Source organism: Carassius auratus, unplaced genomic scaffold (assembly GCF_003368295.1).
Source record: "Carassius auratus strain Wakin unplaced genomic scaffold, ASM336829v1 scaf_tig00025422, whole genome shotgun sequence".
In the NCBI taxonomy this organism is placed as follows: domain Eukaryota; kingdom Metazoa; phylum Chordata; class Actinopteri; order Cypriniformes; family Cyprinidae; genus Carassius; species Carassius auratus.
The window spans coordinates 1-65,486 of record NW_020525420.1 but is presented as its reverse complement, the minus strand read 5'-3'; the positions used below and the strand labels follow the sequence as shown (position 1 = coordinate 65,486).

The following is a 65,486-nucleotide window of genomic DNA, read 5'->3' as shown; positions in this document are numbered from 1 at the left end:
ACAAAGTCTCTTTCAACATTGCTGCAGTTCATTCTGTTAATCTACTTCAACTGGACATCAAACTAGCAGTTATCCAGGCCAGTGCCTGCCATCAACACACAGATTCTGTTTTGGCCTTAAATTCTGGCAAGCACTTTCCATCACACATTTTCCAGCATGAAGAAGAAACGGGCAAGATCTCCTACGCTGAGCCTCCTTCTTTCCTATGCCTTTCATCAGCCGCCAATGTTCTCCACACTTGAAACAAACACAAAGGACGAGTGAGAGAGAGAGAGAGAAAGAGAGAGAGGGAGGGAGAGAGTAGGGTGGGCAGGGGGTGTGGAGCGGGAGATACAGCTGATGCTGTAATCACCCTGGATATATGCAATACATTTTTCTGCTGGAGGGAAGCTGCCATCTTTCCTGAGACCAGATGGCGACATTACAACACTAAGGTTGAGTGATTACACCTTACAGACCGAGAGGTTCAGGAATGGGGGTGAAAGCAAGATACTACTACAGTGAATTATTTTCTACACTCAGTTTTAGGTATGTTTAGGTAATGTTTTGTATTTTAGTTTGATTCTGAACTAAATTCTTTTCTTGGCCATTCAATAATACCATGATTTATTGGGCATGATATTCTGGAGTACCTTATAGTAAAATTATTTAAATTTCACGCGCACATACACACAGCTCTGAAAATATATGTTATAAAATATTCTATTTCAGTAATTAAATATTTATGAGTATAATTAATTACTTTAAAAAGTTAACAAATAAAAAATTATTATAACATTATATATTAACCGTTCATATAACATAATATCATAATATCAACTTCTAGATTTTATGATTAAAAAATTATATTTACATTCTCCTGCTTTAAGATATTCTTCAAAAACTCTAACATTTGTGAAGGCGGATTATTCTTAGTGGTTAATTGTAATGGCATTTCTACAAGCAGTGTCCAAAAGTCTCTTTTTTTTTTTTTAATTCCTAATTATCGGCCTAACAATTTTAAGTTAAATTTTGATTTTGAGTCCCCCATTTTTTTCCAGTGTGATCTCAGATCCCCATTGTTTATGAATATGGTAATCGAAAATACTAATCAAACAGTGCATTGTATTACCATCTGATACCGTCACTGAACCATGGTACTCTTTGTAAGGCACAGTAAGAAGCCATCTGTCCCGTCGCAATCTAAAAACAACTCATCTGGAATTGTGATCATGTTTGTGCTCTCAGACCCATCCCCATATAAGAGATACACATGGGATGTGCATCGATAGACAAGTGTAAGCTAACCTGGGTGGCGTGGTCACACCAGAGAAATATATCCTTTCAGAGCCAGGCAATCTTGTTGCTCTGTGGTGGGAACCGAAGATCCGTGAGCCAGACTAATCTTGGAGACAGAGGTCAACAAGTTTGGAGAGTGATGTGGAGTAGCCTGACACACCTGTCACATGCAGCTCCACTGTGAAATCCAGGCATTACCCATTCAGTGGAATGAAATGGAAGTGGAATGAAAGGAAGCGTTACCAAGACTACGGCTGGAGATGGAGAGTGGAGAGGTGAAAATCGGATGTGAAAAAAGAAGAAAAAAGAGAGGGAGATTGCAAGGACATGTCGCAGTTAGAAGAACAAAGGGCTGGGAAGAGGAAAGAGCATGTACATGAGCAACAGCCACTTCTTATGGGAACATGACCAATATTGAATTTAATATTTGCTTTCCTTCATATTATTCTCAATGTGCTTTGAATACATTTATGGACAGCTAAAAAGAAACATTCAAACATTTAAAGACAGACAATCACATCATTAAAGAATATACGATCTGGAAAAATGCATTTAATAGCGATGATTCTAGTGAAGAACTTTGTAAGTTGAATTACATAATAGTTTCTGCTGACTCTCAAACTACTTTATTTTCAATGTATTTAGTACTTAACAATAATTTTTTAAAAGTAATTTAGTATTTCACAATCACAATAATTTACGAAAACTGTATTTAAAAAATGTATTCATTTTTTTCTGTTAAAATTGATTTTAAAAGTATCAAAATATATATATTTTAAATATATACTATGAAATTCTAAGGGTACAAGAATAAAGCCCTGTGGGACTCCATAATTAAAAGTGTCAAAAATTAATGAAAAATGTAAATAAAATTAAATTTAAAATATAAAAAATTTAATTAATAAATTGTTTTAATAAATATTTTAAAATGTAAAAATGTATAATTTACAAAAATATATTTAAGTTTATAATCAACAATGTGGTAGTTATGCATTGCACAATAGTTTATAATTAAAATCACATAATTCACAATTTTTTGACATTCCATACAGATAAAATGGAGAGAAAAAATTAATCCTGAAAGACAGCAAAACAAGCTGGCATTCACTCACTGTTGTGCTATATTAAAATTAGAGTACCACTAACTGAAGATAACCCAACCTCACGGCAACATCACTTCAGTGAGGCAAGCATGCAATGAACCAAAAATTCACAACAATTATCTAAAAAAAAAACAATCTTTCAAAGAATCGGGTCATCCTGACAAGTAATAAGAGCTGCAACTTTAAATTCACAACCAGGAACTCTCATTGGGCAAGCTTTAGATGATTAAGAACCGCAGGGAAGGGGCAAGTACATATTTGCCTAACAGTGCGCCACAGCAAATACAACGACACACATGCAAGACACATCTCTGGAGTCTCTCACTGGAATCATTATTTTCGCTTTCTTTATCCTTACATCCCTCTCTCCCTTTCTGAATTTCTTAAAGTAATTCACTCACTTCCTCCCCTCTCTAACATTCACCATCTTTCTCTCCGCTCTCAGCCACCCCTGGCAGGCTGACAGCCACAACCCCTCCCTGTCTCCCCAAACCCCTCAGGCACTCTCTCTCGCACACACACTCTCCCTTTCTTTCTATCTCTCCCTTCCCCCTTCAACCTAGTGACAGGGAGCCTTACTCATCTCCAGCCATAGCCTACAGCGCTCCGCTAACATCTGCTTATATAACTTGGTTTAATTTGAAGTATCTATGCCTGAACTGTCAGGCATCTCTCTCTACTCTCCTTTTGTCCATCAACATCTCTCCTGTCCTTTAGTTCTGTTCAGATGGGATCCAATAATAATACGTTCCGGATACGTCCCTAACATTGTGCTAGAAATGGCAAGGTTATGTGTTAGGATACTACCAGAGAGCATAAAAATTAATATGGCTTTAAAATTGGCTTTAGATGTCAACAGAGCAATATCACGGGAACATGTGTGTTACGTCAAGTTCATCTGAGTAATTTACTTTTTAATATTACCAGTTACTTTGACTGTTTTTGTTGATGAAAGCAGAACCAAAGATAAAACAGAACCATAGCATGTCTTTGAGCAACACATGTTGTGTTGCATTCCTGAATTAACAGTTTTTTTGTTTTGTTTTGTTTTGTTTTTTTGTTATTTTGTTTTTGAAAGAACTGATTGATTGAGTTATTCAGTGACTCATTTAAATATGTTTTGTTTCTGATTAAAATTGTTTTTGAATGAATTGAGTGAATATTGGAATCAATTGCTCATAAAGAGTCACATGAGTTCCTGAATGGATCACTTAACAAATCGATTAACTGAATGATTCAGTGACTCACTCAGGGAAGTTTCGCTTCTGAGCATATCACTTCTGAACAAAACAATGGAGTGAATGACTCAGTGAATCAATCATAGAGTCACTTGTTTGGTTCCTGAATGAATCAGTGTTTTTTAATAAATCGTTTAAGCAAATAATTCAGGAACTCACTCATTCAAAACAGACAATCACTTGTCGCCACCTACAGGCATACCAATGTAATCTGCAGAAAGAGTCACGGAAAAAACTATACAAATTTGGGCCTTACTGATTTTAATTCGTTTTGTAACCAAGGCACTAAATTATAAAAATTAAAAATTTAAATAAAAAAATACCTAAATAAACTTCATATAAAATTGTTTAAACAGTTAAAATGGACTGAATTGAAACTATGATTGACACAGATACTACGATAATTACGACAATCAGAATAGAACTTGGTAAAGAAAAGTCCAATAAATCCAATAAATTCACACACTGGTTTTTAAGGGGGGGGGGGGGGGGGTACTAACTCATTGCAATCCAGCCTCCACAGAGTGCTCTACTTGAGTTAATGTGGAATCTTGGTCCTCCAGTGTCATGGCAGGATACCAAGGGTCCTCTGGCTGGATTTGGGCAGGCAGTGTCGACTTCCCCCGGAGAGTATGTGAACACATGCAGCGGGAAGATAAGACCTGCCTGGCTCCCTACTGATGCTGCTCCAGTGATTTTCCTCGCACAGGGTGCCAAGAAGCCTCCCTGACAATCTATCGCCAAGTGATGCCTCTATTACAATGGCTGCCCCACAGCTACAAGAGGCCCTGCACCAGCTGCAGCAGATTATAATTAGAGGAACCATGAAGTGCCCCGGACACTGGCAATTGATCTGCCTCTGACAGTCCAATATTTCCACCAGGGAAATAAAACCTTGCATCGCATCCCAGACTGAAGCTGGGAGAAAAAAAATGTATGTGTGTGTGTATGTGTGTGTGAGAAAAAATGTTAAGATTCGGCATGTTTCTCGCGACTTGTCTGTGCAAAACCCACCGTTTTGTTTAGTGTGCAGTTCAGCCGTCACTCTTTATCACACTGATGTTCAGATGGGCGGCTCTCGAGCAATAAGCACAAGCCCTTTTGTGTCTGACATGGAAGCTGAATGGAATCGCGGCTTAACTTCGTCAATTCAAGTCCTGTTTTTATTTCTCAAATGAGCTGTGTGGGATCTTTTGTTCGCCGCTTGAGTGTGTCGCTGTTTAAGAGTAAAAGTAATTTTGTGTCAATTCAACAAATAAATTAGATTTTTTTTTCTTCATCCCGGCATGTTAAAGCCGTTGAAATGTTTCCCGGTCTTTTGTCTCCATTCTGTTTTTCCATCAGGCTAAGCCGCAGATAAGTCGAAAACTCAAAGCCTATCAATGCTGAGCCACTAAAGAGGCTATAAGAGACTATAAGCAAACCAGTCAGCAAAGACCAAAAAGTCTCTGTATGGTGAAACAACATGTGATACGCAGTTCGCCAGTCAAAAATAAGCAACATTTTAATTCAGCCGAATCAATCCTCTCAATTCAAGACAATACTGATGTTGGAGCCAAGGCTTAGTGTGCTTGTTGAGCCATGGTGCTTGTATGGGTAATCAGGGTTTGAAACTCGCTTGCAACATCTCCTTATCCAATGTTATACGGACAAAAAGGTCAGAAATAAAACAAAAAAATATATTATTAAACAATAATCATATCCTTTTGGTTTGTGTGAATATTACTTTGATTATCTATCAATAGCAACTTCCTTAGAAATATCCTTATAGTGCCACGTCTAAATTGACCAATGCTTTCTCTCTCCATTAAAGCAATAAAATGTGACTAATGTTGGATTCATCTCACTTCATTGTTCTCCAGCATTGTTCCATCAATTATTTGCCAATTACACACTAAATACCCCCAATTAAATATGAACTCATCTAACCTACACATTCAGACAGTCCATTATTAAATAATATGAATTTTGCATTATGACATCACAAATGAATAAACCATGAGCGGGTTTGAGGGGTAACAGATTGAACTGCACAACTGTCCTCTTAATAGTGATGAAGCCGTCAGTCGGACCAGCCCAGTTGAGCCGAACAATCAGAAAAGAAGCTTCGTCATAAATACTTGAAGACTCTGTAAAATGGACAGATACGAATGAGCGAGAAAAGAGAAATGAGAGGACTTTTAATGGTGGCTATAAGGTTTTACCGGATCCCTTTTTCGTCTAAATTCCTCATGAGACCTTTGAGGACAATGAACTCTGCTGCTGTTATCCTTCATTATAAAAGAAAGTCAACAGAAAGCATTTCATCTGTAGAAGGATGATCGGCAGTAGTGGACAATTAGATTAGATGTGTTTTGCACTTTAGGGGGCTGACACATCTTACCCTCAAATGCGGTCACATTTGAGCATGCAGAAGTCAGGATATTAGAGATGTGTCAGTCTGTGAAACAGTGTATCTTGCAGCCAAACATGGAATATATCAAGGCTCTATGCTTACACTCATGTCTCATCTCTCTGACAGAAAGTAATGTGCACTCTTTTCATCTGGGGGCCATGCCTGTATTATCGGTCTATTAGATGTATGGCGAGGCAAGACAATATTAATGGTCTTTCTCTTCTGCAAAATGAAATAGGACTCTTGGAAAAAGAAACTACTCTTGGCTTCACTCTCAAGGCCGATGATGGTGTGGCAGATGAAAGAAGATTCGAAATGACCACTCTTTTGCATGAGTAGCTGCTTTGACATATTGTAGTGAGTCCCTGCTTAGTAAAGGTCTGGGTAATTATGGGGAAAAAATAGCATTTGTGCTGTGCACCGTCGCAGATTGTATCGGCTGCAACTTAGCAGTGGTTCCGTGGAAAAGCTTTGGCTGTCAAGATGGTGGTTTATGACTGCAGCGGGTCGCTCATTTTGATATGTTGGAGTCAGAGAATTCATATTGGAATGCTGAGGACAGGAAAAGATATATAAATAATGCTCTCTCAGCGAGTTTTTTTGCTTTCTTTTAACCTTGTACTGGACTTTCTACTGCCACTTTTTACAGAATACTCCGCTCCGTCTTGAGTCTTGTCTTGTTTGTTTGCTTAGAATCAATCAATCTTTGGCAAAAAAATTAATTAATTAATCAATTAAAATAAAACATTATATTATTGTTGTTGTTATAGTATATAATATATAATATATATTATTGGCTGTTTCTTTTCATTAGTTTCTTTTTATTGATTATTATTATTATAATTATTATTATCACTAGTAGTGCTAGTAAGAATAATACTAAATCCCCAACCTTTGAAAAAAAAAATGTTGTTATTGTTACAGTATTAGAAGTAGTATATGCAATTTGTCTCGTGTTTTGCATATTTTTTAATATTTGTTTGTTTAAAAAATTATAATACGGTATTGTATATACTACTACTACTACTACAAAAAAAATAGGAACCTTAATCAATCTTTGGCAGTGAAAATCTAAAAAATAACATTTTATGATTATTATAATTAGTAGTAGTAGTACATATTGTCAGCTTGGTCTTGTGTTTTGTTCCTTTTTATATATATACTTAATCTTTGACTGTAAAAAAAAATATTATGATGATTATGATGACAAAAATTATAATAATGATTATTGTTTTATAATAATATTGCAATACTTTCACATTCAATCTTCAAATTAATTTAGAAACAACATAAAGACAGTATATTTTTAATATCTGTATAATGGCATCTCTTTTTTATGACTGAAGGCAAATATCACTGATACCAATACTACTAATGTCTCTATGATATTGTTTTTCTACTTTTAATATTTATCCATTAACTATAGCCATTTAGAATGTCAGTATAACAGAGAGTTATTCATTTAAAAATTTAGTAGTATTTAGCCACCTGTACCCTTCAGCAAGAATGAAATATAAAGAAATTGCATAATTAATTGCATAAATCAAAAACTAAATTCTAAATTAGATAAAGATGAATCTTTAAAGTAATAAAAGTTACTGATTTCCTCCTTTTTCTTTTGTTCTTTGATTAACAGACATCACAGCAGCTGGGTTATTAGGTTATTTGCTTGCTTTAAGAGCTGCCGCTGATAGACATGTTGTGGATCTGACATGCATCTTATTTTCTTACACTTTCCCTTTTCTGACCCACATCAGGTCTTAAAGTCTCTACTAATGAGATGAGTTGGATTGGGTCTGTTAGATGAGGGAGAGAGTCCTCCAGGACAGAGAGAAGACTGAGACATCTTCTTAAAAGTGACTCATATATAACAAATATTTACATGCATGCAGTTTTAAAGCAGCTTTGATCACCCTTTTGGTAACTTCATTACTAAAACTGTTGTTATAACTATAACATGCTCTTAGTTTCACTCGTGCTTTAATATGAAGTTATATACAGCACACACCACTGCATTTATGAGCACAGTATAATGGCTGGCAGGATAGGAAAATCAGTTTTTACTACATTTGGTCGTAATGAATGCAATTCTTGTAAAAAAAAAAAAAAAGAGAGAGACCGAAGCAGCAGTTGTGAGCGGGGTGGCCCTAGCTTCGCCCCTGCATTAATTGGGTAAAATATTTTTAACTAGTACATAAATAAGTGAATTAATAACAACAACAACTATTCTAACTCCTAACAACAGATGCTCAGAAGAGTGCAGTTATTAGAAATAGGCATGGATGATTGAACTTCGAACATCTACTGCATGTAAAGTCAAATGCCGGGCTGACACTGACTTCACTGTCTGACTGCATTAAAGCAGAAATCGTGAGCTTTCTGCATGAATGCATGGGCTAGTGATCTAATTTCTCCTGCTGTGCAGCACATTGGGAAAAATTGGGCTGGACATGGTGTGTGTGCATGTGTGTGTGTTGCGGGCAGTGAGGGGGGTGGAGTTGGGGGGGATTATAAAGCGGAGGCTGAAGCAAAAGGGGTCGAAGGAGCCTCTCGGCTAATTATAATATGAACGCTTAATTGGAAACCAAAGCAGTTATTTCCTATCATAAGCCCAAGAACGCGTTTTTATCTTTTTTATCTGCTCCATTTATGCAGATAGTTTATAATGAGACCCCATTACAATTGTGCACAAACCGAAAACAGAGGCTAAAGCTTGCTAGCGACTTCTAAATTAAAATATCGTGGTTGGAGCTACACAATCAATATGCAGGTTACATGTACAAGATATACAAAAAGATATATAGTTAGAGGTTCACAAATACAGGAAACAGGAGTTCACACCTCCCACTAGCAGTAAAAGCTCTTTTGAAAGGCATTAATGCAGGCGAGGCCTGTTGGGTCACGCAGGGAGGCTGTTTGGAGGCTGCAAACTGGCTGTAGGGAAGATTTAGGCCTCCAATCCCTGGAGAAAAAGCATTGCCGCTGAGCGAAAAAGAGAAAAAATGGCTTTGATGGGGACGGGATTGCCAGACACAAGTAAATATGTAGAGCGAGGGGGGCACAGCATTAAAGAGAGAGAGCAGCCACTCAGGCGAGTATATCTTGTGAGTATTTTTGTCATATGGATGAACAGATTAGTATGGGCAAAGCAGTCATTAAATAGCCTAAAGGATGTGTGTTCAGGTAAGCGGTCGCTTCGGCATTGAACAGAATGATTTGCTCCTGATTTGCATCCGTTGTTAATTGTATTGTGATGCACTGATGTGGGAACAATCGAGGAAGGGAAAGCTTTCAACAAGATGAGTTTGTTTTCACATGCAGCACGCACAGGCTTTGGCAAGCCATCAAACGTTGGAATAACATTCAGACCGAACCTTTTTTCCCCACTTAGCCAGCTGACAATACACAAGGATGTGAAAGCAATTATTTGTTTTCCTCTGAAACTCAAATTTGTCAAAAAGAAACGCATTTACACTCATCCAAACTGCCAAAGCAGTTGACTGGGAGCCATTATGGCAGGTATGCTGTCTTTCTGAAGCCCACGGACAGATTTCTTGACTGGAACAAACTCAATTGAATCCAGCGCATGAAATGCAAAAGCTAGGCCAATTTAAGACATCACTATTTAACACAATCACTATTCTCATCTGCTCCTGACAGTCCCTTTGGCAAGCACAATTATGTTAGTGTAAAAGACTAGGTCCAAATGGCTGAACCCATTTCAGAACCTTGGACAGCAACACTGACAGCCTGAAGACATAGGAAATAACAATGTGGCAATTAGACAATATGTGCAAGCGTAATAGCCCGTATTAATATTTGACATAAAATTCTAATGATTCAACCCAACTTTAATTGTATTTTTATTGCAAAAAATATATATATATTTAAATATTATAAATAAATATTTATATATAATATATATATATATTTGTAACTTTTTATATAATTTTTGATATGTATATACTTATAATAGCAAATAATTGTATCAATTATAAAATAAAACTAAAGTATAAACAACAACTAATATTACTGTTATTATTTTTATTGTTTATTTAAAAACTAATATTAGTATTATTAATAAAAAATATAATAATAGAAGAAAAAATAAATATAATCGGAAACAACAATAAAAATAAATAGTATTCTTACTTTAATAATTTATTATAAAAATAACAAAAATAACTACTAACATTATTATTATTTTTGTTGTTGTTACTATATTTATAATAAATTATATCATAAAAATATCATTATGTTTATTAGTACTATTATAACTTTTATAATAATAATAAATAAATAAACAATTAAATTAAAAGATCAAATGAAAGCAGATGTGTTACCACAGAAATAATATATTAAAAGTGGTATAACACAAATGACAACTTGTTAAAGCCTATTACCAGTACCCATAATTCTTTTTGTCAAAACTTCCTATTGAGCACAAACTCCATGAGGAGAACAAAGGCAGACATCTCTAAGCCCTCCTGCACTTCTCATGGAGAGATGAAAAAGAGGAAAGCTTCCCTTGTTAAATATGCGGCCTCGTCATACGGGAGTGCGTAGGTAGGTGTGGCTAAAAGCAACACTTTACAACAGGATTTGTAATCTTCAGGATATTGCTCCCAGAGAGCTACTGAATGCTGACTACTCACTACTGACTTACCAATCCTGTGGGCGATGGTCTTACTAAAACCCTGTAATTCCTCATTTCAAAATAATGCATAGCTTGTGTCTGAGTAAAAATACGTATGTACTCTTGCACATCTATTAGGTCACAACAGCCTTATTAAATCAAATATACAAGGAGCTGTGGCTGAACTTCACTCAATTTGTTTGCTGCATGTCCAGTTTAGCTAATTAAAATGAGCTAATGCAACACAGCTCCTTGACATTTTGTCCAATTAATTTTGTTACATGCAGTGAAATTAAATTTGTAAATTGTCAATTTGATTAACACATTTGCAATGCATTAGTTATTTTCCGGATCCAGTCCAACCAAGATATATTATTAATACTTAGTTATCTTAATTGATTTATTCTTGAACTTTTTGTATAGTAAAAGGCTGTCTCATTCACAGCTCTCTCACCAGAAAATGTGTTTCCAACTCCGCCCTTACTTAAAGTACTGCAGAGAGATTCATGGAGCACTTGTCTATTTTTAGCCCAGGCTAAGCCATTTAAATCTGTGCCATGATCTTAATTCGATACCTGAACTTAATTAAACTCATCCCCAGGACCAAAGGGGCTTGAATGTAGCCAATTAGTCTCATAGTGCAAATGACGACAGACTGCTTCATTTATTCTAGTGTAACTTCTCGGTAATGAATAATGCATAGTCAGTTTTCAGATGCTGCCCTCAAAGATAAGAATAAGGAGACCTGACAGAGATGGCTTTTTGTTTGGTTTGGATAACGTAATGATTTAAATGTATGATTAAAAATAAATCAATAGAAATAATAATAAATCATTTAGTCCCCCTCATGTCTTTCCAAAATCAACTATTTGTCATTGTAGACCATAAAAGGAAAAAGGAGGAGGAGACTTTGTGGCATTATTTTTTTTTTTTAAAGGAACAGTTCACCCAAAAATTTCTAAAAAAAAATATTCACTCACCCTCAGGTACATAAGGTACATCTTAAGTAGTTTGTTTCTTCAGCGGAACAGGTTTGGAGATATTTATCATTACATCACTTGCTCTCCAATGAATCCTCTGCAGTGAATGGGTGCCGTCAGAATGAGAGTCCGAACAGCTGATAAAAACATCACAATAATCCACAAGTTATCCACACAACTTCAGTCCATCAGTTAACTTCTTGTTAAGTGAAAAGCTATATGTTTGTATGAAACAAATCCATTAATAAGTTTAACTTTAAATCGTCACTACTTGTTAAATACAAGTCCATAATCCGCTTCCTCTAGTGAAAATGTTGTGTATTCTCACAACATAATCCACTGATATATATGCAAAACAAGAACTGTTTCCGACTGTGTTTCACATAGAAATGGTACTTGATTTCTCTCCTGATTCAGATTAGATTTGTTTCCACTGGAAGAACTGGTTTGAAGTCAAAAACTTCTTGATGCATTTGTTTCAAATATACATGTTTTTCACTTCATTTCCCTACAGGCATTAACTGATGGACTGAAGTGTGGATAACTTGTGGATTATTGTGATGTTTTTATGAGCTGTTTGGACTCTCATTCTGACGGCACCCATTCACTGCAGAGGATCCACTGGTGAGCAAGTGATGTAATGCTACATCTCTCCAAATCTCTTCTTTTGTAGCCTGAGGACAGCCTGAGGGTGATTCATTTTTCTTGAAATTTTCCTTTAATTTAATTTAATTTCCTTTAGTCCAGCACATCATGGGGATTAACAAATTGATTGATAATTATTACAAGCATTTGATTGTTTCCAGAGTCCAGTAAAACATTTAACAATACATTTGATTACTAATATTTGTGTGTATTGTCTATTTGCTTGTTCATTAGTTGATTAATGATGGATCATAAATCTAAAATGTTATCCTAAGCACGATTAGCTTCATCAATAAATGAGCTCTACTCAGCTTTGTTCAGATTCCACAGAAATACATACAATCCCATTTTATTCCTACACTTATATTGCCAAAGTGATAAAGCATTTCATATGCTGCACACTTTGTGTTGTTTTGCCTAATGGGATACAATCTGGTCGCCATCACATTAATGAGGGACATCTTTAGCGTGATGCACTAACAGACCCTGTCCTCCCTGACAGCATATAGTCTTTCAGAAAAGAAAACAAGGAACATGGCAAATTTCTGTAGAGATAATTTCCTTCAAAAACACACTGCGGGATAAACAGCAATGTTGTGTAAAATAAAACTGAGAGAGCTCGAGTGTGATGTGAGAGGAAAATAAAATACCGCCTGATTCATGTAAGTTGTGGTCACATTTATGGTTGTTTGACGAATTTAAAATAATTCTTACTAAATTGTGTTTTCGTTGTTTTAATGCATCGATATTTGCTCAACTACAGAACATCTTGTCATCACCATTCCTTTCGCCTACATGGAAAAACGGCGCTCTGGCATGCGAATGAGTTTCCACTCCCTCTCTGCCATTTTTCCATAGCAGAATCCTGGGAAAGTGCCAAACGACTTGGACGAACCTTGAACTAGGCTGTTGCTCTTCCTAATGCCATGATGGAGCTGCGCTGAAGCATGGATGGTCCCAGGATGGATGACCACAGGAGCTGGCAAGCTGGTGAATTTAGAGTCTATAATGCCTCTTTATGGAGAACCCAAAAATAAAACCTCGGAGGAAGCTGACGCTTAGGAGCCACTACTGCGTACATCCACCCACGTACAATGAATGTGGTGTTATTAGACACCAGGTGGCCCTTAAACACAGACGAGAGCTGCAGGATGCATGAACTGTGGGGTTCATGCTGTTAGTGGCCTTTTAAAAGTGAAATATATTAAGCTGACAGCATATATCCAGTGTGCATTGTGTGGGTCTGTAGATATTTATCTTTACCTGTTTATGTCTGAAATGCATGTGTTTAACAACCAATTGGATGTCTAACAGGAAGTCATTCTACCCAAAATAAGCACTGTGGCAGTACCAAGGTACAGAGATGGTATCTTATGGTAAAACTATGATAATGAAATGCTTATTCCAAGAATACCATTGTAGTGGTGTGTAAGTATCATGGAGGTGTACTATAAAATAATACCTTGTTAATAAAGGGGTACATACCAAAAAATAACATAGTAATACTATGGTACTTTGTGTGTTGTATGTTATATAACTATTTAACTTTCTTTCTTTTCTTCTTTTTAATATTCATACACCATGGAATTTACATGTCACTTTAAGGAAGTTAAAATAAGACTATGGTATATGTTCAAAATAAGTATGTAAGTTTTGGTACCTCTTTTGTGTTATTTGCTTGCCATAAGTATATACCATAATGTTTAAATGATACATATATGTAAGTATGTATCTTTTTGGCTACAATATTTATATACCATGGTAATTTTATAATAACCTAAGATACTTCAATGGAATACCATAGTGTGTGTGTGTTTGTGTGTGTGTGTGTGTGTGTGTGTGTGTGTGTGTGTGTGTCTATATATATATATATATATATATATATATATATATATATATATATATATATATATATATATATATATATATATATATATATATATATATATATATATATATATATATATATATCAGCACTCATAATTATGTGACACATACCATGGTATTTAAATGGTACTTAAGGTTTTGGTACTTAAGAATACTGTACCATGTACAAAAAGCATGGTATTTTTATTTAGTGCATATAATGCTTTAATGATTACCACATTCATAAATCTCTGTAATTATATGATATAGCAAAGCACCACTTTATTGTCATCAGTTGTTATGGCTAACTAAAACTAGCCTTAAGCTAAAAATCGTTTTATTATATATTGTTATATTAATAAATACAATAAATTATACAAATTTACAATTATGCAAATATAAAATGCCAAATACTAATAAAAACAAAATACTAAAACAAACATTCAAATCTGAAATGAAATAATAAATGAAAAATGAAAATAATAAATATAAATAATATCAGAAAACACAGACTGACACTGATCCCTTCATGGTAGTATCCAAAAAAACATGCCACATCCATAGTACAGAGTGTCCAATAAATCTGCCTGTAATGCCACAAAAAAGCAGGGTACAAAGAGGACACAGGCCTTCAAAGATGCCCCTCTGTTTGGTGATGTCTTGCTGACATATGCCTAAACGTCTTACTGAATCTCCCTTTTTTTATCGAAGGAAACAAAGGCTAGTATATCCTTGTGGAAGCCTGCCTTCTGCCCGACAGTAACACAGATCGATACACCATAAATTATAAATAAGGAAAAAATAGGGTAAATAAACCCAGTAAATAAATGTGTGTTGTCTTGTCTCCCTCCTCCCATTCTCTCTCCTAATGGATCTGTGGATTGTGCATCGGTCTGGTATGTAGTGTTCCACTGTTGCCATGACGACTGGCCAGCCAGCCCTGGAGGCAGGAGGTGACGGCAAGCTACAACTCAATTCAGCTCACAAACACATGCACACACAGCTCAGAAATGGGCCTAGAGCGAACACACACACACTAAATGTATACATACACACTCATGCATACAACAAACAGCTTGTTTAACCCCAAAGGGGCTAAATATAATAGAAGTATTACTTCAAAAGGGTGTGTTTCAGCTCCTGGCGATTTTATTGGCCCCTTTACAATTCAAAATGAATGTATTGACCCTATTCGCCGGACAATGTGCTTCTATTATATGAGAAACATGTATCACCGTAACTTTGTGTGCTATCTGGAGGCGCTGGGGCAGCATGATTGCTTTCTTTTTCTTTTCCCCTCAAAGAACACAGCAATATGCAGTGTGCGCCATATAGTGCCATGCTGACATCTTAATGATTATCCCCGGGAGGCTTTTGGTGTTCATCACGGTGCTCCATAATGGATCGGTCGCTGTTGTGTGCCGCAGTTCATGACCAGAAGCCGTGAAGTTTTTTTTTCTTCCTTCAGACAAAGACGATGTGACCAGTGTGTTATTAGCGGTGTTTCATTTTTATCTGACTTTGGGAGGCAGACTTTCCTTGATGAGAGTGGACAACATGGCGAGCGGCTTTCAAAGATGCTGATCGGCTCGTCACACAGAGCGCTTCGGCTCTAAATTGCCTCCCCGACGCACCGCGGGTGGATTCGCCCCAGCTGTGAGGCATCGGCACAAACGCTCCAAAGAGGAGATCTCTAGATGGCGAGGCCGCTTCCCTGCCAGCAGCGAGGCAAACAAATGACATTTGTGTCACTTGAAGTCTCCTCGCAATGTATCTTATGCAGTTAGATCAGAATTTAAATCTATTTGAAAACAGTTTGGGCAATGATGCTCTCAACTTTAGTCAAAGTTTACTTTGTGAATGACATAGACAGTTGTGATTCAGTGCTGCATTTCAGCACTGGACAGCGACCCTGGCGATCTATAGATGTGCATTGTTGGGTCTTTAAATTGAGAGTTTACACACACATTTTTTTATTTGTTATTACTTTCATGTTATTACAAACCTGTATGATTTCTTTTTTCTGTGAACCACAAGATGGATATTTTGAGAAATGACTCAACTGTTCTGGCATACAATGAAAGCCAAAACACCACTGGACCCCACTGACTTTCATTATATGGAAGGGGGGATATTTGCCGAAAATATCTTCGGTAACACTTTACAATAAGATTCATTAGTCAACTTAAGTTAACTACTTTAGTTAACATGACTTAAGAATGAACAGTACTTCTACAGCATTTATGAATTTAAGTTAATGTTCATTTCAACATTTAATAATTCGTTATTAAAATCAAAAGTTGAATTTGTTAACATGATTAATTAACATGAACAAAAACGTAACGACTGTATTTTCATTAATTAACATGAACAACGATAAATAAATACTTTAATAAATGTATCATTCATTGTTTGTTCATGGCATTTAATACATTAACATTAACTAATGAAACCTTATTGTAAAGTGTTAACATATGTCTTGTATGTTTTAAGTTACATTCTCAATATAAGCAACTTTAGTTTATCTTCATTTGAGAATTTAGATGGTAGGTGTTTATTCAGTTCCAGAACTGAAAAGCATGTAATTAAAAAGGTACTAAATGTTTTATTTTATTTTATTTTTTTTAGGCTTGACCAAACCTTGTTTGAAAAGTATTTTATTGTTGTTGTTGTTGTTTTCTTTTTTCTTTTTTTAAAAGCTTTGAAGCTTTGCAGTTTGAAGGTTTATACTTGCAAGCTCTTATAGACAATGAAAATGATACAATTAATAGATTGATTGAATGTTAGAATGCTATAAATAACAATAGAAATAATGATATAAAGAACATTAGAATGATAGAAAGAATAACAGAAAGAATGTATATAATTGTATAAATGAATATAATTGTATCAGAACACATGAACGTAGCCAAGTTAAACACTGCTCTGGGTCAATAATGTGTTTCAGCACTGGACAGCGACCTCCAGCATAGGCTTTAACTACATACAGATACTGGATTTGAACTTCCTTTCCAGAGACATAGACACATTTTCCTTACCTCCATATGGCATACACTCCAAACCTGCTCAACATGATCAACAAGAATCCGTTCTCCAGGGAACTGGGATTTGATCATATCCATCCAAACAGCCATCACACACACACTGTGATTCTCACTTTATATTAATCAACAGGCATCCACTAATGTTGAAGATGTTTTATTATGCGTCATTTGCATTTCCAAAATGGCCTTCTTCCCCACAGTGGGAATATTCTGGGCATTTTAGCTCAATCTGGGTTTGAGAGACACTTGCAATGGAAGTGAACAGGGCCAATTTGTAAACATTAAAATACTCAATGTTTCAATTGTAAAGCCACAATGATTTTAGTGTGGAAAAATAGCAAACTTGTATACAATTTTACAACCATTTTTGTTTGTTTGTTTGTTGTCTTAAAACAACTAAAGAATGATTTAAACAGCTGTACAGCTCAAATATTACATAGTTTAACAAAATATTTTAAGTGCTTGTAAATAGAAATTGCAATATTGCTTGGTGCGATTATCAGATCATTGTGTGCTTCAGAGTGATGCACAGGCCCGTTCTTTTACATCCGAGATGATAATAATGACAAAAAAATTATAAACATTATTATATTATATTTATATTACTTTTTTTTTCTACTTTTACATTTTACAATAGCAATTTGCTTTAATAGCAACTTTAAAATGTGTTATTATTAGTTATAATAATGATATAAAAAAATATTATTATTGAACTGTTCATTATTATTATATTTTGTTAAATAAAGTAATAATACTGCAATAGTAATTTTATATTTTATAAAAAAAATATATAATAATGTTTCTGAAATAACATTTTTGTTGTTCTGTGAAATTTGTTTTATTGTGTGATTTTAATATTTTTTCACCAGTAAGAATAATAATAATAATAATGATAAAATAAATATAAAGTACTAAGACATTATTATTATTATAATCATTGAAACATTACAATAGCAATACTTGTTTTAACATTTTAACAATAACACATATATTATTTATCTTTTTTTATTGTACTGTGAAATTACAATAGATTTATGTCATATTTCCTCTAATAATAAAATATGAAATACTAATCATTATTGTTATTAAATAATATGAAACATTTCAATAGCAATATATCATATTTCTATATAAGATTCATAAATAAATCACAATATTTCTGGCCAGTCCTACAAACAAGCCCATCAAACCTAGAGCTTGAAAAAAAAAAACATTTTAACACTTTAAATATAGCCAATTATCAGAGAATAAAAAAAAATGCATTTAGATTCATGCAGCCCTACCAGGAATATCCCTTTAAACACTGGACCAGCATTCAATGCAAATGACCTCTACCACCTGCTACGCTCTTTCCCCGTCCACCCATGTTCAGGGTCACCGCCTCACATGCTCTACGTGTGAGTGTTGAAAGTCTCGCAAGCCTATTCTAACCTCCGGGGAAGACAAGAGGGGGATCACGAACAGTCCCTCATCACGGCTCCTGTCAATCAAACACAATGACACAACCCACAGCTAATCCGACGAGGGCCTTGTCTCCGCAGACAAACATGCGTGGAGCCCTACCTTCTGTGTCCAGGGCAGATCTGCCTTTTAAATGAGGGATGGAGACAGACAGAGATATAATGAGAGAGAGGGGGATATCTCTCTGGTTTTAACATGAACTACTGCTCTCACACCCCGCTGAAAGTATGGCTTCAAGCTGTCGGCATGACCCCGTGTCCTCGCCTCCTCCTGATTTCTCTCTCCTTCCTCTTAGTCGTTCCCTCCAGCTAGCGCTAATCTCCCTCTCCTTATTGCTCGATCTGTCTTCACTGGATCCATTGCCTCAGAGACCCCCGCTTCTTTTTGTTTTGTCATTCTTTATCTCTCTCATTTTAAACAATCTTTCCAGCTCCGCAGCGCCGGGTGTCGTTCATTTTCTTCTCTTCGTCGAGGTCGGAAGCAATTAGTAGCTGCTGCGAGATGTCGTTTGAAAGGTTTGATTCTCCCGAACCAGAGGTGACCATCACCTTGATACCTCGGGTCATATCATGTCATGAGTAATTGTATATCAGAGTGTTTAATCATAAAAAAATTATATATATAAGAAGCAATCAAAAGTCATAACTTCAACACAGTACAAAGTACTTCATCTCACGTTTCTTTTTTCCCATATTTGTTAAAAAAAAAATATATATATATTTTTATCTTCCACAATATAAACTGATGCATTTCAGCAGTCACACAGTAACTTCATACTCAAACCTAACCCCAAAAAATTACTCTTCATCATTCCAGCATCCTGTCTCCAGCCGCTAAAAACCTTTAGAAACGACTTGACCAGTTCACGACACAGAAGATAGACTGGCAGGAGGACGATGTGGGTCTTCACCGGGGCCCTCGTTCAGCCCTCATTCCTCCTGTCCTGAAGCCAGACTCCTTCAGACAAGACCCGAGAGAGAGAGAGAGAGAGAGAGCGTTGTGCCAAAAGTACAACCACTACAACTCCGGCTCATGTACACACACTCATACACACTGGTTTCACACCGCTAACTCAGATCACATCGTCACATGACTCAATCCCACAGACGGCTGCTTCCCGGTCCAGCTACAACTTGAAATAGACTAAAATTACAAAATATTAACACATTTTTAATTATTTTTTATGAAGTAAAAAAGTCAGAAGAGCGCCTAAATAATAACCCGTTTTGGAGGATTATTTTGTTTTCCATTGCTATGAGGGTCATATTTAAAATGGAAGACAGAAACTGGCAACGTTCCCGGTTATCAAGAGAACAGAGCTTGAATGAGCAGCTGAACTCCACTTGGATCTGAAGCGTAAATTGTGCTTAAAAGTGAAACAGAGGGTAAGAACAAAAAACAGGCAAACACTTGTGGGAATGGGATGCTTCCCAAATCTGAACCAATTAAGAAAAGCCTTGTCGCCAGTGCAGATAAGGAAGCCATTAGCTTGTTCATGTGTTGTTTTTGTTGTTCTTTCTCACAGGAATGTGCCAAAGTGCACCGCCAGCTTTTCACTAAATACCTTGAAATAAGCAAATGGCTCATGGGACGGTGAGGTCTGGCGAAACATCTGGCAAATCTAATGGAGGAAAAGAAAAGAAAAGAAAAGAAAAGAAAAGAAAAGAAAAGAAAAGAAAAGAAAATCAATATGGTATTTTTAGGGCACTCAAAAGTATTCCAAGGAATTAAGGAAGCTCAATTATGCAACATAAGAAATAAATCAAAATCATGGCAAAAACATCTAATTAGGACTTAACGCTGAAACTGAGATAATCATCGAGAAAACAGACAAAACTGAGGCAAAAAAAAAAAACTAAATTATGACAAAGTTTAAATCACAAGATACTAAGTGATAATTATGAGATAAAAAGGTGAAATTACAAGATATAAACAATTATGACAAAGTCAAAACTGTGATACAAAGTCAAAAATGTCATTAAAAGAATTATCAAAAAGTCACAGATGAATGTTGAAATTATAAAATAATAATTCGAAAATACAGACAAAAAATAAAAATAAACTTATGGCATAAAAAGATTAAATCATGAGATGCCACGTGATAAATTAAATAAATATTAAATAAATTATTAAATTAAGAGATAAAAATTGTGACAACATTTACGAACTGACATACAAATTCAATAAAATCTAATTGACAAAGTAATGAATTAGAGACAAAAATTCTGAATGATGGGATACAAATTTGGAATTAAGAGCAAAAAATGACGTTATGGGGTCAAAATTGGCATTAAAACATAATTATGACAAATATTATGAGCGATAAAGACATTTATGAGACAAAAAGTCATAATTATGAGATATACGGGTCATATTTAACAAGAGTCGTAATTAGAAAATTTCAACTTCTATATCATAATTTTGAGTTGGTACAGTACTTCAGTTATGATTCACCACAGCATGAATTTATTTCCCTTTATGTGGTGGAAATGAGCTTTCCAAAAAATGATTTTTTTTTTTAAATACTATGGTAAATGTGTTTAAAAACTCTTACTCTTACTACTTAGAGAAGTACCATTGTACATTCAATATCATGCTGTTCTTAAATAATGTAAATGTAAAAAAGAATACAGCACTTTAAGAAAGAAAGACTGTGATAATTCTCTCGTCTCAGGGTCGTGGGGGGTGAAATCCTTGAGGATCACTCTAGTGCATTAGCTTTTTACTATGTACATTACACCCCTGTGCCATTATACACACACAGACACACACCCCGTGTAACGCTGCAGTCATACGTCTGCATCTCTCCATAACAGCGGAAGCGGCACTATAAAACTTCATGAAGTGAGAGGCAGAGTCTCCACTGTGATTTCTCATATGACAGCACTGGAGACTTTCTATTCATCACACACTGGCGGCCATGTAACTGCATTACCACAAACATATCCAGCCATCAGAGAGCACCACAATCCCCCAGCTCACTCCATTGTCAAGTCAGTGAATCAGCGTATCTGAGAGAGAAACAGACTAATAGAGAGAGACGGGCAGACAACAGGAAATATGCTCAAATGTACCCAAAATTCTAATGCAAACAAATGCTGAAAATCATATTAGAGAATCACTGTTTGCCTTGAAGATAAAAAGCAACGGCTAGGCAATAAAGGCGATTTGCTCTGCTATTGTTTGTGCATGGTACTTTAAAGCCATTTTTAGTCTGGTCACACAGTATTCATCAAAAACTGCTGTATTTATATTCTGAACACATGTTGCCTGTGACCTTGTGTTCACTCGAAATGATTGTTGATTTGCTAGCATATATTTATCTAACGTTGAGTCAGAAATACATATAAAAAATAACACAATCCTGAGATCCAAATAAAATAAAAAAAATGTATTTTAATACAAAGTAACCTATTTTTAATTTACAGTAAATATAAAATGGGATTTTTTTAAAGCATTGATACCATTAACAAAAGAAAATCAGATGTGATTATAAATATAATACAAAAGATAAATGTAAAAATTAAAAGATTTTTAAAATAATTATGTTTATGTTTATTTACGTTTTAGTCAGTAGTATATATTACTGTTACAACTACTCATTAAACTATAACAATAACATTATTAAATAAAAAAATATATCATTAAAACATACAAATATTAATAAAACTAAATACAATCATACATATGATATATGATAAAAATATATATTATAAACCATAAGAAAAAAAATGAAATATGCTTTTTCACTAATGTATACTATTTCTTTCAGTTGAAATAGACTTACATTTGAGTCTGGGACTATGCTTAAGCCTTGTCTGTGAATAACTTCTCGAACTGGAGTGGTTCGGATTACTTGCGTACTATTGTGATGTTTTTATGAGCTGTTTGGACTCTCATTTTGACGGCACCCATTCACTGCAGAGGATCCAATGGTGAGCAAGTGATGTAATGCTACATTTCTCCAAATCTCTTCCCATTAAAGAAACAAACTCATCTTCACCATGTTGGGTAAAGTACTCATTTAATATAACCATATCTGAAAACACGGAAAAGCATATTTGTATATATATTTAGAGAGAGAGAGAGAGAAAGAGAGTAAAAAAAGAGATAATTTCAAGAATGTTTTCCAGGATAGGGTTTTTTTCTGGCAAAAACGCAATTTGGCCAGTTCACACATCTTCCATAGACGGATGTGAGAACAAGCAACGGATCTGGGCATAAAACACACACCTTAAATTACACCGGATTTGCAGCGGGGCAGAGCCAACTCCGGAGGAGCAGGTGAATTTGCAATTCCAGCAGGGGTGTGGAGCCCCGCGGACAGCATGAGATCATACACGCCGAAACGAGGCAAAACCGCTTTCATTTACTCCAAGCGTGGCTGGCCTTCCTGCACAGACACAGTGAGCGTGCCTGATTTCTCACGGATGCAGTTGGAAAAATATACCTTTTATGAAGTTATATACGTATGGCATCCCAAACTAGATTTTAAAATGCACAGCAGGCTTGACAGAGCTGTTGTGTGCATGTCAAAACAAATAGGTTTCTTTGCTTTCACATTGTTTTGACTCAGTGTGATATGTCCTGTTCCAGTCTTGATGGATGTATATGCTGGCGTACAGCATCTATTTAAAACACTTTGGCAGGCGTGACATACATATCTTAACATATTTTTTTAATAGATTTCACATCTTCACTATAACCTTATTTTCAACTTAAATCGGGGGATTAAAAGCAATTTAGATCGATTCTAAAAATGGTTAGCTGCTATATTGCAACAAATTCAATTTGCAGTTATGAATCATCTTTTTCACCAGCTGCTTGGAAACAGGGGAGCATGCTTTATATAAATACACTTAAAATACTGCTGAGATTAATTTATGTAGTAGTTCCAGTGTTCTTGTTACAATTTTACATTAATACGTTGAGTGGCCTCAATAAAAAAATTCCATGAAATCGAATTTTGATTTGTAATGGTACGTTTGGTTCTTGTTAGAGTCAGAAATCCTTTAAATAGACAATATATTATAAGTAAGAATATGTTTAATAATGTGCTTGAATTATTATTATTGCTGTTTTGTTGTTGTTGTTAATTAAAAAAAAAATGTAATCATATAATTTTATTCTAATAACAACAATAACACAAGTATTTTATGTATCCATAATAAATATTATTATTATTGTTGTTGTTGTTGCTATTAATAATAAACAACTTAATAATATTATTGTATTTTAAAAAAGTATTGTAATTTAATAATAATAATAATAATATAATAAAACAATAATATAATAAATAATAATAAAATAATAATAACATTAATAAAATTATTTTTATTTTGAATGATTTTGAATGAACAACAACAATCAATCAATAAAATTATTTATTATTATTATTATTATTATTATTATTATTATTATTATTATTATTATTATTATTATTATTATTATTATAACATTCACTTAAAAGTGAACCATTAACAACAGGCACAGATGGAACTTACATTTAAATTACATTTAAATAAACCTATATACGTTAATCTTTCTACTTCTAGTGCTCACTTGCCAAATCAGTTGGCCGAAGTTTACATCACCTAACAAATATTCATTCATTCAAGCTTTATAATATTTCTCCACACATTTTAGATCATTTCTATTCCCGTTTTAAAGTACTCAACTACAAAATGACTCAAAATGGCTTTCTGGACACTGACCACGCATACACACGAACAAAATCAAGCACCCATCCCACTACGCACAAACATACACAGATCACCGCCGTTAGCCCTGGATGATCCTGACAAGCTGCCATGTATACATGGTGATGTTTTCACCACATCTCGCACATTGTGGAGCTGATGTTCCTCAGAGGTCACTAAAGGGGAAGTGTGGTATCGAGGCGGACAGCTGTCAGAACGCCTTCTTCGCCCTCACCCAGCTTCCTCCTCCTGCTCCTCCTCTGCCTTAGGGTGTCCTCCGACTCCTATTATGGGGCGCATATGTGCCCCCTTGTCAAAGCGATTCTTAGCAGTGCGTTGATCTTGAAGGCTCTGTGAAATCCCAGCTGGAGTTAAACTGGGAGGATCTACGCTGTCTGATCGATCTTGGCAGTTGCTGCGTGTGAGAATGCACTCTGGGGATGATCCGTCCAAGAAAAAGTGGCCGTTTACGTACAAGTTGAACAGCTAAAATTGCTAACTGGAAAGTTATAAAAACAAAACATAAACATGAACATAAATGAAACATAACTAGTAATAATTCTGTGACAAAAGAACATAAAACGACAAAAAAAAAAAAAAAATGAATTGATAGAATAGAAATAGAAACTATTATGGTATATAAATAACACTAGAGCCTAACTGATCACCTCCTGATCATCTCACATCAAGGTTTTTGCTAAGAGGGACTCAAGGTCAGTCAAGAGTTAAGGACAAAACACAAGCATAAATAACTTCCAGATCTTCTCCGAGAGAAGCTTAGTTTACATGAATTACTCTGTAGCCTCTGGCATCTGCATATCAAGCAGGATTTAGCAAACAAACAACTGGCATATCTGCTTACCATCAACGTATTGAGGCGGGGATGTTGGGGGAAGATTCAGGGATAGGCTGTTTGGCCAAGACTTACTTCAGGCCACTTCAGCAAATATACACGGAGAAGAGAGCGTGTTTGCAAAACACAGTTTTAAAATGGACTAGTCATGGGTTTACCTGAGCGACTAATATTACAGGTTTAGTCATCATTCACCCTTCATGTCCTACCTGCATTAAGTTATTCTTTCTGCAGAACATGAAAAAAATTATTCTGGAGAATATTTGCACCCAAACAGTTCCGGTTGCCATTGACTTCCATTGCATTTTCTTTCTTTTTTTTTCTTTTTTTTTTTGTCCATACAATAGAAGTCAATGGGTTTGTTTGCAAACATTTTCTTAATGTATGTTGTGCAAAAGAAAGAAAGAAATTCAGATTTGGAACAACACGAGGGTGAGAAAATAAAAGACTTGGTAATGAAAATTGTGTCATTATATTATATTTATGCATTTAGGAGACACTTTTATCCAAAGCGATTTACAGTGCATTCAGTCTAACAATGTTTTACCTTACATGTGCTCCATGGGAATTGAACCAACAACCTTGCGCTGCTTATGCAATGCCCTACCACTTGAGCCACAGGAACACTATGTTCTTGGCACTATGTTATATGTTCACCGTCATGTCAATTGGGTCCAAAACAACATTGGGTTCCACTGTCTTTTATTTTATGGACAAAAAAAAAAAAAAAAACATTACGGGGAGAAAACAATGTCAATTTAAATTTTGGGGTGAACTGTCCCTTTAAGAAAATGCCCTGAATAATTAGACTGGTTTCAGGGGTACTTATTATCTGGGTATCAGGGATAGTTGTATGGCTACAGACGCAGTGTTTGGAGTGTGTTAAATTTAGAAGACGCACCTTTTCCTGAGAGGATTTTACAGAGCAAACTGTAAAAGCTAACGTGCATCGCACTGTCAGCGTGCTAATTAGAGCACCACAGCTAAAATATTAAAACTAAGATATGCATATACAAGAGTCAACCAACATGTCCTATTCCTAGCAGGCAAACACATGCACATAAAAAAACACTCAGACTCTTCAGCAAACACCTGCTAGCTTATTCTGGTAAGTAAAGCTGATGCAATGATGTCACACATGCAGCAAGTCTGTGTACATGTGTGCGTTTCTCTCACCCCACAGTGCGATGGGGAAGTTGTGATATTCAAAATAGACTGGGATGACATGTGTCACATTCTGATTTCCACCTCCTTCATCTTTTTTTTCCTCCTTTCGGGCTCAAATGTTCTCCTGGGGGTAAAAGGGTGTGTGGGTGTGTGTTTGACATAGTGGCAACTAAATTGATTGTAGGATACCACTGCATCTTTAAAACCTTCTTCTTACGTAAAGGTTTCAATGGTCTGCAACCTTAAGACATCTCTGAACGCATAGATATTTTTACTTTAAATCTCTAGAACCTCTGTAATACCAATCGATGACAAACATGAACCAGAGCCATAAAAGAGAAATTGTATAAATAAAAGACAAATTCTGAAAATTATCCAACGTTTGATTTAAATTGCTCATGATATTATTATTATGATGATACATATATATATATATATATATATATATATATATATATATATATATATATATATATATATATATATATATATATATATAAGTTAAAAAAAGAATAAAGAATCAACTTGGGCTGTTTAGGATATTGGTACAAATAATCACAAACAATTATCTAAAGCTGCAGAATGTAGAATGTAAAGTAAAAACAAATAATAATAATAATAATAATAATAATGTAATTTCAAAATAAAAAAATAGAATAACACTTTATAATATGTATTCATGAAGCAAAATTGATGAACAAGATAAAGCAAAAATTCAAGCAAAGCCATATTTGCATCTGTGATGCTAAATTACTGAAAAAACAAACAAATAGTAATAATATTAACTGTCATGTCAAAATGAAAAAATCAAGCATAAATATTTAATCATTTAATAATAAAGCAAACCAAAGCAATGCAAAACAAAACCAAAAAAACATGGTCAACCAACAAATTTCCTGGCACACACATATAGACATTGTCCTTTTTTTTTAAAGGTCACAAAAAAATAAAAAATAAAAGCAATGTTGCTGGTGCTATATTACCATCTATGATGTCAAGTTTATAAACAAATAAATAAATAACAATAATATAAAATATAATGTCAAATAAATAAAAAAATGCTACAGTAAAACATATAGAATAGAAACAAAACAAAAATCAAAGCAAAGTGAAAAGCAAAACAGAATTAAACAAAGCAAAGCAAAAACAAAACAAACAAATGCTGTAAACAAATAATGTAAATATTTAGAGGTCCAAAAGGGGGGGGGGGGGTGGGCAATATGCAATACTGCTGGTGCCATATTTAAATCTACATTGCTCTCTGTGCATCCAAGTTTCCTGCAGGTTACTTCAGAAGATATGTTTGCCAGCATAACAACATGTCATGGTTATACCATTCACTATGGCTGTGTACGGCCGCAAAGACTACTGTCAGACCTCCGAGTGTGTTTTGTGCTTTGAATGCAGCTGCAATTGCCAGGCGTCCACAGAAGCACATATCACTCAATGGAAACACTCTCGCTGCACCCCGCTATGTTTATTTTTGTGCGTTTGGAATACTTTTGTGCAACTGGGCAACAATGACTCACTGGCTTTTTGCGTAAATGGAGCAGTTTGGAAAAATTGAGAGAACAAATGAATTGACATTTGCTATCCCTGCATCCCCAAACCCTGCGCTGAAAGCATCGGATCAATGCCTGCAAATGTCCCCAGGGAGAAGTACCATGAAATGGCTCAAAGCCTGATCTTAAAAGGCTGGGTTATCGACTGATTTCTGCTCCAAAGCATTTAGCTCTCTGTCTAAAACATATGGCTTTAGCTTTGACTGGCATGGTGGCCCTCTTAAAGAGGTGAGGCAAAAGGCTGGCAGTGGACTTACCCCCGGCAGTGTCTTCTGTTCGTGGAGGGCGTTCTGGGCTTTGATGGCCGACTCGCGGGCGCAGTAGGTGAGGAACGCGCAGCCTGTGTGACAAAAAGGAACAGAGACTTTCAATGACTTCGATAGACAGTGGTCTTGAACTCAATACTGCATGATATCGACGGGAGGCCAAAGTCATTTCAAGTAACTAAACAGCTTTCTGTAGCAAATAACAGTGGCCAGACAATCAGCACAAAAGTATTTACATGTATTTATTTAGAGCAGGAACTAACATACAGGGTAGTAAGGAAGAACACCATACAAATAGTGCTAATTTTGCTTAAAAAAAATAATAATAATAACATCTGCTGTTGGTCTCCCAGCCTGACCAAGTAAAAATAGTCAATGGATCAACCTGATCAGGTTTGGAGACCAACTAAAACCAGCTTAGTCCAGTGTAAGATGAATTTTCCCAGCAGGGAACTTGCCATATTTTAGCTAGAGCAAATGATTAAAGGGTTAGTTCGTCGAAAAATGAAAATTATGTCATTAATGACTCGCCCTCATGTCGTTCCAAACCAGTAAGACCTCCTTTTATCTTCGGAACACAGTTTAAGATATTTTAGATTTAGTCCGAGAGCTCTCAGTCCCTCCATTGAAACTGTGTGTACGGTATACTGTCCATGTCCAGAAAGGTAAGAAAAACATCATCAAAGTAGTCCATGTGACATCAGAGGGTCAGTTAGAATTTTTTGAAGCATCGAAAATACATTTTGGTCCAAAAATTGCAAAAACTACAACTTTATTCAGCATTCATCTTACCTTTCTGGACATGGACAGTATACCGTACACACAGCTTCAATGGAGGGACTGAGAGCTCTCTGACTAAATCTAAAATATCTTAAACTGTGTTCTGAAAATGAACGGAGGTCTTACTGGTTTGGAACAACATGAGGGTGAGTCATTAATTACACTGTAAACCCTGATAAGTTCACAGAACTCAAAAAATATTTTGTAACAGATTACACAAAAACATTTAAGTGATGTTTTTAAATGTTTTAAGTTTACATAAACTTAAAAAATTTAATTCCAGTTGCCTTAAATTATCTCAGAGTTATCTTAAATAATTATATTTCTGAACTTATAATTAGGGAGTAATTCACTCATAATTTTATCTATTTTTCAACTCCTATAATGTGGGAAATACACTCAAAATTAGGCTTTTGCTGTCCATCCTCAGTCTAACCACAGGCTCTACTCTTCACCACAATGGTAACACTACAAATCCAATATAACATAAACCTTTGTAAAATCTAATATAACACAACATTTATGTATTAACTTATGTCCCTCTATGTTAATCTTGTGTAAAAACACACAAAATAACACTTAATTTCTAAATTTATTTTCCTTGTTTTCTGATGCAAAGCATGCTGGGAACTAGAAAACACAATCATTTTAAGTTCACCTCACTACAAAAAAATTTTGAGTTAACAGAACTTATTTAAGTTAAGTCCAATGAACTTTCGTTATTATTTGAGTGCAATTAACTAATTTCATTTGATTAATTTCACTGTTCGGTTTTACAGTGTACATAATTTTCATTTTTTGGTAAACTATCCCTTTAAGTGCAGAAAACTACAGAAAAGTAGCATCCACCACAAGACTGAAGTTAGTCACACATTCCACAAGTTCTTGTTTCCACCACTGAGGAACAGTGAAAGTGAAGGTTTCTGAAAGTTACCTTGATTAATTAATTCACTTACCACACAGAGTGGGAAGGGACGTGGATCTGGGAGAGAGAGTTTTGGTAACAGGCTACAGACCCAAGATGGTCTTGTGTGTTAGCATCAAAGCTTTGACTCAGAAACCAAAAGGAAGAACAGATGCGCCGGCCTTCATTTAATTCAAGATTCAAGTCCACCCACAACATTGTGTTCCTATCGAGTATCACCACTCGCCAGCACAGTGCCTCCGCGTCCCTTACAATGACAAGGCCAGAGGTGCCATGAGGAGTCCCTGCAGACAAGCTAAATACAGACAGTCTATTTTCGTACATGGGGGAGCCTGTCCAGTCCGCTTTACAATGGATGTGCCTGTGTGTGTTTCTGTGTACGTGTGCTCAAGTGTGTGTGTGTGTGTGTTTAAGTCCAGATCAGCCAGCCATCCCTGTCCGAGACTCTTGGCCAGCTAGAAAGCCCTGACTACCCTTGACATCCTGACAGAGAGGCAAACAGTGGCAGAGAACAAGAAAGAGAACCTTCGAGCCTCTTGGGTCCCGAAGACAGAAATGTGACTTCATAAAAACATGCACATTTGCACACCGAATTATATAACCCTTGTGCCACAGGTATCAGAGAACAGGAGACTTTGCAGGAAGAAGACCACTGGCAGACTCACTGGCAACAATCAAACTGCAAAATGCATTTATCTCATATTTATTTATCCCTGACAGGCTATATATATATATATATATATATATATATATATATATATATATATATATATATATATATATATATATATATATATATATATATATATATATATATATATATATATATATATATTTATGAGCCCAAATATTCAAATATAAATCTCTAAGCTTGACTCCATTCATCTGCTCTGCTGGTCCCACTATATGAGGACTCTGAGAATGTGACTTGGGGTCACGAACAGTTCAAATCCAAATAAGACTTGGCCAAAACATTGTCCTCTCAAAACGACTTGCTGAGACAGACAAACAAACAAGTCACCTGCGTTCTTTTATATTTGTTATTGTATCAGTCCCACTAACCCTGTAGTGCTTTCAAACAGATCAAAGCTTTGTTATGTCTCAAATCCTCCCGCCAAGACAGGCTCTTTTCAATCTGTGCCGAGCATCTCATCTTGCAATTTCTCTTGAACCAAACTGGATACATTTACAATGCATTCACAAAGGATACTCCGAGTAAATGAGTTACCCTACTAATATTAGGCAAAAAAAAATACAAATTGTGTGAGTGTGTCCATGAGAGAGAGAAAGTGACAGTAAAACAAGATAGCAAAAGAATCATTTTAATTCTAAACCTCTCACTTTGATGCATAGTGCAATCGCAGCCCATAGGCACCATCAAATTCCTAATTGGAATCCAAACACATACAGATTACTGCTCTGCTGTTGCATACTAGGCACGCAATTTTGGGCTGCATGATGAAATTATCTGAAACTCTATATAAAAAGATCACGCATGGAAACGGCTGACGCTGCACCCTAAGGACAGAGTGTGGAAATGATCTACCTCATTGTTTGATAACCATCTCTACTGTTTGATCAGATGCGATTAAAAAATTAACAAAGGAAGATGCACAGTTAAAAGGGAATGGATTTTACTTCAAAATTATAGCTGATATAATCCTTTTTCTATATGTAGGTGAATATATTCTGGTGAAACGCTTCACTGAATAGGAATATAAATAGAGTGATGTACAAAAACCTGACATCACACTGAAAATCCGTGATTTTTTTTATTTATTTTTTTTTACCTTTAAACCTTAAAAAAAAATTTTTAAATGATAAATAACTAAAAACATTGTGAACTAAATTGATTGTGTATTAATCAATTGTTCTAATTAAATTTCTCGATATGTTATATGATATATCTAAAAAAAAAGCAAAAACAATACTTATTTCTATAAAATATGAATCTAAAATATAATTAATTAGAATTCAAATGTTAGTTTTTAATAATAGGAACTGAGGAGCATTTCGACTAGTGGTCTCTATTGAATTGTTTTGTGTTTTGAAGTAATCTATCTTTTGTTTCATGGTCTTTTATTGTATTGTTGACTGTTTATAACATTGATATTTGTATTATTTTATGTGTGTTCAGCACTTTGATAAACATTTGCTGTTTTTTTTAATGCTTTATAAATACATTTTGACTTTTACTTTACTTTGAATCACATTATATATATATATATATATATATATATATATATATATATATATATATATATATATATATATATATATATATATATATATATATATATATATATAAAGAAATAAATAACTAAATAATAAAGTCAAATGTAGCTACTGCTATCAAAACTATACTGTACCTCAGTCTTCTGAACATCTGGGATTTTATTCCCATTTAATTCTGGAAATAAATATAATTTTAAAATTTTGGACATTTAAAAAATACATAATAAATAAAAATCATTATGATACAATGAAGATGAAATATTCTGCACTATTTCTAGTTCATTTATGAACCATATTTAATTACATCTCTTATTGTGTTATGCAGATATTAAAAAAAATGCAAAAACAATATTTGTTTATATAAAACATGTCCTTAAAATGTAATAAATTAATTAAAATTACATTTAAATTTGAAATACATTTTAAATTCAAACTGAGGAGCATTTTCACTAGTGGTCTCAGACTTTCAGATGTCTTGCAAAATAGTTTTTCCTGAATCACAGAAGTCAAATGTAGTCACCCCCAGCAAAAACGTGCCTCTCTCTTCCAGGAAAGTAATGGCATCTAACCCCTGTGCTAATAAGCAATCACACAGACAGAGGCCCATGAGGCCTGCGGGTCTGAGGAATGGCGTAAAGCTTCATGGGGAGGTAGAGAGGCATAGCAGTAATTAAGCAAGCTGAATTGAAAGTGCCGCTCCTGACAGCCCCCATTTGCTGTGTTTTTTTTTTTATAGTAAAAGCCGAGCCATTGCACCACCATACTGCCCCCCACCCCCCATCTAAATTGTGAGCAAGCCTTGAACTGTGAGGTGCCTGTTAAGTGCAAAGGTCTTGGCGCTAAATCTGCTTTCATGCCCCCATTCTCCGGTTCTCGCCTGAGCACTTTGCAACTTTGCGAGCAGTCCCATCATTCACACCTCCTACTCTTTCCCAACACGTTCAAGTTTAGCTCAGAGAACAAAGGACTGAACTGAACTGTTGTGCAGTTACTTCAAAAATATTGATTTTCTGTGCTGATTCGATCACGAATTGACCTACTGCACATACACATTTATTAACTTTCTCTCACTATATTGTATCAATACATTAGATCATTGTATCTATATATTTTAAATTAACATCATGTCCTACAACTCAGTGATGAAGAAGGTAATCTAAATAAGCACAACAAAACAGATGCACTTAAAATACTGATGCAATTAAAATAATTCTTAAGACGACTTGTCAGTCTTGTAAAAAATTATGTAATTTTACCTTCACTGATTTTGCTTTTAGTTACCAAAAGCCATTTCTAAGCACATTTTAGTTAAATGCGATATTTGATCACACTTGAAACTGAACTGAACATGAATAAATTGTGTCATTATGTTTAACAGGTCACACAGATTAAATAGTGAATGGCTGACCAGAGAAGTAGTGAAAAACTGTTTGGATGCTCATGTCTTTCTGTCTTCAGTCGCAAGGAAATCAAGGGTTTTGAGGAAAACATTCCAGCATTTTTCTCCATGTAATGGACTTAAATGGTGGCCAACACGTTGAAGGTCCAAATTTCAATGCAGTTTCAAATGGCTCTACCTGATCCCAGCCAAGGAATAATGGCCGTATCTAGCAAAACGATCAGTCATTTTCAAAAAAAAAAAAAAAAAACAAGGTCACAACTATTGCAACTAGAGATATTTTAAAAAGCGCCTACGCTCAAGGAACAGTGGCTTCCTAATACATATGCAAGACTTGTTTGTCATGGCAAGACTCAAATAGGTCTAGATCCACGATTGTGTTGTGAATTTGAAATATCACGGGGTGACAAAGTGTCTTGCAGCATGCTGGGAAGTCCTCAGCCAAAAACTCTGATGGCACTAAGTGCAAGAAGGGAACAATGAAACAAAGGCACTTCCTCAGTAGGCTACATCTGTTTCTCCTCCTCTCTCTCTCTTTCTGTCTTTAGAGGATGGCTGGCATGTGAGCAGTGATGCCAGCAGTGGCAGCTTAACCTATTTTCGGAAATACCACAGATTTCTATTAATAGCCCTGTTGAGCAGAAGGCCTCTCCACACATCCCCGACGGGTCCAACAAACTCACTAATAACATCCTCTCCCAGATCACCTTTCAGCCACGATCATGTCGTAGCATCACTTTTCAATATTAAAATAAACACAAAAACCATATTCAATAACATTCTGGACTGTAAAAGAGAGATTCTGGAGAAATTCGTCTACAACGTATTTCCACTACCAAGTGCATGTGATGTCACAGAAATAAGATAGTTAAGCAAGTTACTATAATGACATCTTGAACATCTTAATACACTATACGGACATCTAAATTTAAACTCAAATCTTTACCAATCCTATATTGCACGTTTTTCAACCAGTGGGTTGCACACTATTCTTATGATTGCGTATAGTTGACAATACAAATTTTTGAAAGGGTAGAGAAAACTCTTTCCATATTTATTGTTGTTGCAATCAAAATATCAAATCATGCATCTAATTAAACTTTAGTATATTCTGTGAAATAATAATAACAATAATCTGCCATTGGCGATTATATCAAAATCACATGGACAGGTTATGCAACACTCTAGAAAAAGAAAAAAAACAACAACAACAAAGTCACGCTAATAATAATAATAATAATAAATTCAACCAAACTGGGCTAAATAGCTAGTTTTAAAAGTGTGGGGAAAATTTTTTTTTTGCTAATATAAAGGCATCAAATCATTGCGCATCTAATAAAATTTTACATCATTCTGCAAAAAAATTATTTGCAATTTGCAAAACTAAAAAAAGCTTGAACAAAATTATGCTCAATAAAAGAAAATACACCCCACTGGTCTCATTGCCAACTTCTGAAAGCATGAAAAAATGCTTTCTTTATTTTGTGCTGTTGACGTCAAAGCATCAAATCATCATGCAACTGAAAGGAATATTTCCTTTTCATGTTAATAATGTTAATACATATTGTTCGGGATATTCAATAATAAAACGACTAGGCCTATTAGGATAAACAATTTTGGTACTGTATTAGCTCGTCACTTGATGTTCAGCCAAACCACTTCAGAACTACTGATGTAGAATGCCCTTTGAACACCCTTACAAATACTAATGCTTATTCTGTCGTACTCTCAACATAGTGACAGTGTCCCACATCTGCCCTGCCACACCTCCCCTTTCATATTAAATCCTTTTGTTTCCACCCTCTCCTGTCTGCCGGTTGGATCTGGCTCTCCCATCCTGTCAGAAGGGCCCCTCACTCTGCCAGTGCCTCCGGATTAAAGGCACCATTTGTTTTCAGTGTATCTGACAATCACTCCATCTCTCTCAGCCTGTTCATCTATTTTGCTTAGCCTTCTGCCTTACTGTCATTTTTCCCTGTCCACTCCAGCTCTGTGTGTGCATGTGCATGCTATTTGTCACAGCTCTCTGACTGCTATAATGGCCATGCCCTCCTTCCTGAGATCAAAGGAAGTGGAAAAAGGCTTTTCTGCTCAAATTCCATGAGGCATTTACATATTTCCAAGCCGTTCTCATCAACGGCAGCAGAGTCCTTCTTTCTGTTCATTAGTCAACCGTGCTGAGTGTTGATTTATTTTCCGCTCGACAATAAATCTTTAGTTCAGGAATCTCAAAAAAACAGAACAACGGTTTGACTGCAGGAGATGTCGGAGAGAATAGTCGTGTCAGTGTATCAAACATTTCATTCTCTGTCGTCATTCTCCCTTTCCCTCCATAAAAACATGAAAAAAAGAAAAAAGCTACCTCTTGACTGACCTTGTAAAGGTTTACTGAGAAAAACAGTAAACAGAAAAGAGTAACTAATAAGCTTTATCCCTGTAACATGGAGTCAAAGACATTCGGATCCATATGCAGTGGATAAAGAGAATGGTCAAACAGGCAATGATCAGAGAAAACAGCGTCAGGTATGTCAGGGATATCCAGAATCAGCAACAGTAAGAAGCAGAGGTCGGGGCAGGCAGCAGAGAATCAAAGTCGGTATAAACAATCCAAAGTCAGACACGGGAGGAACAAACACAAGGAGAAACGCCATCGGAATTGACAGACTAGGCTAGAACAAGATTTCGCACACAGTTTGTGTGAATGTGAATTAGAAGATGCCAGAGTCCTGAGTGGAGTGCCCCCTATAGGAGTTCATAGGCACTCCAGCTGATGATCGTGACAATCCCTGAGAATTGACCTCCGTTTTGAAAAGGTCCAAGAAAATCTAGCATCTTTAAAGATAAAGTCAGTAATTTCTACACCACTAGCATCATTAAAAAATAACTTGCTGAATAAAACTTCTTTAACCAGCTGGTGTAGCCTGGTTTCCACAAATCACAAATGTGCAACTGATTTTTCAGTCTAACCAGCTGAATAATAACCAAAATCCTTCTGCGACTAGTCTGGAAGACAAGCAAAGCAGCTAAGACTGGATTTTTTTTTTTTCCGGCAGGTAATGATTGTTTTCCAAACAGGTTTATTAATAACTTCCCCCTTGGTCAGCCTAAGAGACTTTAACTTACTCCATTGGTTGTGCTAAAGTTACTATGGCAGGCTGGGGTGTGTTTCCCAAAAGCACTTGTTGGTATGGTTGCAGGTTCTATCTTTAGCAATGCTGTTGAAAAATGCAGTTCCACCAAACATTTCACAAACAGCGAGCTGTGAGGTTGGAATTAAGCTTTGAAGCATAGTTTGATAAACTGAGCAAAGTAGTCTTCAAATGCGATGTTTGTTATTTACAACAATAATTTGACATTAATCTGATATCAAACGGAGTAATTAGCAGAAGTTATTGATAACATAACATTTTCAGTATAGGATTTAACTGAACAGTAACATTATTGTGTTTATCAATTAAGCTTAATTTTAAAATACAATAATAATTTTGTCGAATCCTACAGCGGTGTTTTCGAAATACAGAACAATCTGGTTAAGCAGCACAAAGCAGAAAGAATCGGGTGGGCTTTTCTATTAGCGAACACAGCGGACATTATGACACATCTGAAGACCAGCTTATTATCCGCCGTAAAAATGGTCACAAGAGAGAGATTCACAGCATCTTATAATAGCGCATCAATAATTTTGCTTTTGTGCTTTATGCTCGGTCCACAAAACGGACATGTTATGAAAGGTCACTGAACCTCTTTCCACAGAGGGTTGTCTAGAATACTCAACTGTAAGTGCCATCTCCTGATAAATTGTAATGCCTTAAAAAAAAAAAAAAAAAAACATTTTCCAGCTAAAAAGAAAAATAACCTTCTCCGCATAGAGGAGAGTCCGTCTAAAAGCAGGTAAAGGGGAGATAAGTGGCCAGTTCACATGAAAAGACAAGTAGCTAAAAGTAAAGCTCGCTGGCAGAGGAGGGAACATCTCATCCTGACATTCAGACCAACAGTTCCTGCCAGGAGAGCTGCTGAAGCATTGCATTTTTTATGAATCAGCCTTGTAGCATGTTTGGGTCTTTGGACTGTCAGACTACTTTTAAAGAAGCCATTGGATATATTTGAGCCAATGACCTAATCTTATTAAAGACCCAATGAAAATCACTCAACAAGTGCAGTTTTTATTAATTGGTTGACAAGTTTCCTATTGAAACTTTAAGTTGGGATGAAACAGCAGGCATATTTATTTATTTTTTGCAAGGCCTTGGAACAATCTCACTCCTAACTTACTCTTTGTAATATTGGAAATAGCAACTACTTTCAAATCACTGTCCAACAAGTCTTTACAGTTATAAGCACTGAACCTTTCTGCAGCCTGGCTTTCAGCTTTCGAAAAAGACCCCTACTGTTAAACCTATCCACATGAGAAAAGACCCAAATGAACGCTGTTTAATACATCAAAAGAATATATCTATGACGTCAATCTTATTTCTCAATCCCTCATTCTAAATGCATTAGAAACAATAGGTCCCTTGAAAGCAGTTAAGTATTGCACTCTATAGTGGCAGATGTGAATTGAGCAGCATTATGCACAGACAATCATACAGCATCAGTTTTAGGTCTAAAGAATCTTGTATATGTTTGTGTATAGTGTTCGAAAGTTCTCCATGTCTTTTGTATTGTGAGCTAAAGCAAGCTTATCCTTGGACATCTTCACCTGCAGAGTGCAAAATGTGCGTAAGAGGCTTTCAAAGCAATGCAACAATAGTCTATTTATGCTAAATGCAGCAAGAGATCTATATACCACGCTCACGTATGCTTACAAATAAAGCATAGCAAGTGTCTCAAGCTTTGCAGGCAAATCTGTGAGAATAAAACCCATTTCCAACTCCATAAAAAATAGCTGAGCTCAATTGATCACAGGTGAAAAACCTAAACGGGAAAAGCTCACCTGTTAATACAAATCAAGAGAAAGCATTTGTTAGGCCAGTTGAACAGACCTCATAATAGTTGTTCATACTGAACATTGCAGGCTACGATGACTACAGCGTGCTTTAATTGCAAAAAGAGGCAGCCACTGTAAAGGGACAAACCAAGAGATCTGAACGACTGCAACCTCAGACAATAACTACAGTTGCTAATCCTGCTCCGTCATTATGGTCATGGTTTATTACCGCGCTTAGCAAACTAATGCTGTGTTTTCCTGTGTGGATTAGCAAGCTGACTTGGCGCCGAAACATGTTCCCCACTCTGAAACCTTCATTTGATCCCTTTACTCCAGAAAACCCTCTAAACCAGAAAATTAATGATGAAACAGATGCACAAATGTTGTGTTTTGCCAAACTAAAATGTTGATCTAGTGAAATTTAGTGAATTGTGTGAATATACAAACAGTAGCCCAATGAGCACTGACACTACATGCTCCTCTGTCACGTTTTTGACAAAAAAATTTTTTATAAAATAATTACATTAGCATCCTCAGCGACATTTTAGCCAAACATTTAAACAACCTTGGGGTCTACATCACCAATGCAGTCCATATTGAGACTTCTCGCAAGACTGCACAATCTCTATAAACTGAAAAAAAGTGTATGTAAATATTTGCTGACATGTTCTTACCTTCACATCCCCTTAGAATAATACATAAGATGAAAATAAATTCCATCCTGAAGAACCAATTCTCTGTACGATCCTTTAGAACTCCTGTCCCAGAGGCATACAATCTACAAGTACAATCTGGTAGGTAAAATGGGCCAAAAATGCCTATGATGTTGTAATCCGGCACTGATAGGACTTTCAACTAATATGTATGCAACCAGCTGTTATAAACACACACACAAATTTGTTAATAGTGGTTTTATTTTCTGTTTTTTTTTTAACTCACATCCTTGTGTTTATTACTAACTTAAATTTTGAGAAAACAGTGGATTCAAAATCCACATCTGAATCACATATGTGCTAATTTATGCAATACAAAATGCAAATGTCTCAAGTATTATTAACTATAGACCTTATTTTACTTAGAAATGGAAAATCACAATTTTCCCAGTGGCTTGAAAATGCTTAATTCTCTTCTGGGTTCGGCACTTCAAATGGAAAAGCTCTATATTTTAGTGTTCTAATTGACGGGACAAGTAATGCACTAGATAAGGTGTATCCACAGGCTTGACATCCATCAATGCCCAAGAGGACCATTATTATTGAGCAACAGTCAACTCTGATTGGATCTTCCCTGGTGTTTCTGTCTTGTATTTGGCTATTTGCTAAGTTAAAAGGTTAAAAAGTTAAAATCCCAAATAATATAACAACTTGCATGTCACCACTGATGCCATTTGATCAAAGAATGAGAGACACGTGTGGTTCATTTCTGGTCAGAATTGGCGCGCTTTTCTAACGGTCCACTTGTGGTAAGTAGCTACAGTACTTTCTTAGTTTCCTCTGAAACGGCATATTTTGTCATGCATATGCTCTCTAGCGCTTTACCATTTGTCATAGAAACCTAAAATTAAGAATACATTTTCTAGAAAATCGTTTTCTATAACTGTTTTAGTTTGGTTTAATGTAGCCAAATGAAAAAGCACAAGTCGCTCCCACGAAATCAATATTCTCATTACTCTGGCATGTTCAACACAGTTAAACCCCATATGAAGCCAGCTTCTCACTGGCTAAATATCGTGGATGAACGCTTAAGCAAATAGAGCCTTATTAGCATAATAAACACACCACTGATGTGAAGCCTAATAGTAACTGACACTAACAAAGACAAATGTGAATATTCTATTTCCGACACACATCGCTTGAGGGGAATAAATGACAAGAACGAGGTTGTACCAAAATAGAGGTTTAATTTGATTCTTTGTCTTCTTGTTTGAGTGGGATATATGACGTAGGCTATTCGATGTGAAGTAGAACGCGCAGTAGTTCGTTATGACGCACAACCGAACGTGTTTGAAGTGCAAATATCATTAGATAAGTGAACCTGCACGTTTTTCTGTTCTTTTAACATCGGTTTGCAGCATTTAACAGCTTTTAAAGCTTGTAAGGCTTTGAACTATAGTAGGCTAGAATATAAATAATATAGCCTAATCATAATGAAAACGCCTGGTCATATGTCAGATTGCACAAGGGTGCTCTGGTGTGGTGGGAGTATTTCCCCATTTTAAAAAAAAATGATGGCAAAAGAAAGACTCTTTGAACATGAATTTTCCTTTAAGCCTCTTTGCCCCAGTTACAAAATAATAGCCGTTGAAAAAAAAAATACATATTCATAGCCTACAAGCAACAATACAGGTTCAGACAGAGAAAATAAGTTCTCTCTAGACGATTCAAGTGCAAAATAGTGGTTAAAGGGGCCTGGTATTACAGTTTCACCAGTTATCTAGGCTATATGTATTTAATGTTAAAAATAATTAAAAAAAAAAAAATAAAAATAAAAAAATAACGTATTGCTAATATATCATAAATATTACAATAACGCACGCGTCACTAAGGGATGATGTGCAGGAGACAAAAATACATATATAGCTACAGCAACTATATATATATATATATATATATATATATATATATATATATATATATATATATATATATATATTATAAATTAAATTGTATTTATTTTTTTACATTATTAAGTTATTAAAGCACATAGCTACTCTTATTGAGGGAATCACGCGTTTACCTTTGTGCATGCCGGTGTATCGGTCCTTTAATACTGTCAATTCGTGGATTTTCCCAAACTGTTCGAATAATGGTTTCAGGTCTTTTTCCTCGAGGTTCCGCGGTATTTGCCCGATAAAGAGTTTTATGGCATCTTGGTCTTTCATGGTGCCGTTCTCCGGATGAATGGAGATGGATTCTGACCCGTTCATGGGTTTAGGAAATGGGATCTGAGCGTACTGGTGCTGGTGCGGGATTAGGAGGAGTGGATGTTGGGTCGGTGCTGCCCCGGGTCCAGTGAGAAGCAGGCTGGAGTGAGCGGGATGGGGCGGCTGTGGGTGCTGCTCCCTTCTTGTCTCAGTCTGAGTGAATCTGGCCATTCTGAGCTGGGAGCAGACTGGATAATAATAATGACAACACACACACATACACACACACACTGAGAGAGCGCGAGCGAGCAGTCAGCTGGAAACACAGACGTACTTTCTCGGCGCTACACATTCACACACATGCACACACTCAGAGATGTTTAGGGGAGGGGGAGAAGCAGCGCCATTTCTTGCTCCAGAGCGACACCCAGTGGCCTTCTATCTGGCCTCCAGTCGGCGTGCATTGACGAGAAACATTTACACACATACAAGTGTTTTGGACAAAACGGACGTTCAAGTTCGAACAGCTGCGCGCGATACAACCGGAATATACTATTAGGTTTTGAAACACATCCGCATTCTACGAAAATATATTAGTGATTTTTATTCACGTGGTTTGACAATCATTTAGTTAAAAGTGAAGTAATCTCTTATTTAATTTGATCAGCAATGGTAGTTGTAATTTTATTTTTTATGTAGAAATGTCTCATTGTAGCATCCAAATGTGCAAGACCATTAAAGTCATAAACGATGACAAATAAATGAATAGATGAATAGAAAAATATAATGCATAACATAAAATTCAACATGTAGACAATATAGCTTTAAAAAAATAAGAACCAACGTGAAATATATATGAAGTAAATATAATAAAATCACGTTCCCCAGGTACTTTTACTGGTTTTACTGTAGAGGAATTTTTCTAAATACAATATATGTTTTCACTGTTAATTATAACTTTTACTTTTTAGTTCCATTAAAAATATAATTTTGAATATAAAAAATATAAAAAGAAAAAAAATATATATATATATATATATATATATATATATATATATATATATATATATATATATATATATATATATTCACTGTAGCATATTTGCTGTGTTAACTTACAGTTAACTGATGGGTTTAAATTAAATATTGTAATATTTTAAGTTAAATATTGTAAAAGCATACAATATTTAACTAACTTTTTTAAAGTGTAATAGCATGATATTGTTTATAACTTTTAATATGTTAATATCATTGTTAATATCATTAAACATGAAAAAAGGAACTAAAAAACAAACCGAAAACTGCTTTACAGTTGGCCATTGACTGTATGGAAAGGAGCCAGAATTGGTCAGCCCTAAAATGATATACTCATCCATAGAAAAAAAAAAAAGCTACTAGTACATTTTTGTAAGGTAAGCCATCAGAGAATTAGTCTGATTTGCAGACATTATCTGTCACAATGGTTAAAGTGTTATTCAAGACTGTTCTGTTCTGAGAAGACAGGTGGGAATTGATCTTAGCTACCTGTCTAAGAAGACAGCTTTTGTCTGCTATTAGATATTAACACAACTCGAAAGATTCAAGTCAAATCATCAGTCAGTCCCAAACTCTGACTGTGTGAATGTAGTCAGTTGCTGTCATCCATCAGAACAGCAGCATCTTTACATGAATCTGATGTTTAGAGTTGCTGAACAAGGCCTGCATCGAGCTCACAACATTGACAAAACACAACAAGAATCACTTAAAACTTCACTTACAATATCACACTAGGAGTTTGTTTAATTAAGCCAGAATTACTGCAAAATATGCATCCATGTCCATGCATATTTCATGTAACCATTCATGCAAACATTTGCTTAATTAAAAGAAATTAGTATTTTTTTATGCTGTTCTCTAAAATAGCTGTCACATTGCTACTCTTGTGTGAATGTTGAATTTGTGAAAAGATCACGAAACACAGTGGGTTTCAGTAAACTGACAGTATAGATGTTTTTAGGAACTCTGTTTTGAGACAAAGCAATTTCATAACTATAAGTGATGGAGCAATATCTACACTTCATCCTCGTGGCATTGAGCTTTGATATAACAGATCAATACTTCACTCAAAAGAGGCCTTTCAGAAAGATATGTGACAAAAAAAGGCTGCAATATCTCTAGACGAATCAGTTTTGTAATTGTGTGTGTTTTTGTTGTTGTTTTTCATTTGGTATGTAATGCTCTTTTTATGATCCATTTAATTACTGATAAATAAAATCAAGTACAGCCCTATTTATTTTTCTTATGCAAGTAAAACGATCAGTGAACAACATTTCAGTTGACTTTAATTTTAAACCTGCATTTGTGCTAACAATCAAATAAATGTTGAAAAGAAAAAAAATGGCTCTATCTTTTAAAGTTGATGCAAATGTGCAAAGCAACATTGAGGATAAGGATCATTTTTATGACATCAAATTAATAAGAATTGTGTATGTAATGTTGCAATGCCACAGAAGTAGCGACAGATCATTTCTAGAATCGCAGTAATTCACAAATATATGTCACAAGTAAGTAAGCTGTGTGTTTGTAAGAAACAAATTAATGTTTTTAACTTGAAACTGTTGCTTACAGGGTCCTCTACCCATAATATTGCTTTCTCCAGTGAAACATTGTCTCATCTGAATCAGGAGAGAAATCTGCACGGACCAAGCACCATTACAAGCGAAAACAGTTCTAAATAAAAATGTCAGTGAATTTTGACATAAGAGGACAACAGAGAATTAACTTTTTCACTGAAGGAATCGTTATTATGGACTCATGTTTTGTCAAGAAGCGACAGTCTAAATTTAAAATGCCACAGCTTTTCGCTTCACTAAATGTTAACTGGTGGACTGGAGTGGTGTGGATTACTTGTGGGTAATCGTGATGTTTTTAGCAGCTGTTTGGACTCTCATTCTGACGGCACCCATTCACTACAGAGGATCCATTGTTGAGCAGATGATGGAATGCTACATTTCTGATCAAGAAACTCATCTACGTCTTGGACGACATTTTCATTTTGGGGTGAACTATTCCTTTAAGGAAGCTGGTGGTGATGCAGAATGTGGCGGCTATTTTTAGGGCTGAGTTTGATAGAAGTGAAGAGTGAGAACGTCCAGTTCATGTGCTTTATTGACCACCACCATTAGTATTTCGCCCGGCTGAGGGGGCGCGACAAGAAATCAATGACACCAGTGCTATTAGCACGAACTGAAGAAGCATTACAGTTTAACATACTGTACGAGTGGTTTTTTTAGCCGTGGTTGTTAAGCACTCAGTGGGTGTGGAGAGGCAGTCAAGCTTGGCCTCCCCAGTCTCCCGTAAGTGATTGGGGCTCAGGGGAGAGTCGTAGACAGCTGAAGGGGGCACTTCACACACTGTGCATCCGCTAACATGTACAAAGATCAGACACAGCTGCAAAAGCAAGATCATCTATGATCTCAAACCCACACGGATGCAGCCACACACATAGAAACACTAATTTATAGAAATGTACTTTTATCCCTACATGGCAAAAATAAATATGATATCAGATATATTTTAGGTACATTTTGGTTACTTATAAATACAAATATATTGTTCAGCATGTGTTTTTGATGATCTATTTCAACCTCATTTTGATGCACATTTTGAATTAGTGTTTTAAAGTCTCTTATGCTCACCAAAGCAGAATTTATTTGATCAAAATACAAGCAAAAACTGTAATACTGTGAAAAAGTCTTCAGCTTCCATCGACAGTAACTCGTGAGGTTTGTTTCAAAAGATCAATGTGATTGGCATTGAAGACCTAGTATAAACTTATGTAAAGACATATACATACATGATATATATATTTATTTATTTATTTATTTCAGCCTGGAAAGCCTTTGTTGAACATTAGGGGGAGCCGTATGTTCATTCTGAGTCCTGGTGTGGGTCAGTCTGGACTTGAATTCACCAAATGCAGTTTTCTAAATGGTTGATACTACCTTAGATTACATATTTTTGTCATCTGTAGTTTTATTAATGTTGCTCTGTTATCAAAGCTTGACTAATCATTCCACCATGACACGAACAAAGTCCGGCTTAATGACTTCCAGTAGAGTACTTTGAGGTGCTGTTTTATTAATTTATTTAATGTGGCTATCCTGAAGGTTAATCGTCTAAAAGCTGTGTGGGCAGTAATCACTTTAGCAGAAATTTCCAGCTAAGCAAACAATTGCTGAAATTATGCCCACATTATGCCCACACTGTTGCCTTATTTGTCTCTTGGATGCGGATCAGACATGTGGGTGCTGATGGATCTGCTGACATCGGTCTATCATTTTCCGACTGCGATGAAAGGCAGTTTAAAACGCGGAAGTGTCGAAATGTCAGATGTCAGACTTTCAAAACCACCATTTATAATGGATGGAAAGGCATCTCACAAGATTAAGGAAACAAACTTTGAGCTTTGGGAGTATAAGACAGATTTGAAGTACAGTATAAACGAGTGAAAAACAAAACAAGATGAATAATAAAAAAATAATAATAATAATCTTCCAGTGCAGTAACACAAAATATACTTATATTCGATGCACATTCTGTGAAAACAAGTTTTAATATTCAATGCAATGTTGTTTACTGAGAAAATCTGCTCTTGTTTCAAGGATTTTCAGATATTTTCCTGGAGAACATGCCAAAGGAGACTAATTGAAATCATTAGGAAGTGTTATTTTGTAAAGTTTAAGGACGAGAAGAGACACATCTGTGTATGTCAGTAGTCAGTCGAGAGACAGACAGTAACTTTCCTCTAAAAGTGGAACAAACTGTTGCAGTCAAGATATTGGGGCTCCCAGTGTTGATTATTGATTCATTACAAAACGTAGTTTATCACATCCTGAAACCGAGGTTTCCCCAGGAAAAAAAACTTGGGAAATGTAGTCACTGGCTGTTGCATTAATGCTGCACATATGAAAACGATGCAAAATCTGAAACTGTAGTCTAATTAAAAATAATAATGCATGCTATTGATCAGTGCATTAGATCAGTTTAATGTGTCCTTGCTGAATAAAATGTGTTTATTTATGTTACTGACTTGAATGCTAGTGTATGCAGTATATGTCTTAGTATCAACATAAAAAGCAGTTTTCTCTGATAGGTTAATGTAGAATTGTGAGCATACATACTTCCTTCATTTATTCACAATTTCAGTTGAATAGTGTCTGTAATATTGTATTTTGTGCTATGAAACCATAACTTTTATTTCAGCTGTTGTTCTTCCAGAAATGAAAGCAACATTGATTTGTACATTATAAATCTCATAGTCTTGAATGAAGTATTATTATTTTATATTAGTTTGCAGTGTAAACACGGGTGACTGTAAATGTCGAATGGCGTATAGAGCACTCTTTTTCATCACTTTGCATGTCCACGTTTCTCCCCTTGAAAACATCTGTCAGATTAGCACAAGCACTCGCTCCAAGAATGTCATCTAGGTCATTTCTAGAAGGGACATGAATCTTTAATTTCATCGGGCTCATAGCTTTGTTGCATTTTATCTCATGTTCCTCTACTGTAACTTTTTAACTTTAGCATGGCATTGCATCTTTTATGTTTTAAAAACTCAAAAGATAAACTTTTGTATGAGCTGAGGACAGTTAGGCTACTGTTTAATTTCCTACCCCACAGTAAGAGGATTCTTAGGGGTCTTCTTTCCCCTGATTGCAGCTTCGAAAGCAGCTTTACTTCTATCATGTAGCCGACTGGTAAATCTTTGCTTTTACATTGCAGAAATCAATAAAACAACAAAGGGAATCACAGATGGATAAAAAAAGAATGACATTTAAAGAAAAAGTTGAAGTGAGATTTCCAAAACTGATTAGGAGAAATGTAGCATTAAATAACTTGCTCAACAGTGGGTCCTCTGCAGTGAATGGGTGCCGTCAGAATGAGAGTTCAAACAGCTGATAAAAACATCACAGCGATCCACAATATACATGAATCTAGTCCATCAATCAATGTCTTGTGAAGTTAAAAGCTGCATGTTTATTCAAATCTGTTTTGATGAAGAAACATTGGAGCTCGTTTATATCTTGGATGGTATGAAATTGAGTACATTTTCAGCAGATTTTAATTTTGGGGGCAACTATTCCTTTGAAACGCAAATTGTTGTGCCACTAGAAACACAGTTTAGATCTTGGCCACTTGCGGTGCTTGATGTAACCCTGAATTGAAAGTTTCCATTTTTTGCTGTCATTATAACCTTTCAGATGCTTTCAGGCTGCGAAAGATCCTTCTACATCTCCAGGCTTCAGTTATACGCACCGTGGGAGGCACAGATGCAACTTTGATAAGTGAACTGGTCATGAAAATTACACAAGTTTGTTTAATTAAATCTTAAGTGGAAGAGAAGCGAATTTGAACATCTGCAGCAAAAGTATGTGAACCTACATTATGTTTAAGCTAATCTTCAGCAAGAGAAAAAAACACAGATTTGTTATTTCAAATGAGCCTGTAAACATTTTGAAATGCATAGCGGATTTTATAACTGGATGACCTGCTTCAGTAGCAGCAAAATTAATTTGAACTTCTTTGGAAAAAGTATGTGAACCCTTTGGATTGGCCATTACATTTGATCTGATCTTCAGCAAGAGAAAACATTGATACTTTTTCTTGTCTGTACTGACCGCAACTTGTACACATTTGCAGTACACTGTGGAAAAAGTATGTGATCCCTTGGATTATATACTTGCTTGACCTCCTTCGGTAGCAGCAGTAACCTCCACCACCAAGCGATTCCTGTAATTGCACATCAGACCTGCGCATCAGGTCAAAACATCTCAATCGCGTTGAGGTCAGGACTCTGACTGGGACACTCCAGAAAACATATTTTCTTCTGATTATGGAGTTTTTCTGTTGCTGTGTTGTGCCTTTTTTCCAAACATATTTGGTTTCTTCTGACCACACAATATTTTGCAAGTAGCTTTGTGGAACCAACAAGTGCTCTCTTATGAATTTACTGCAGGTTAGACGAGCACAATCCCCATCTCAGTTGGTTTCATCATAACTGATTTGTTTTTGTTTTTTTTGCTTCACGAATGGATTCAGATTTTAAAAATTTAGAAGCCAGCTGAGACTTCATTCAACTTAAATGGAGATCAGAATCCTGCACACCCCATTGCGATTGAAAGAAAAATGCCCAATCAGTTCCCACCAAAGGGCCCTTGGTATAAGCAGGAACATATCCATGTTGTTCAGAACTGACTATCAGGGGTCTTATTAAAATAGTCAAACTGTGAGAAACTTTTTTTATTTTTTATTAAATACATACACACGTCTCTATCCTCAATCTGAACGTGAGCAAATAACAGCATTTCAGACAGGAGTGTGGCATGACATCTGAAGAGCAGCGATAACATCAGGGGAAATTAAATTTTCATGAAGTGGATTACTTAGTATACTGCACCAATGTATTAATGTATTCAAACCAGCTACACACAGATCTCGCTGTCATTTTAATATAGCAGAACTAGTTCAAACAGTTTGACGGAACCGCAAATGCCTTGTTTTTTCAGCTCCAGCTTTTCTTTTCTTTGTCTTTTTTTTTAATATGGCAAAAAAAAAGAATTTATGTAAGGGAATAAGGGAAGTTGAGCCACCCCTTGTTTCTAGACAAATTAAAAAAAATTCATGACCACACAAAATATTATTTGTAGATTTAAGCATTCTACTCACTCTTTGATAGAGAAGGGCCCATGGAGGGTACAAGTTTGTTAAAATGGAAAGAGTGGGGTAAATTGAGCCAGTGGCTCACTCCTTCTTATGATTATTAAGTATTATTTTACTATAAATCTACATAATATTTCAGTAATTACACCAAACAATGAGTTTGTTCTTTGTATTGTAATTTTATTTCCCTGCAACATTTAAAAGTGGGATGTTGAATACTACTAGCCCATTTCTGTAAGGTCAGTTGCAGTCTAGTCTCAGCCTCAGAAGTAACGCCCACAGACCGTTGGCTAAACGTCTGACACATATTGGACACAAAATTGGAAACACTTCAGGAGTGTCAAAGTCTACAGGATTTCCGGGAGACGTGTTCTTTAACATTCGGCCTGGAAAAAAAGATGCCGTGACTCCAAACCCCCTCACGAAAGAAAAAAGCCATCATGTACAACACACAACTGTGACGACGAGCGCTTATCAGCATCAACTAAACACTGGAGTTTCAAAAATATGTGAAATATTTAAAGTTTGAGGCATATAATCTTTAAAATGCATCAGAGTTTGTTATTGTGGCGACATTTCCTCACTCCGAAATGTGACACTGAACGAAACAAACTGTGATTGGTTGTTTGATATGTCTGTCAAACGCCCTCATGGGCGGGTCTTAGCCAATGAAAGCTGCCATGGACTTTTAAGAAGCCATCCATCCATCCATTCTATTATCCAAACCCATTTCCTTATTAGGGTTGTGGGGTGCTGGATCCTAACCCAACTCCCTGGATGAACGGCCAGTCCACACATAGAATTTCTCTTCCTTTGATATAGCATGAGGTGAAAATGTTTACTTCTGCATAATCAGTGGCACAGTTTAACTCCATGTTGCTCAACTTATCCTCCCTCTAGCCTCAACTTACTCCTCACTGGGGGCAAGTTGAGCCAAGAGACCACTTTTTTTAAGGAAAGCCATATTTTGAAAGCAGTTTATTTTAGACCAAAAGTTATTATTCCCAAGAATGCAGCATATCCTGAAATTTATGCACATATTTAAGTTGGGCCCATTACTGTCATGTGCTCGCTTTAAACACGGCATCAGTAAAAACTGGCTCAACTCTATATAAGCTATATACGTTTTAGTTACTTTGATTTCCTCATATAAATTTTACACACTGGAAATTTGCATATTTTAGATTTTGTTTTGTTTTTTCTGAAAAAAAAGCATTTTTGCCAAATAGGTTGAATAGGACTATTGTTGTGATTTTATTGTTATTTCATACTTAATTTGCCAAGTTCTTCTTTTAGCCTTGAAAACATATGAACATTCTCAAGAGATTGGCTTTATTGATATCATTAAAGAGGAGATAAATAAACAAATAAGTGCATCTGTACATAAATAAAAGCAACAACCTGTTTAAAATATTCAGCCTTGTAGACTGAACAGACTTGTCCCAAGACAGAGCACATATCTCGCTCTGCAAAACAACAGCAAATGCTCAGATGCTATTAGTATCACTAAAACCCTTTTTTATTCTGTTATATTTTTTTTTCAGCATGCACACAAAACATACTTATTTCCTCTCCTGCCTCTTCCCGACTGAGGCAATACCTCATTACTGCCTCTAATTGGGTTTTAAACCTCTTCGGGGCACAATCTTGAGGGCCATGCATTAGGTATTCCCTCTTGTATGGCCCATGAGTCATTTATCATTCCTGAAACTTACTGTCATGTTAATGCGTCCACTGCCTTACAGCCTGATTGTCTCACCGTGTTGCATGCTGTCTATTTACCAAGCAGGAGTTATACAGTACCCAAGAAATTCATTTTGGGCGGGATGCTTGGTCAGCATTCTATGGGGTGATTGAGTCTCGGCCCCATTCCCAACTGCCTCTGATTAATATTTCATATGTATTTTTACTTGTCAAGACTTGAGTGACCCTGATTTATAGTCCAAGAGGCTACCTATACATACACACACTTCTACACATTGCAGACTTTAGTCACACAGTTCTTCAATGACTTTCACAAACTTTTAAGCAGTGGCACAAACACAATCCTTAACTATTAGAACCAAAAAATCTAAACAAAAATGGTAATGAGCTTACACGAGTCAGTCGTTCCGGAATCAGACCACACTGATCGTGCTGTATATGTTTGATTCACTAAAAAAATCCAGCTAATATATTTGTTCTACAAAGGGCATGCTATATTTTCGAATCACTAAAATGAACCAACACATGAAAATCATTCATTTGAGAATTAGAATTCTAATTACATTATATATTTTCAAAAAAAAAAAACAAAAAAAAACTCAGTCTACACTGTAGTGTAAAAACCACCCATTGGCCCAACGACGGAATCCACTGGTGTGGGTGAATGTATAATGCGTGTAGGTCTTTCGCTTGTGCTTTTACAAAATTCACTTAATTTCAGTTGTAGCTCTGTGCATAATCTTATCCAGTTTTCGATTGTTTAAGATCAGATTTCTAATTAAGAATTGACCGGGATTATTGTTTATGTTTTAATTTAGATATTCAGTTATTCTGGACATCCCATACTTTCAATTATTTGTTCATTAGTGACCCAGTTTTTCTTAGAGCCTCACGCCAGCTGGGGGTCACGGGTCTCACAATCACAGACCTGCCAGACAGCAGAGAATACCTGACATACCTGAGAGCAGAAAAACACACAGCAGCATGTGAGTGTTCTGGATGCAGAGCTGGTTACAGAATCCCAAAATACTGTGTTGCCACTTCACTTATATATCCAGAACAGCTTAGTTGTAAAAACATAAAAGATCATTTGGTTGGTCAGGAACTATGACCCAAGGGTCACACCTGGCGGGAGATGGGAAAACATACTCACCTCTGCAGAAACTGCAGTGAATTGTACAGGTATGTTTTTGGAGTTTAGCAAAAATTTAGGTAAAGGCATGTGTTCCAGTGAGCCTAGGTTTACTTTTGGAGCAGTTCAGATCCATGAATGCACTGATCAGATAGTGAGATTGCTTCAGTTCAATCATTTTAGAAAGATCTCAAACTGTGCCGTATGACACCCACTCTTATTTAATAGGCTGCTGACGCATTTATGCAATTGAAGCCTTGTTTTTCATAACCCAAAGTGATTTTAGACTCAGCAGGTTACGCAGAATTTCTCCTTCAGACTGCATGACTGCCCAATAAAGATGGGTTTGGGGAATTCAAACACATCCTGCCTTTCATGACAGGATCTTCATTTGAAAGCAAACTGAATTCCGACTAAATCCACAGCAGAGTAAAAAATGGTTGTCATGACTTTAAAATCTTTGTAAATGCAACAAAAAGCAGTGAGTCGCAAAAGTATATTGAGCTATTTTGGAGTTCTGAACACAAAATGCGTAATTGGACTCAGAAATTGGATGGAGCTGTTCCCAGTGCCACTGTATCAGGTTGTAGAGCTTCAGGAAATGCAGAAAAGCATCTCTCAACGGTTCACGCATCTCTCAGCGGTTCAGCGCAAAATCTCGGCACTGGGATCTCATTGTCTTGTGGCTCGACAGCTATTCTGAGATACCACCGCATCTCTCTGTTTGCCTCGGAGGGCAGATAAATGCAACTGAGAAAAGCAAACACAAAGTCTGTTTCATCCCCGGCAGACTTTTTCGTCTGCAAATTTGGTTGGAGAGTTTGTATTGCACATTGGAATTCCCCAGAGGTGCAACTTAAGTTGGTTTCCTCTTAATATAAAAGAAAAATCAGCTGGCTTTAAACATAATCCTGTTTTTGTCAATCAGCAATGGCCTTAAATGCCTTCAGATTTTACTTCATAGTGTGTACGACAGCTTTTACCATTATGACACAATGTTAATGGGTTCATTTACAAGCTATAAATGCAAGTTGGCCCATTTCCTGAATTTACTCAAAAGTTCAAACCTTATTAACATATTGTCTAAATATAGTAATAATGTGCTGTTACCTTTCAGGTCACAAGAGATTTGTAGCACGATACAGGCTCTCTAGTGCACATGTTTAGTGTTACACGGATGCTTACCAACATCCTTCCACATGTTAGATCCCCAAAAAATGGCTTTGTTTTTGGCTTTCAGGGTTTATTTGCATATGCATGAGGTAAGTTGAGAAGTAGGGCAAAAAATCGGAAATTTTGAACGTCTTTCTGGCAAACACCTCTCTTTCTGGTCTCTGTCAGCCCATCCAGACAATCCTCAAGCTTGATTGACAGTCCTCAAAGGAATTTGACAGCCATCCGGTGACTATTGACAGGACCGACGCGACTTTCAATTGACATTGAAAGTTGTTTGAACTTTCAGAACTCGAATGTATTGCTCTACCTTTAGTGCAATTAAATGCTAGAGGGTGAAAACAAACCAGACATATTGATATATGATTTATGTATATTAATTTGCTTTATTTAATTGAATTTGTTAAAAGGGTGAAGAGCACTCGCTTCTAAAAAGCTCCGTGAGCGGCAACTTAATCAAGCTTACATCTGTTGAGTTAAAATTCCCAGATTTACTTAAGCCAGTCTACATTAATTCCAGATATAAGCTGTGGTTTTCAGAATGTTGTGGCCTTTGACCCATAATTACATAGTGAATTTGAATGACACCTAGATATTTCAGACATGGCAACTGACTTCAAGCTGTTTTAAAAGATTTTGTGTTGCGTAACATCTTATTGCGCTGTAACATTGTTTCTACTTCAGAAATAAAGTTGTAGTTTGTCAGTGTGGCAAACTGTTGAGAAAACTTTTGAACGGCACAAGTGCGATGCAATTATCGAAGCATGCAATCTGTTCCAGCCACTGTTCCTGTTAAAGTTCCCCGGCTCGCTGACAAATAACATGCAGACTATTTTTGACACATTAGATAAAAAGAGACATATACATTTCCACTTCTCTCTCTGTCACTCGCTGTGTCTCTCTGTCTCAGACACAGCCAAAACTTCAGCATCCCGCATAATCTAACCCCCTGTGTGGATTACAACAGTTACATCACCAAAAAACTAGTTTATAAAATACAAAACAATGGTGCTTTCAGATTTACATTGCATTAATGCACTAAAATAGGACTTTATAATTAACATAAATAGTTTAATAACAATTTATATTATATGATCCTATATTATATTTGATTATACTATTAATTAGCAATATACATTTTATTTAAAAAAATACAATTTAGTTATAATTGATATTTTTATAATATTTTTTACTATTTAATCTAAACAAATTAAAAGCAAAACTCTATGTGCACTGAAAAACATATGCAAACCATTTCTCACTCAGATATTGCTAGTAAATTTCACAAAGGATTACAAAGAATCAGTTAACACATTGAATTAAACATGAAATTCTGAAGCAGAAAGAGTAAAATTGTATGTACTCCAATAATCCAATCCTTTTTTATGTAAAACAATCCGTATTTACAGTGTAGATTACGAGGGGTAGATCACCAAAAAAAGGACTTTATATCTTTATTTCAAAATAATGCGTAAAAATTTAAGCCAGCTGTTTTAATTGTTGCAAGTACATTTAGTTGTCACAACATTATAATGTCCAGTATGAAAAATGGATTTGGCATCCTCTGCTGTGTATGAGTCTATCAGAAAGCCGTCAGTGGATCTATATGTTGGGCCTCGTGCAGCCGCTGTAACACTGATAACTCGCCTGATATGACAAAAAAAGAGGGAGGCTTTCCAGATATCCCTTTACGGTAGATGTGAGACGGTTTTATCGGTGCCAGATGGTCTGCAGGCTGCTCTGCCTAAACGTACTTCATTATCTTTTGTCATTTCCTTTGGATTCAGTAAAAAGCAAAGTTGTTTTTATTGTAGACTGATATTGCATTGTCTTGGGTTTCACTTTTTAAGTCAAAAGTGTAGGCCTACTTTTTGAAGTTCCACTCTGCAGCAAGCACATCACATTCTATTGCTCATTCACTCATGCTTCTTTTTCCACTCGTTCCAGCGGTCCAAATATTCCTGCTCATTAAAGGCTGCATGGATATGTTTGCTTACCCCGATAGGCCTATCTATGTAAACGATTTAGAAAAAGCTAAGTGGATTCACTCTTTATATCACTGTCATGATATGTATTGTCATATCCCCTAGGCCTCAGATGCAGTAATGCTTTAAACACATTTGACAAACTAGTTGATAAAAAAACAACTGCTGATTAACTATCAAATCTGTTTGACTAACACTATTCAGTGCTCTTTTTTTCTTTCATGTTAACCGAAGGCTGAATGATGATCTGGATGATGCACTATTTTATCTTATCTTATTCCAGAAAAGTCATTATTTTTTGTTTTGTTTTAGATAACAATAATTAAAATTCTCTTGTACCACTAGCTTTAGTGTATTTTTTTTGTCATTAAAACTGTTCCAGAGTTACCATGAAAGACATAAAGCCTTTTTTTGGGTCGGAGGTATGGCATTTTAAATGACTGAAGTAGATCGGAGCTGAAGTGCTATCATAAGAGACTAGATTCTTTTGCCAGTCAGATCAGACTCATTAATTCATCGGAGTGCAGCGAGGGAGTGTTGCATGCCCCTCGGAGCATTCGATTTCAGTTTACAAGTGCCAACTGGCTTACGATTGTTTATCATGGATTTCCTGGCTGTCAATCCAAGTTTTGTGAGATGCATCAGTCTTGAAACTGTGTGTGGTTATTGGCAGACCTCAGCTGACAGGTGGCACAAGGAGACAAAATCCTACACCCTCATCCTCAAAATTGTGAAAATTAATTGTTGCCGAAAGGCATGAGCAGTCACATGAAGATTCTTTCAAAATACTCCTACAGATAGTTCAAGTTCAAGTAGTTTCCAGCTGCTATTAAACAATATTCAGCAGCCTCTTGGTTTTGACAAAATGTGATGTAAAAGGCCTTGGGTTGTGTAGAGAGAGGCAGACGGAGATCCAAACAGCCAGCGGCATCTATTCTCTCAGATTTCTGAGGAATTCACATTTAAAGACGGTAAACAGTTCAATACTTTTCTTAATGACTCGAAGACCTGCACACTGGTGGCAAGGAAAGGTTATTAAGCTATCCAAAGAGTTAAATTTTACCATCAAGTTGTCATAGCTGTCACTTTGCTTAATGTGTCCTTGCTGAATAAAAGTTAAAATATCTCTTTCCAAAAAAATAAAAATCATCTAGCTGACCCCAAACATTTGAACGGTAGTGTATATAATTCAATGCATATTTTGTATAATTTTAATTGCAAGCTTAAGGTAAACTAGGGGGTGGGGGATATTTGATATAATTGACGGCGTACAACATTAGGCACCTTTTCTGCCTTTCTGACTTCATTTTAGAAAGAAATTTCTCTTTAGGGTCACTATTTAGGGTTTACTGTTAAAACCATTAAAAAGTAGAAAATGGTATCATATTTAATATGTTGACAGGTGATGGTAGCCATTGATTTCCATATTATTTCTCCAATACTATAGAAGTCAATGGCTACCATCAACTGTTTGGTTATGAACATTCTTCAAAATATCTTCAATAAAACTCACGCAGGTTTGGAATTAGTCGTGAGAAAATAAATGACATAAATGAATATTGTGTGTGTGTGTGTGTGTGTGTGTGTGTGTGAACTAGCCCTTGAAGTATTTTCTACATCCGTTTTGAAGTCATTATTCACACCATTACGAATAAGGTATTTAGCTTCTGGCAGCTTCACTCTCTAGTGCAGTGGTGTCAAACTCCATTCCTGGAGGGGTGGAGCCCAGCAGAGTTTACTGACAACTCACATACCATCTCATTTTCAAATAGGCCTGAAGGACTTGATTTGTTGGATAAGGTGTGTTTAATTAGGGTTGAATCTAAATTTCCTTAGGGCTCTCGCTCTGGCCATCCAGGAATTGAGTTAGAGATTTTTATGTTTGTTTGTTTTTTTGTTTGTTTGTTTGACTAACAATAGAAAATAAAAACTGCAGAGCAACATAATAAATTCATGTAATGTACAATAAATGCTCATTATCTATTAAGTCTATTAAGCCTTGATAGATAAAGCACAGTAGTAAAACTCCCAAACACGGCATGAAATGAAATCTATTTTATGAAGAATCACAACGGTACTGGGTTACTCCGCTGCGGTACCCCCAAATCAATCTAAAATAGTCTGAATATAAACTCTTATTATAGATGTACCCTACCCAAGCAGCAATGACGTGTGGGGCCCAGATGAGGGCTTCATGGGCGGCAAATGTGGGCCCCATTATGGGCTTGCACCCGGGATCCACATTGGGGCAAGCCGTGGAAGCCCAGACGTACTAAAAGTGGGACCTGTAAGGGTACTGCATGGGTCTTAATTGGGCAATTCATGCCAGACCCATTTGGGCCCCACCTGCTTAAAGGGCGTTTAAAAATGGGCTTTTACCACGGATCCACACGGGGGCCAGCCGTGGATGCCAAGATGGGTTTTAAGTGGGACCTGTAAGGGTCTTATGTGGGTCTTAAATGGGTAATTCATGTCAGACCCATTTGGGCCCCACCTGCCTACAGGGGTGTAAAGTGGGCTTGCACCAGGATTCAACTGTGAATGCCCCTATGGGCTTAAAGTGGGCTCTGTAAGTATCTTTAAACCGATACCAATATTTACAGATATTGAATTTTAAAGCCAATATCGGCCGATAATATCGAGCATCCCTAGTTGTCTAAATATGTGTTTCTGCCCCAAGGGACAGGCGTCTGGGACTGGGCTATTATTTGAAGTGTTACTGTAGGCCTGCAACCTTTCTGGGAGTCCACTAATCAGCATAATTCAGCACAGCGTAAACTTTGACCTATTTTTATGTGTTTTACATTTTTGGGAAGTGACATTTTTAATTTTCTGCACGACTAACAAAAATGACTGATGGATTGTTTTGGCAAAATATCTACATGTATGCAATGTTTGTTCTTTGGTGACTAGCGTGACTTGAAATGTATTGAGTTACAATTACTCAATCTCAACATGCTTGATTAGCCTACATGTAGAGTTACTACAAGTTACTAAAAATTGTACAGTAAGTAATTACACTCTCAATAGGCCTACATAGTTACTTTGCGCCTCTGCCATGCAGGACCCATGTGCTCCCAGTTCAAACCCAACTTAGCACATAAATATGCCATTCAAGACCCATATATGTGTTCCCAGTTCAAACCCATGCCCACTTGGTCCATAAATATGCCATTCAAGACCCATATATGTGTTCCCAGTTCAAACCCATGCCCACTTGGCCCATAAATATGCCATTCAAGACCCATATATGTGTTCCCAGTTCAAACCCATGCCCACTTGGCCCATAAATATGCCATTCAAGACCCATATATGTGTTCCCAGTTCAAACCCATGCCCACTTGGCCCATAAATATGCCATTCAAGACCCATATTTGCGTTCCCAGTTCAAACCCATGCCCACTTGGCCCATAAATATGCCATTCAAGACCCATATATGCGTTCCCAGTTCAAACCCATGCCCACTTGGCCCATAAATATGCCATTCAAGACCCATATATGCGTTCCCAGTTCAAACCCATGCCCACTTGGCCCATAAATATGCCATTCAAGACCCATATATGCGTTCCCAGTTCAAACCCATGCCCACTTGGCCCATAAATATGCCATTCAAGCCCCATATATCCGTTCCCAGTTCAAACCCATGCCCAATTGGCCCATGCCTGTCCCTTATGGGGCCCATGCAATTAGCTCATATGGGCTTCCTATGTGGGACTCATTCTACAAAACCTACATGGGACCCACTGATTTCACCCAGCCAAAGCCCATGCCCACACTGTAAACATGGAACCCGTACTTAACCCATCTGGGCCCAACATGTCATTGCTGGCTGGGGGAAAATGGATTCATGGTGTACTCGCTTATTATATACATTTTGTATACTTTGAACACAAAAAAAAGTTACGGACCGCAGCTCTGATTGGTTGTTTCTCTTACCGCTCCCAGTAAGAAACAACCAATCAGAGATGCGGTCCGTAACTTTTTTTTGAGTTCAAAGTATACAAAATGTATATGTATATAATAAGCGAGTACACCATGAATCCATTTTCCAAACCGTGTTTTTATTCTGTTCTGAATCATTAGGGTACATCTAAAATAAGTGTTTATATTCAGACTATTTTAGATTGCTTCGGGGGTACCGCAGCGGAGTAACCCAGTACCTTTGTGATTCATCATAGACATAAACAGAGAGAAGTAGCTCCGGCTACAATGTCCATCCGCAAGACGCAAGCAGTTCTGTTTATTAACCGCTAGAGCATCAAAAGTTATCTACCGCAGCTTTGATCTGATTGTACATGATGTACATCACAAGAATCACGAAGAAAAAAAGCATTTTTTTTTATTTTAGCATTTCTAAAATCAAGCGTTTCTTCCATGAAGAACCTTTATCATCAATAAAACTTTTCTATTGGACAAAAGAACTGTTCACTTTAAGGTTCTTTGTGGAACCTAAAATGGTTCTTCTATGGCATCACTGCAAAAAAAAAAAAAAAAAAAAATCCTTATTTGGAAAGTCATGAAGTCAGATTCCTATATAAAACAAATGTTTTCTAGACCTAAACTTTGTTCAAATGCTTTAGGAAGCCTAATCTGTAGGCATGCTTGTCCTTGAAGAAGGCGAATCAATATTAAATGATGTTTGTTTCCACTGAATACTTTTCTTTGTTGAAACTCCTGCTCAGCAGTATATTTTTCAGAAGTCCATTCGAGCCATTTTATCCTCCGGTCACAAACTAGTGTGTCAGGTAAACTTCAAAGGCACATTTCATCAGGAAAAGGGACACAGCCAAAGTGCATCATGCCCGCTCCATCGCTAATCGTTGCCAGCAGATTCAATTTGCACCCGTTCTGTTGGAGCGAAATCCTCATCCTCAGCGCTGCCCTCTGGGAGCTCAACTGCAATCTCTTAAGAGGGCTGTCAAGGACAAGGCACTACATTACAATGAATAGCAATCATCACTCTCACACAGGTACATGCACACATAAATCTGGCGAGTTACAGCACACTTTCGAGCATCCTTTTCTCTGGCTAATGCAATCAGTGCGCCATCCATGGGCCTCCATTGTGTTATCAGAGCAGATGAGATGTCATTTACTCAGCAAACAGGAATGACAGCTTGTTGGCACACTTAGTTTCATTGTGCCGCTGGAATCCATTATCCGTAATAACCCCAGTTTTTTTGTTGCTTTTTTTTGGAGGGGACTGTGTGTGTGGAACCGAGGGGGTCCGATGGTTCCACGCAGGTCTGACCTGTGGGGAGGCCATGTGCTGCTGTTGATAAATTGCCGTGTCTTTGATCCACAAGCTCCCTGACAGCTGCTGATTAAGTATCGAAGGTTAAGGAGGCAACGAGCGAACGCCATCGTGGCAGTAAGACTCCCATTTAATCAGGCCATAATTAAAGTCTTCTGTCTGCATCCGTCCTGAGCTTCAACCTCTGCTCCCTTTAGACACGCCGAAAAGGTTAACCGCCACCGCTGATGTGATGTCCTGCCAAAGTGACAAGGGAAGGATGGGGTACATCAGCATTGGTTCCCCTGAAACCCCCAACAGCTTTGCCCTGGGTCAGATGCTCAGGCACCATTAAGAAAATGAATGCGGCTCTGTTGTTGTTGCTTTTTATCCTTTTTGCTCTAATCTTTTTTCTTTGCTAAGCATCCATCCAGACACTATACATCTCTGCCCTCTTTTTTTTCCCAAGAGACCCGGCGTTCTCTCCAGCACACTTTTAACTTTCTCTTTTTACTTCCTCACCATGTCTTTTCATGTTCCTTCTAAATCCACATTGAAAACTAACACATGGGACCAGAGATGAGAGTTTTTCCTTTTTTTTTCATGAGGTGTGCAATTATTAATTGTTATTGTTAATTATTAACGGTAAAATGGAGTATATATATATATATATATATATATATATATATATATATATATATATATATATTTGTAAGAGGCTCTACATGTCATGTTTTTTTTTAATTACATCAAATCGAATTATTTAAATACAATTAATACATTATTATTACTTTATTATCTAAATTATAAAAACTATTAATACTTTTATATATGTAAACTTTACGATAAAAATATATAATTTATATGATATATTTATTTAAATAAAATATATACAAATCAATTATGATTTTATAAAGAAGTTTATGTGAATATTTAATGTAAAATGTCTAATATAAAACCCCTCGCTGCATGTGCAACCACAAAACAAATCATCATTTATTTCATTCATATATGAGATCATATAAATATGCATGTATTGAATGCTCCCCTCATCACCTCAATGGTAACCAACATTCAACATTATTAAGTTTCCAGGTCCCTTTTTGCATCTAGTTTAAAAACACATCAAATAACATTTAATTTCCACATTTACTTTTACGTGCAAAGCATTCTGGGAGCTGGCAATGCCCTGCTGAGTTGCAGTTTGTGGCAACAGAAATTACTAATGCAGTTCCATTACAACTGGATTAAGTAAGCTTTTATTTTACAAATTTAAGTGGATTGCATGAAATGCAATTATGTTGTTTCTAAATGTTAGATTATGTTTATGTTTCTAAATGTTCCACAAAAAAAGGTTACTTTTATTAAGTAACCTGAACAAGCAGCAAGATTTTTTTGTTTTTGCGTACTAAAACATCATCTCAAGCATCTCTATTCCATTGAACAAGTAAATGGGAGTATTCGTTTTGGCTAAGTTACTATTTAGCCATACAGTATGATATTCCATTTAAGTTTGTTTTCCATAGACCATTAATTGAAATTTGACATTCCTCTACACTTAAACTCTACACTTATTACCTTATATACTCCTTTCGTGATGATGGAATTTATTCTCTCCAATGGATGGTAAAATGGCTAGACTGAATGACTATGTCGCAACAATTTCAGTCTTATGAAATTCTTATTCTGTTGTCACCAGCAGAACCTCAACCATGTTATTCTCTATCAAGCATGAGATGGTCCATTACTCTATGTATTTGTTTATCTTATGTTAGTTTCAGTACACTAGATTGTGTCCTACATTTATGCATATCATAAATCATCTGACAGACACAATTTAGGACATTCTGAGCATGGGCCATGCATAATTCATAAATGATTCACTGTGATAAAATATTAACAACACATTGACTGAAAACATCTTTTCATATCTTGATCAATGGATAGTGGACTTACACCAGAAAAGCAGATCATCTGAAGATGGTAGATGTCAAAGTAAAAATATCATTTCTAAAACAGCCCTAACCCTAGCCATAATGTGAAGCAGAGACTTGTACATATAAGTTACACTAAGAAACGTAAACATGAAAGCTCAAGATCACTAAGGACGGATTCACGCAGCATGTGTTTTTGCATTTAAAAACCATGAGATGTAGAGCAGGTATGAATAAAAGGAAGGTCCACAGATGCATTTTTTTAATATTTAATCTTATTTAACTTGAGGACCGTGTTTTTACGATGTTTTTAGTGTCATGCGCGAGACACTTTAAGAGACGTAAACACAATGGTTGAACATGTCGGTTCTAGTGCATGTTTACATGTTTTTTAAAAAGTCAACTACTTTTAACTTGTGTCACGTTTGTATAACAGTGTTGTGCGTGAGACACTGCAAAATACACAAGACACAAAAACAACAGTCAAACATTTCTGCCTTGTAAATGTTTATATAAAATACATTTAATACAGTGCAGTCGAATGCAAAAAACGACTTTTTGATTCGTTTTAAAACTGTGAGGCACGGGGCAGTGGAATGCAAAAAAAAAACTTGAGTGCAGTGTTTTTTATAGTTTTGTGTGAGAACGATGAGAGGCTGCAAAATACGCAAGATTTTAACACAACAGTCAAACTCGTCCATCTAGTGCATGTTTACATAGAAAAACAATAGAAATGCAACAGAATTTAAGGTATAGATACCAAGTTTTTATATCTGTTCATCAACATGTTCATCAAGCTAGTGCATGTTTATGTAGAAAAACAATGGAAATGCATCAAAGTGGAAAGGAAAAACATGTTCAGTGTGAACAGCCCATAGGACTGTAAGTGAAGTGAACTCAAGATACAGATCAGTGCAAGTTGTGAATGAATCATTTAGACTGTAACAAGGAGTCAGAGGCTTTCGGATCCATGTGCAGAAACTTTATTAACAGAATGGTCATACAGGCAGGAATCAGGAATGGCGTCAGGTATGTTAGGGATATCCAGAATCATAAACGGTAACGAGCAGAGATCAGGGTAGGCAGCAGAGAATCAGAGTCAGTTTAAACAATCCAAGATCATACACAGGAAGAAAAAACACTAGAAAAAAAACCTCGGAAATGTCAGACAGGCTAAACAAGACTTCGCTGTGAGTGAGAGTGAGTGTGCAGGTGTGGCAAGGAAATTGGCTGATGAATGAGGTGCAGGTGTGGCAAGGTGATTGTAATGCAGTGACTCATGGGGAATGTAGTTCGGTTGTGGTGCAACAGTATGAGAGGTGCTAGTGTTCAAGTGATCTGGTGGTTGATGGGTGGAATGGTTCTGAGTGGAGTGCTCTCTGCTGAAGTTCATGGGCACTCCATCTAATTATCGTGACATAGACAAGTTTTATAAACTGAACTGTTTTCGATCTGTTTTGAGCATCAAGCACATTCTTTTCTTTGTGTCTTGTTGGTTTGAAACTTCAATAGGGGAGTAATTAATAATAGAATTTCATTTTTAGGGGAATTATCCCTTTAAAGACCATAAAAAAGTACAGTTAAAACAGTTCATCCCACAGAGAAGCTCTTTTGCTAGCAGTGGATCCTCTGACTCTGGACTTTGAAATACCGTTGAGCAATCAATTGCACCATCAGGAGATAAAAACATTAAATGATGGGGTCTCATGTATTTGCTACATTTTCACAACTTAGATAAGGCATTAGATTACAGGGCTAACAAAGCTTATTGAAATAAGTCATTTATTGTAGAGAGCAAAGAGGAGATAGACATTTCAGACATTGTGATTTCAGGCAAAGACCAAACAGACTCATCATTCTAAATGAACAGTCTCTTTAACCTTCTTTTTTTTTTTTTAAGTAAAAATACGATAAAGTGCTGGGAATGAGATGGTTGGGTTTGCAGACTTCTGTAGGTCAAAGAGGATCTGGCACTCAATTTGACGTTGGTGGCAAGCATAGTAGATTAAACTTGGGGGTCATGCTGTCTTGGCCATGCCTGATCAAATATATGGAAATGCATTCCTCTGACAGCTCGAGCTTCTGCTTCTGCTTGCGTCTTCTAGACGTTCAAGGCAGAGATGTCATTTCCTAATTTTTCCACTCATTTTCAGTACAGAATTTCATATCATATAAGACTGCAGGGATTTAAAAAAGAAATAAATGAAACATGGGGCTAATTTAACAACAGGGAGAGACCGTTTTAAATGTTATACTTACAGGTGTCCAAACTAAATAAAAAATGTGGTGTGCACTCTCCACGGCTTTTTCATATTCTCAAATCAAGTCAAGTCTGCTTTATTTTCAATTCTTCCACATGTACAGTACATACATACAGAGTTGTCTGATCGCAACACTCTATCAACACCGATTACTTTTCCCATTGTTTGCATGGGGGCAGCTATGGATAATGAGTACCAGATGAGCAGTACTTTGGTTTTTATGCATGCGCAAAGGATCTGCGTACAGTGAGTGGTGATACAACTTTTGTCACCAGAATAGTACACGTACCGTCCTATTTTGTAAAAGCTCTTTTAATAACTTGGGGTCGAGGAACACCGTAGCCTATGCCGTTGTGCACATTTATACTTCTGTGTTCTGTCTGCGTTGCTCTCCAACTACACCACTGAAAAATGTACAATTACATTTAATAATTTAGCCGATGCTTTTATCCAAAGCGACTTACAAATGAGGACAACAATCAAGCAATCGAACTAACAAAGGAGTAACAATATATAAGTGCTGTGTCGCTATGTACACATAGCAAGGGGTTTTTGTTTTGTTTTTTTAGTTGGCAGCGGGGTTTCCATATTCCCGTGTTGAGTTTCTTCGCCGCTGTTTTGACAGGGACTGAAACTGAGCAGAATATGTTAGAGTTGGAGCCATGTTCTTCATTGAACTTCTGAATTTAAAAAAAGGCGGTGTAGTTACATTTTTGGGGAGGTGTGCTTCCTACTAGAGAATATTAGAGCAGACACTGGACAAAGATAAAAACTTTCTAGATGCATGTGTTGACCTCCTGTGTTCAGGTATGCAATCAATTGAAGTACACTTTGAAAGGTACACATTTGACTGTACGCACACGTTTGAATATGCATCAAAAAACTGAAGTATACTTTGAGCTTAAGTGATTTAAAATGCACAGCTTGACCAGTGAAGTCTGATTCATGAGGGGATTGACTCTTGCCAAATCTGTTGAGCAGTTTCTCAATTAAAACTAGTTTCCTTCCTTATTTTCATTTTGTCAGCTCCATAAATCA

The 65,486-nt window shown here is 36.2% G+C and overlaps 1 protein-coding gene across 1 annotated transcript; it reads right to left on the bottom strand.

Annotated features, from left to right (window-relative positions):
* Positions 1-27,579: 27,579 nt before the first annotated feature.
* On the bottom strand, positions 27,580-41,772 carry LOC113078351 (CUGBP Elav-like family member 5). Its single transcript, XM_026250677.1, has 2 exons — positions 41,196-41,772; positions 27,580-28,267 (listed from the first exon to the last, which is right to left on the bottom strand). Exons 1-2 carry the CDS (start codon positions 41,599-41,601, stop codon positions 28,053-28,055), a joined length of 621 nt encoding a protein of 206 aa, XP_026106462.1. The 5' UTR covers positions 41,602-41,772; the 3' UTR covers positions 27,580-28,052.
* Positions 41,773-65,486: the final 23,714 nt, after the last annotated feature.

Excerpts from the sequence above, each read along its gene's own strand:
- LOC113078351 (XM_026250677.1), bottom strand. The coding sequence starts at position 41,601 with ATGTGTGTGTGTTGTCATTATTATTATCCAGTCTGCTCCCAGCTCAGA. Across the intron at positions 28,268-41,195 it reads ATACACCGGCATGCACAAAG|GCTGCGCGTTCCTCACCTAC; the intron begins GTAAACGCGTGA and ends TTTGTCACACAG.